This window comes from Cryptomeria japonica, chromosome 8, assembly GCF_030272615.1.
Source record: "Cryptomeria japonica chromosome 8, Sugi_1.0, whole genome shotgun sequence".
NCBI classification, from domain to species: Eukaryota; Viridiplantae; Streptophyta; class Pinopsida; order Cupressales; family Cupressaceae; genus Cryptomeria; species Cryptomeria japonica.
Window position 1 is genome coordinate 744,570,538 of NC_081412.1, and position 72,089 is coordinate 744,642,626.

General features: G+C 35.0%; 1 protein-coding gene and 1 long non-coding RNA gene across 9 annotated transcripts; both read left to right on the forward strand.

Moving 5' to 3' along the window:
* The first annotated feature begins 14,473 nt into the window (after positions 1-14,473).
* LOC131061416 (probable UDP-arabinose 4-epimerase 2) lies at positions 14,474-46,180 on the forward strand. 8 transcript variants are annotated; one of them, XM_057995065.2, is made up of 10 exons: positions 14,480-14,952; positions 15,940-16,124; positions 18,978-19,091; positions 23,199-23,306; positions 23,423-23,514; positions 23,759-23,900; positions 24,155-24,249; positions 29,071-29,200; positions 29,729-29,873; positions 45,505-46,086. In XM_057995065.2, exons 1-10 carry the CDS (start codon positions 14,898-14,900, stop codon positions 45,729-45,731), a joined length of 1,293 nt encoding a protein of 430 aa, XP_057851048.1. In that variant the 5' UTR covers positions 14,480-14,897; the 3' UTR covers positions 45,732-46,086. The 8 variants fall into 8 exon arrangements, with proteins under 8 accessions (XP_057851058.1, XP_057851048.1, XP_057851050.1 ...); XM_057995067.2 differs by having other exon boundaries at positions 14,482-14,952; positions 15,940-16,070; XM_057995070.2 differs by lacking the exon at positions 14,480-14,952 and adding an exon at positions 15,112-15,213.
* Positions 16,131-17,261, forward strand: LOC131061418 (uncharacterized). Its single transcript, XR_009110538.2, has 2 exons — positions 16,131-16,270; positions 16,395-17,261. It is a non-coding gene; the product is annotated as an uncharacterized LOC131061418 (long non-coding RNA).
* Positions 46,181-72,089: the final 25,909 nt, after the last annotated feature.

The following is a 72,089-nucleotide window of genomic DNA, read 5'->3' on the forward strand; positions in this document are numbered from 1 at the left end:
CCATGATGCATAATTATGAGGAGTTAAAAGTGGAAATTTAGGAGAACCCATAACACCAAAATGAAAAAACACAAGACATAGAGAGGCACAATCACACAAGACACCCCCCCAAATTCACTCAATCAAAGAACCCCCCCCCCACCCAAAAAAATAAATAAATAAAAAATGATGATTTGGCACTTTATAAGTTTAGTGCATATACAATGGGCCACTTGCAAAACAAGGCAAGCTGGACTTCTAATTTCAACAATACAACTTCTCAAAATGAGATATAAGAGACTTCAACAGATACTGCTAGTGATCTAAACTGAGATCTAAGAAAAATACAAGTACCAAATATGCTAAGAATGGCCAAATACTGAAAGTACAATTTCTACTCAAAATCACTGTAAACTAATGGTAGATTATGAAAGTAGACGAAAAATTATGCACTTTCAATAAAAATGGCACCTGAAAAGGAGGTTGTATGATCCCAAACGAAGCCTCTGAAGTTGCAAAATCTGGGATTAGACAGGTATAGTCATGAAAATATGAAAATTCTGAAAACTCCATCCATCAAAATTAGAAATTCCCTCCACCACTATGAAGAGCACAAAATTCTAGCTCATTTCAAAAAAGATTGCACCAAAAAAGGAGCAAAAATGAGCAAGATATGGCCATTTGAAGTCGGATTGCAATTTCACAAATGCAAATGAGAGGGGGTCCAATTTTTTTGAAAAATTGTTGATGTAGGCTAACGTCAGTAGACCATAAGCTTAAATTTGATGCTCGTATGCCCGTCAAAATGACCGTTGCACCCCCTATCTGGTCATACGGAGACGCTAACGTGGCATGCTGAGTGGTTGTCCGTATGGATGACGTGGCGGTCTGTGTGATGGATGAGTAGATGCCCAGTTGTCGCTGAGTGGGACATTGTGTGGACACCGCGTGTCACAAGTTAACTATTGAATGGACATTTTCGAGCTAATGTTGTGCCGCCACATGGCACAAACAATGCATAATGAAAAACTGTGTGGTGGGGATCGAAAACAAAATAGCAACTAACGAAACTAGCAGTGGCGGACCTGCTTGCAGTGGTGGTATGGTGGTGAGGTCCGACAGACTTTCTCGGCAGTGGGTGGTCTGCGGTTTCCCGTGCGGTGAGGAAGTGGTGGTCGATGCAGAAGGCAGCAGATGGTCGCCGGTGTCGAGGGGTCGGTAGCGGGAGGTACGGTAGGCTGGCTACACGGTGTTGGAGATGGGTCACGTCGGGGCCGGAGACGGGTCACGGGCTATCGGTTAGTTCATCGTCGATAAGAAAAGAGATCGTCGGAGGGGCCCGGGAGCAACAGAAGACAGTGGTGTGGACGCAGTAATCGGGATATGAAACACGAGCGACCATGAGCCAAGGGAGGACAACGAGCGGGGGTCGGTGTACGGGTACGATCCCTAAACGATACAGTGGTGTGGGGGGTTGAAACCCCCCGTAAAAATATATATATTTTTTAATTTTTTAATATAAAAACTTTACAATGGTTTTAATTAAAAACTGCGAAATTAAAAAATATGGAAATTAAAATTAAAATTTTGCAGAAAAAAATTTGATTTTTTTCTTTAAAAAAATAAAAATTGTACCACTAGCTTTATAGGCTAAATTTTTCCTCCAAATCTGATTTTCTCCAAAATAGGCCGAGTTTATACTCAATTTTCATGGTAATGGCCTCTCGGACTCAACTGTGATGTCCAAATCATTGTAGGACGCGCCCAAAAAAAGCAAATCCCTAAATCCAAAAATTGAAGCCTCCAAAATGACTAATCAATGAAGCCCTCTAGGCTTTGATACCATGTGAGATTTTGCCAAGATCAAGAGCTCAATGAAAAGTGCAATAGAGAGAGACAAAATAGATGATAGGAATAAACTGTATTTTATCAAGAGCAAATACTGATCAACTGGATCATCAAAAGTTGTTGTTACATACAATAAATATGAGCCTGCTTATATAGGCAAGGCTATATGGATATGTGAGCACACAAACATGACATGTGGCTCAATGAAAAACAAGGATAGGTAGGAAATAGGTGTGGTAGGTAGGAGAAACAATATAATATTACACATGAGGTGGATCACCCACCGAAGGTGGAATTATCATCCCACAATAAGTGGATATGATAAAGTAATAACAAGATCACACCATAAAAGGTGGAAATATCCTACAACACACTATCCCAATGTGGCACAAACACCCAAGTGTTTCATATGAAAACTACTATGATATGCATGTATCTAAGTAAACTTAAGTAAGGTGTAATAATATCCAACATGATTAAATAATTACACCAACAAGAAGGGTTAACCCTTTTAATTTTCCCTTGATAAGATTTAAAAAAATTCTATCCAGAACCTTAGCTATAATAATGAACAAGGATAAAGAGGGTCCTCTCACCGAATGCCTCTAGCTGCTACAATGGATCCCCTAGGCACTCTATTGACCAACACAAAATATCTCACAGTGGTAACACACTCCCTGGTTAAGCTAATTATTCTGCCTCTAAAACCAACTTTCATTGGGACTTTAAAAAGAAAGTCCCAATTAACTTTGTCATAAGCCTTAAAGATGTCAAGCTAGAGGGCCATCCCTGACTAATGGATCCTATCCATTGAATGGATGATTTCATGCATGGTAACCATAGCATCAAGAATTTGCCTCCTAGTAACAAACCCCTTTTGGTTACAATTGATGAATCCATCTAGGAAAGGCTTAATCCTATTCACCAAAATTTTAGAGAAAATATTATAGATAGTATTGCACAGAGTAATGGGTCTAAAATCCATAATCCTTAGGGGTTCTTGAATTCTAAGAACTAGAGCAATATAAGAATTGCTTAGTCTTTTCAATAGTTTAGTAGTTATGAAGAAATCCTTGGCGGCCATGGTCACATTGAATCCCAATATATCCCAAAACTATTGAAAGAAAGTCGAAGGGAAGCCATCTAGTCCTAGGGCTTTGTAAGCCCCCATAGAAAAAACTACACTCCTAACCTCCTCATTAGTAATTGGAGCCAACATCAGTGCATTATCATCCTCATCTAATGCACATGAGGAAGGCATTGGAGAATTTGATCCTCCAACAACATATTCCTTACCCTACTCTTTTCTCTAAAAGCATTACAAAAGTAATCAGAGGCCAGAATACCTAATTGAATGTCATCCTTAATTTCCTGGTTTGAGTCATCCCCAAGGCTTAAAATCATATTACTCCTCATGTGTTTACTAGCTAATCTATGAAAGAATGTTGAATTTCTGTCACCCTCTCTCAACCACTGAATTCTATATTTTTGCTTCTATAATGGTGGGAAAATGGTGAATGATAGATCAAGAGGAAAACTACCCTTTCCCTCAAAGAGAGATGAGAGTTTCACAATTGATTACCCTTCAAACACTTTCCACCATGTTACATTGGAAGAGGAGAGGAGAATTCACAAGATTCAATCTCTCCACAAGAAGATGATAGATTGAATTCTGAATGAAATGAGAATTGATAAGTTGATCCCCTCTTCCTTGTTTGAAATGGAAAGTAATTGATTGAATTATGTAGTGCAAAAGTGACAAAGAACTGATTATAACTTGAGATCGGTATATGGGATGAAGTTGTGCACCTAGATCTAGCAGTAATATGTCGAGATGAAGTCGCCCTGTGAATTTGAGGAAAAGTTGCCTAGACCGTAGCGAGAACGTACACGGTCCTTCAAAAAATCCACGAAACGAAAAGGGTTTTTCCGCTTCTGCAAATGGAGCCCGAATCTAAAAGTACAACTGCGCACCTGCAACCTACACAAAAAAAAGAGAGGAAAATGGGTTGAGACAGGGGGTTTGCCTTTAGGTCAAACCCCAGTTTTGGAATTAACCAAGTAATGAAAGAAAGTACTTGAAAGTAGTTGTAAATGAAAGATTGAATTGTAAATCACCTCAAGGGAGGTTGTGGTAGCAATGTTGATAGAAATTCTTGTGTGGAATTGAATGTTGGAATCAATCTCCTCTTCAATGGTTAAATCCTTGACTTGAATGCAACACCTAGCCTTGAAGGGAGACCTGAGAATGCTCAATGCTGGAAAAGAATGCTTGAATGCTTGATCACTTATGCAACTTGAATTTATCTAACTTTGACCTCTCCAACTTATGCAAATGAGAGGATAGATGCCCCTTAGATACATGTTAGTGGATTTGATTTTCACCATAGGCCGACGTCGGGGGAGTTTCCCGCCCAATGCACAACCAATAATGCAACCCTAAGAAGGGTCCTGCCCCAAAATAGGGCAGGGATAGGGGCACCACGCCCCTGTCCTAGGAGCACAAGGGTGCCACGCCCCTGTCCAAGGGGGGATAGTGGTGCCATGCCCCTGTCCTACCCCTTTCTCCAGGGTAGAGTGCAGACGAGGTGATGCAGAGGTCAAGGAAGAAGTTGTTTCTGAGGGCTGAGCAATATTCGGTCTCCGATCAAGCTAGAGGATTCGATCTCACTTGCGTGAGGACCTTAATGTAGTCAAAAATTTATACGATCACAATTTTTTGACACTATATTTAGCCCCCACTTTAGCGGGAGTATAAGCGTACGCCAATACTACCGGTAAAGTACAAGGAAACAAGATTTAAAGACTTTTACCATGTCGAGGAGGAAAGATGCGCCAAGCCCCCAGTGGACTTAGGATCTTACAACTTCGACTGACAAAGTAAAAGGGAATATCGAGAAGGGGAGAACCATGATTGCAAGTAGTAAACTTCCCTTCATTGAGTCATGAAAGCAAGGATACCAAAGATTATAAAGCAAAACAAAGTTCACTAAGTAATTCTAAGTATCAAAGAAGGAAAATATGAGCGAAGTGTATGCCCCCACGTTAAAGTGATTGTGCACGCCTTACCAGAAGCGATTGCTTTAAGGTAGGATACACCCAAGAGAGAGAGAACAAAGGGAGCACATTATCACAAGGATTTAGCCCCCAATCGAGGAATAAATCCAAGCACAATGAACACAAAACATGAGGTAGTGTCACTTTCCTCGGGGTCAGTATGTTGTATGATAACTCATGTATATCATGTATGTATATGCATATAATAATCATCATTACCCAAAGAAGGACACTACCTTAGAAGAAAGGGAAGAGAGGATGTCTTTTGAGTCAACATGAAAGAGACCAAGAAAATATCTCAATGCTTTGCATCATCCCCAAGTAGACATTAAGGGAACAATAGAAGAACAGGGTTACACATAGAAGAATGGCCACAAAAGAGCACGAAAGGAGAAAGAGAGAAGATCTACAATGCTAATATTGCTAATCTAGCACGACATCCACCTCCCGATCTTGTTGATCACTATTTTGGGAAGGCGAGCAACATGCCAGAGGAGTGACATAGAGCACAACAGATGGAGCTATCACAAGATCCAAACAAGGACTAAGCTCATGTTGTAAGTCACTTTGTTTGATTCTAGGAGCTAGGATTAGGGTTTGTGAAAACTCATCCGATAAATGCTTGTCCACATCAACATACTCATACTCGCTATCAAAAGAATTAGGAGTTGCATTGCCATTATGAATAACATTTTCACCCATTTCTTCATCAAAGTTTAGAGAAAGAGGAGCAGGAACATGAATAGTAGTAAAACCATCACATGTTTTATGCAACTTATGATTTGGATATGTTGGTTGAACATATTGCTTAGGAAAAAAGGGAATCATGTCAACTATCGGAGTCTGAGGAGATTGAGTATTTTGAGGGATACCTTCACGAGCTCAAACACGACATCTTCATCGGTGTTCTCTCACAAAATGATTCCGTCAAGTCTTAGTGGAAAGCTGAGAAGGAGGAGGAACACTTGAAAAAACATGAATGTTTCTCTCCTTGATACTTGAAGGTTTGGGTTGAGGTCTTTTTGGTTGAACAAGAGGAGAAGTAGGCCTCTTCTCTCGATAAGAGGAAGGAGGTGGAATTGCACCATAGAAAGGAGGAATATTAGGTGTAGGAAGGAGACCAGGTCCATCGTGAGGAGGAGGTATAGGTCTAACCTTAGGAGGAATATTGTTATTCTCCTTAAGAGAAGGTAAAGTCACATCCATAGGTATAGGTGGACATTCTTCCTTAGGAGGGAGATTAGTTCTGTCTGTGAGGGGAAGAACCTTATCTTGAAGAATAATAGGAATGCCAAGTGTTGGGGATGTAGGTTGACTTAAGGATAATATCATATCATTCTTCCATTTTTTATAATATTGAAAAAGAGCAGCGCTCCTTGATGGAAGAGATTGAAATTGTTTAGGCCAAAAGAGATCAATAGGAACACCGAGCCTTCTTTCGGATGGACGCAATAAGCTATGGTTCACGGTTATGATTTCTCCATTGTGAGGAAATTTCAGACACTTGTGGATTGGAGAAGCAATAGCCTTCATGGAAGATAGCCAAGGATAGCCCAACTTCACACAGAATTGCTCAGAAGAAGGTATGATAAAAAAGTCAACATCCATGGATTTAGCATGAACTTCAACAAGAAGAGTGATAGAACCAATGGTAGGACAAGAGAAGCCATCAAATAATTTCATAACCACAGTAGAAGCCTCGTATATTGGTTTATGCAATCGTAAAGTGAAAAGATACTCTTCAATTATGACATTAACCATGCAAGAGGGATCAATAAGGGCACCACGATAAGGGATATCCTTAAACTTCACAACTATGTATAAAGGGCCATTGGGTGCTCTAATGGTCTCACTGGGTCAAATGTAATACAAGGATCCTTGGGCATATCCTGTATTTCTACCATATTAACCAAGTTTGGAGCCATAGAGGTGAATTCTTCAGAAGAGAGAGAATTAGGCACAATCTCAATAACATTAGAGGTATGAGAAGGCAAGGAATCAGTGAAAATCTTAAGATTTTGATTGGGAGGAGCTACTGATTTATTCCCTTTATCATTCACACCTGCCACAAATATAGTATTATTATCAATCGAGTCTTGAATCTTATTCTTCAATGCAAAACATTTCTCAATATCATGACCAGGTTGACGATGAAATTGGCAAAAGTAATTGTTATCAAAATAAGGGGATGCAAGTTTAGAAGGATCAATTTGTTTTATAGGAGGATGTTTGATAACATTTATGTGCAACAATTGAGACATAATACCATGTAAAGATTCAGTCAAAGGAGTGAACTATCTTTCTCTTTGGAAACAAATTGAAATAGAAGGCACACCTGTTGTAGCATTCACATTGTTGTTGTTGATTGTATCATTGAACTTGATGAGGCTTTTTGTTGGTTTAAACTTCGCAAATGGTTTTTGAACACTCTCCCCCTTATCACTCCGAGCCATAGGAGTGGATTGCTCCATTTGACTCGCAACTAGTTGATAATTGTGTAGTGTTGCGCACAACTACGGAAAGGAAGTAAACTTAGACAAAATAAGCTTTTCCTTGATATTTTTTTGTAAATTAGAAATGAAAATTCTTTGAATATCATTATCAGGTACATGAAAAAAATTTGAGCACACAAATTCTTATATCTACCAATGAAATCAGTGACTTTTTATTTAACACCTTGTTTACAATGCATTAAATCAGTCAAAGTGATTTTAGGTCCAATGTTGTTTTGAAATTGTTGGATGAAAGCATTTGCCAATTGTTGAAAAGAAGTGATAGAATAAGAAGGCAAAGAGAAATACCATTGTAAAGCTTTATCTCTTAATGTTCTTGTAAACAGTTTTGCAAGCAATCGTTGATCATAAGCAAAATCAGTACACAAGGTTTGAAATGTTTTGTCATGCGTAAGAGGATCACCTTTTCCATTATAGAGTTCCAATTGAGGGATCTCAACATGTTTAGGTGGCACGACTTTAACAATATCAAGAGAAAGTGTGCTCACAACATCAAAGGTGGGCACACTAAACTTGGATTGACTCATAGAAGCAACTTGTTGTTGTAAGGAAGACACGGTTTGAGCAAGATTGTTAATTGTCATTTCAGTAGAAGAATGGATGTTAGACATAGTTGATTTAGAAGGTGGTGTGATGTTATTGAAAGAAGGCATGGACCGAGAATAAGGTGGTGGGACATTATGATAAGTAGGCATAGGTGATGATTGGGTAGGAAAAGGGACACTTAAAGGAGGAGTAAAGTTGTTGAAGGAATTGCCCCCTTGTGTCACATTGATTGGCTGAGGAATAATAGGAATATTCATGGAAGACGTAGGTAATGATGGAGGATTAAATGAAGAAGAGGGATTGCCCCCATTACCAATGGTTGTAGGAACGACATTTTGAGTTGAAGTAGCCATGATGTTGGAGGTAAAAGTAGGAATACTAGTCATAAGAGTAGTCAAAGGAATATAATGATTGACTTGTGTTGAAGGTTGTGAATAACCTAGGGTTTCGGCACAACTCTTGGCATGCATGACATTAGAATCAACAATATGTGCAATGTCACGCAATATATCAATTCCATTCTTATCACTTTGAATCATGCGCTTAAGGCCTTCAATTAATGAAAGAGCTACACTATTAGGGTATCCTTGGGACATCCATTGTTGAAAGTTATCAAATTGATTGTCCAATGTGGAAAGTCGATCTATAGAGACCCTAGTTAAAGCTTCCTCTTCATCATGGGATTCATTAATGGGGTGAATAGGCACATGATTAGGATGGGAAGAATTAGTATGATCCTCATTAAATAAGTCACCCAAATTAGGCTCCATCTCCTCGGTAATTAAACCTTGAGAAGCCTTAATTCTAATGCTATGTCTAACGGGGACAAGATAGGTAGGACTAATAGTGCTAAAACTCATGCACCTGAGTGAAAATTTGAATTTTGAATTGTGGAACAAAGCTTACAAAATTGAGTAATGCAAAATTTAAGAAAATAATGATTACACAATTTGAACTTTGTTGGAAGAAGGGGATGTCACAATTTCCAAAAATGAAAGGAAATTGAAATTTTAAAATTAGGGCCAAGGGAATACCACTTAATTTTAAAATCAGGGCAGACTATAATTAACCTCTTAATTTAAAAAAATTTCTTGAAATTTGAAATGTTGAATTTGGGAGGTATTTCCGATTCTAGAGGAATAAAAAATCGACAAAATCAACCAATCTTTTGGATTTAGGCTATTGAATACAATCATAACAGTCTCCCAAAATTTTAGAAAAGTCGAGGACCGTGGCGGGAACACACATGGTCCGAGCAACTTTTAAAAAAAATTTCAGGGATGAATATTACGATGATTTCAAAGCTAACCTCCCAAAATTGGTGAATTTTACGATCTCTAGATGTCGAAATGAAGGCGCAAATGTGAAAATAGGACCCTATTAGGGCTTTGAAGAAAAAGAGGAATTGAATTGCAATTTTGAAAAAGGTCAAACGTAATGGATATGGACGCCTTGGAAAATGTTTAGAAATCTGAATTGAAATGAAATTGATTTAAAATTTGCACAAAATCCAATTAATTTTAAAAATTAGGGTTTTATGACCTAACCACTTAATTTTAAAATTTGAATTTTGGGAAAAAGGGGGGAAATTGAAAATTTGAATTGTGGGAATGAAGTTAAATCTAAGAACAATCAGAAATCTGAAAATTAAATTGAAATCCAATTTTTGCACAAGTTCAATATGATTTTTGAAAATTAGGGTTTTAACAAGTAACCTCTTAATTTTGTAAATTTTATTTGCAAATTGAACAAGACAAGGAGGAAATTGAATTTGACAAACAAAACAATTTTCAAATCTAAGATAACCACAAGCAATTTTTAGAAATTACAAGTTCAATTTTAATTAAAAACTAGGGGTTTTAATGATTTAGCCACTAAGTTTGTAGAAATTTGAAACTTGTAAATGAAAAATATGCAATTTTTTTCAAAGGAAAGCATGCTTCACGTTGGGTTCACCAAAATGTAATGGTGGAAAAATGGTGAATGATAGATCAAGAGGAAAACTACCCTTTCCCTCAAAGAGAGATGATAGTTTCACTATTGATTTTCACCATGTTACATTGGAAGAGGAGAGGATAATTCACTAGATTTAATCCCTCCACAAGAAGATGATAGATTGAATTCTAAATGAAATGGGAATGATAAGTTGATCCCCTCTAACTTGTTTGAAATGGAAAGGAATTGATTGAATTATGTAGTGCAGAAGTGACAAAGAACTGATTATAACTTGAGATCGGGATATGGGATGATGTCGTGCACCTGGATTTGGCAATAATATGTCGAGACGAAGTCACCCTGCGAATTTGAGGAAAAGTTGCCCAAACCATGGCGGGAACATACATGGTCCTCCAAAAAATCCACGAAATGAAAAGGGTTTTTTCGCCTCTGCAAATGGATCCCGAATTCGAAAGTATAGCCGCGCACCTGCAACCTACACATAGAAGAGAGAGGAAAATGGGTTGGAACTAGGGGTTTGCTTTTAGGTCAAACCCTAGTTTTGGAATTAACCAAGTAATGAAATAAAGTACTTGCAAGTAGCTATAAATGAAAGACTGAGTTGTAAATCACCTCAAGGGAGGTTGTGGTAGCAATGTTGATAGAAATGCTTGTGTGGAATTGAATGTTGGAATCAATCTCCTCTTCAATGGTTGAATCCTTGACTTGAATGCAACACCTAGCCTTGAAGGGAGACTTGAGAATACTCAATGCTGGAAAAGAATGATTGAATGCTCTTGAATGCTTTATCACTTATGCAACTTGAATTTATCCAACTTCGACTTCTCCAACTTATGCAAATGAGATGATGAATTCTCCTTAAATACATGTTAGTGGATTTGATTTTCGTCATAGGCTGACATCGGGGGAGTTTCCCACCCAATGCACAACCAACAATGCAACCCTAAGAAGGGTCCTGCCCCAAAATAGGGTAGGGACAGTGGCGCCACGCCCCTGTCCTACCCCTTTCTCTAGGGAAGAGTGCGGACGGGGTGATGCAGAGGCCAAGGAAGAAGTTGTTTCTAAGGGCTGAGCAATCTTTGGTCTTTGATCGGGCTAGAGGATTCGATCTTGCATGCATGAGGACCCTAATGTAGTCGAAAATTGCTAGGGTCACAATTTTATGACACTACGACTTCCAATAGATTTCCTCCTGCTTCAAGCTTTCCTTCCACTTTTCCCTTAGATTTTCCTCAGCCCTATGTGTAGATTTTGAGGAGTTCCTCTGTGCCATAATTTCCTAAACAGGAGTCAATTTTGAATTAATCTCTTTTTTCTTGTCAAATATATTACCAAACGTGAACTTATTCCACCCCCTCACATTCTTCCTTATCAAATCAAGTTTATGAGCATTTCCATACATAGGAGTTCCCTGAATTGGGTGCTCCACCATTCACTAATATAATCTCTAAACTCTAGGTGTGTTGTCCCCATGATCTCATAGTGGAGAGGAATACATCCATTGGTAGGTCTATCAAACCATTCCAAAAGAATTGGGTTATGATCCGAAACTGTCTTGAGGAGGGCATGGAGAGTGACATTGTATCCAATATCCTAGTTGCTTGAGACCAAAAACTTGTCCAACCTGAGTTTAATAAGGTGATCTCCCTTCTTATGATTGGAATAGGTGAATGGTTAGATCCTCAAGTCAACATCAATCATGTAATTATTAGTAATAAAGTTTGCCAGATCAACCATACTATTTGAATAATCCATCAAGCCTCCATGTTTCTTCGAAGGAAATAGGGGGTCCAGTTAAAATCACCTACCACAATCCAATGGGAATCCTAGTCCTGTTGAATCAAGGAGGAAATCTCATCCGAAAGAACCAGATGACCAATCTGGGTGAACATACACATTAACAAGGCACCAAGAGTTAGATTGAGAGGGAAGCTTAACAGATAAAGAACTAGTAGAGGAACATATAATAAATCTTCCCAACTTCGTGGTGTTTCACATATTGACCACACCCCCTGAGGCTCCATTTGCATTACTAATCGAAAAAGAGGATCTCGACCAAATATTTCCTGCAATATTACTACAAGAATTATCTGTCATCTTAACTTCTTGAAGCAACAAAATATTAATCTTTTTTTCAAGAATGCAGTCCTTGAGAGCCAACTGTTTGTAGGAGCTATTTAAGCCCCTCGTATTCCATGAGAGGAATTTTATTTTTTAATTTTGGTTGAAGAATCAAGGGTCTTCTTCCTCTAATGGGCAATTTCAGTTACCAATTCCTTGTGTCTAGTGAGCCTTTGTGACGGGCATCTAGTCTTCAATTCTGGCCCCACATCAATATTCTTATTCTTGGTCTTCCTTTTTCTGAGTCACCCATCCATCATCACTATTTTGGGCACAACCATTACAGGAAGCACTAGGTGAGCCGAAAGTCCTCACCATACTTGGGGAGGGGGGAATATAATCAACAGGGAGGAGGGGGGGGGGGGGCAACAAAGACCTTGTGCTCACCCAATTTACATATACCTATAGTAATCAAAGTTGGGACCCCATCAACAACAGTGCAAGTGGGAGGGGTAGACAAGAGTTGGATCTTCCCCTCCTCAAGGTGTCCCATAACCACCACATTCTTCAACGTTCCTGAAGAAGTCACATTAGCAAAAGGCAGATAGATGTCTCCTTTAGGCTAGGAATCCAATTTCTTTGGAGTTGTATTCCTTTGGTCCCCTAGAGAAGACTTATTGGGGGTTTCCATCATCTTGAAGAGAACTTCCGTAAAAAGATAATCCTCACTTTCATCCTTTGAGTCGTCCCCTCTTAGAGTCTTGTCCACAGACACATGCTCAACAAATGTGCATATTTCCTTCTATTTAAGTGGCTTTTTTTTAGGGGGGGGGGGGGTTACAATAAGAGATTAGGTGTCCAGGCTTAGTACACTTTCAGTAATAAACTGTGGCGTTCTCATAAACTAATGCTTGGTCCAGCTTCCCAACTTAGATTGCAAGGTAATAAATTTAGGAAGATTCTTATTCATAACAACCATCACACAAAAATGAGAAAAAACTATCCTGGATATCAATCTGGTCACCTCATCTGTGGACACATAGTGCTCAAATGTGCTTCCAATCCACTAGAATATCTGTTCGTCCTAGAAATTGAGTGGGAGCCTAGGTAAATAGACCCACACAGGAGCAGTCTTATTTAAATCCATAATAGGATCAAAACTAGGTTTCCATCTACAAAGAGAAAGCTGGCGTTTCTCATAAACCTAGGATCATGAAAGGACCGCAACTAAATCTTCCTCTGTTGTAAATTTAAATAGGATCAGAGCACTAGGCATAACACTATTTGTAACATTTCCCTTCAACCTCCATTTTAGAGACACCCATTTCCTTACCATTTCAATAGTGGGTCTGAAAGAGAAAAAATTACCAACTAGAGTATTCTTCATTGAAGAAACAACTTGGTCCACTATCAAATCCAGTAATACAATAGCAGATCCTACCTTAGCCTGAAAGCACTCCAAGACTATATTGAGGTCAACTTGACTATGCGTCTCACCAACAAGTGCATTCTTCCATCCACTGTAATTTGCATTTTCCTTTGGATTTGTCTGCTCCAACTCATTGGAGTTATCAACATTGTTATTACTGTTTGGAATGGGGACAACAAAGCTCATTGGCAAAGAATTAGTAGTAGCCAAAGTGGGGTCATTAAAAGACACTTTGGCGACAACTCGAGAGTAATTCATCGAGATCAACACAACAACAACATCCAAAGGAGGATCTACAGGCGGGGGAGCTTGCCCCCCACCCTCCACGGGCACCATGTGCAAGGATCAAGGTTTGAAATTTGAAAAATATTCGAGCGGGAAGTTGCAGAGCTTATTCATTGACAACTTGTTGATTGCATATTTAAATAATATAAATATTAGATTTTCACAATCCAATGTTACATCTTCTTGCATTCTCTAACAATCTCCATATAACAATGCTAAGGCTCAAATCCGAAGACCCAAACCTTGCAGTAACCTAGTGGAAATTTGAACCTTGGTGATCATAACAACACCACTATATAACCAACACACTATGAGAAGAACCCTATTTAGAAACTTTCTTTTATTTTAATAATAAATTTAAGATTATCTTAAATGTTTTTAGTCATAATGACAATATATCTCGTGTAGAAAAATATATAAAACAATACATCATAACCATTACTTTTAAAACTCGCATAAGAGCAAAAATCTAAAATTTAAGATATGTTAAGTAAATAGTTCATAGATTTGATTGTGTGCAAGCTTTTTCAACATCAACCTTCCGGATCACACTTCGTGATCCATCATCAAAATGAATGAAAGTTCAAGGAGATGAAAGATGGATGAGAGTTTAAAATATGTTTCTAAATTGAAATTAAAAATATTCCATATATACATGTAAGTAAATAGAAAAAATCATTTATATACTCTTTTTCCATATATTATATATATATAAAACACCAAATTATACTATCTACTATAATTCTTTGCACTGTAAAAATACAGTATAAAATTCAAAAAACAATCCACAACCATGAGATTCCAGGCGTGTCCCAGGGGCATTTGACGCGGAATTGTTAAATTTGAGATTTTAGATTCGAAAATAACATGTTTGTCACAGTGAAAATAAGACAAAGTGACAGAAGTATTACCATAGAACAGGCTTCTGTCATCACAGTAGACCGTGGCAAAATAGCTTACAACTTAGTACAAAGTTAGTTACACTAAAATTGCCGCTATATATGGAGGGTTTGGATGCGATATAATTAATTGCCGGTGTTTAGGTGGCTATACCAGAATAAACAGCAGCAGATCCAGTGAGGGAAACTGAACTGGATCTGGCTGTTTGGAATTTTAAATTTATTTCGGTCTTCTTTACAGCAATCTATTTATTTTGGATTTTCAAGTGTTTAAATAAAAAAGACAAATCTCTGCACAACATTTGAGGAAGCGAAATCATTGAGATGCCTGGGGCCCCTGCAACTCGTCGGAGGAGTAATCGATTCTGGTCGCTAGCAGGTAAACTTCAGACCCAATAATTGTTTTGCAAGTCATTATATGCTCGGGAGATTAATCTTCAAATTGAGTATTTTAAAAACTTGCAGATTCGTCAGGAGGGTCCCTCTCAAAAAGGTTAAGCTGTCAATTTTTTTTTACTTAATGTTTCATGTAAAGCATATGATGGATTGTCTTTCTCCTTCTTTTGGGGATCTAAGGTAGTCTCTAAAGCAATAGGCTGCCAGTTCAGCAAACCCACATTATTATTTTATTGCGCATTGGGTAGGTGGTGTTAAGATTCAAGATGCTATCTTAGTAGGATTTTATCTTTTAGGAAATTTAGTCGTTGGCTCTTGTAGCTGTAGTTGTGGTGGAATCTCTTTGTCTTAGTGTGCACTTTTGTGAAGAGATCAGGCCTAATTATGGTAGGAAAAGGCCGAATAAAGAAAAGTGGGTCTGGTATGAGTCACCTCTTTCGATTTCTCTCCAGCTTGGGATTTTAAATGGCTGTAGATATCATCATCGAATGTTCTTCATTTTTGTGTTTCTTCTGTGCATGACAGTCGGGGTTCTTTTTCATATTTTCACTTGAGGGGTTCATGTTTGATCTGTTGGATTTCAAGTTGTACTTCTTCACAAGGACTGCGCACTGTGTTTAGTAGGGATTCTCTGATTTCAACGTCATTTCTAGAGTCAGTTGAGTCTGGTTTGCATTGGTTTCAAATGATTTTGCGGCATTGTGAACTGAGTTTATTAGATTTTTCTTGATTTGATGATAGCATGTTAATTGCAGAGTCAGTTGAGTCTATTTTTGCATTGTTTTCAAGTGATTTTAGGGCACTGGGCATGTCTATTAGAATATTTTATGATTTCATGATCGTACATTAAGTTCGGTGTCGTTTGGTTCAGTTGATTCTGATTCAAATTCGGTTCAAGTGATTTTGAGGAATATGCAGTGCTTTTTTTTTGCTTTGACTTTTAGGTGTTGTTCTGCCTTGTTTGACTCAGGAATGGACTTCGGTTTGTCAAAGCCAAAGACAAACACTTCGATGAAAGTTGCTGCAGCAGTCTCTCTTACTGTGCTATGCATGATCATGCTACAACATTCCTCCCACACTGTTTCTACCACACATCATGAGGTATGCATCATGCTACAACATTCCTCCCACACTGTTTCTACCACACATCATGAGGTATGCCATTTGCTGCGTTTTATATTTTATGGGTTTCAACAGCCTATGTAAACCATGAATTATATGAGCCGATGTTCTGAATTGAGGCGTAGATTTCATCTATCGCAGACGAAAGGCTTTATGAAATAAACACGGACGGATATATGGTAATTTGTCTGTATTACCCAGGTTGTGAAATTCACGGGACTATGCAGTTTTTTGCTAATGTGTACATGCTTCTAAAATATGAATCTTATCTATGTTTGATCGTTTATTCCTCTAATGATCCAGATCCGAGAAGATAATTGGGGAACGTCACTCTAAATTTGTAGATCCTTCATGCATTATATACAAAAGCTGCTGTTAGACAATAGTTAGAGCAATGCGAGCCAGAGACATAAGGACTGGAATAGAAAACTTTATTTATGTGAACATTATGTGCGTGGCATTCTCTTGAAGAAGATGTATGACTATCTAGCTTCCTCTATACACATCTTGCTTATACTTGCCTATCTAGTTACAAAGGCATGATGGTCCAATGCTGCAGAAGGCAGAGAACCATTATGGCAGAACAAGATGAAACTATTGCTCTCATACAGGTTATTTTTCACCTTCTGTCTGTTGAGGCGAAGCTATGCCAAAATGTACCCACCAAATCTAGGATCTACCACTAAGCATGGGAATGCTAGCACTATTGGTACCAGCTGACAGTACTATGCTTGGAGAGTTGAATTCTATGGTTTGCCATGTAAATGACTGAGACCATGTCATGTGGTGTAAGCCGTATCAGGTTTGATGCCTGCTCTAATGGCTTCACAATCATGTTCTATATAATGTGCCATGCCTCTGGAACCGTTGTGTGATATCTGGTAAAGGTGGAACGGTGACCTTGGAGGCACCTAAGGCTGTTGGAGCTGGCTTAACATTTCTGCAGACCAATAAGGATGGTTTGGTGTTATTGCAGGCCATGGAATTTAGTTGGGCATTATTATCAATTTCTAGATTGGGTTCAGCGGTATTGCTGGTGATATATTTGAACCTCTTACTGGGGTCATTCCCAAAATGCTCGAGCATGATTCGTTTCAATAATTTTATTAATTTCCAATAAGGCTGCATCAGAAACAAGCTGCTGTTGCATGGCATGCATTTTAATTTTTCTTTGATTTAGTCAAAACTAATTTTAGTGCTCAGCAGTGCTGCTAAATTAGTAAATAGCAGTTGATGAGTGTAATAATGGAGAGGAAATGATTTCCGATAGAGACAAGCCTAGGATTTTGGTGGGACACCAAAGTACTAAGGATGAAAATTATTTTTTTGCCAAATATCTAATGATAAATCTCAGGAGCTACAGACTTGTTACATCTGCTTGTGATCTTTCAGAATATTAATTGCAGCAGGAAACATACATTATTACTGCCCCCCACATGAGTGCATGTATGGAAACAGTAAGATCTCTGCACATATGTTCAGTGTGGAGTATGATCTTGCCTGTGCACCAAAGGTAAAGGATGAATTAGTATTCATATTGCATCTTTATGGCAAGAAAAAGAATATGATCATCATCAACCTCTCCTGTTAATCCTTGATGGTTTCCATTCATTTTCATTGCTATCACCCCACCAGGAATTGGGCTTCAACCAAATCCTTCATATCCATCCTACATAATGTCATGTTATAATTGGCTAGCTTATATATTTTATTATGTGGTATGTCATGTGATGCTTCCAAGGAATCCATAATATATTATTAGCCTGTTTCATTTTCCCAATGACGTTCTTAGAAAGAAAGGATGAAAGATATTATGTGAATTCCTACAGATTGATAAAGTAGGTGAATGAGATTCAAAACTATAGCAAGCTGTAATAGTTAATCGGGAGTGCTAAAAGCAACTCCAACCACCAAGATCCAAAAACAAAATTATCTAAATTCAAAGGTAGGAAGCAATAAAACCAAAAGAATAAACTGGGTCAAACTCAAACCGTTACTCTAGAAAAGTCAATATCCACAAAAACTGTCATGATTATGTCACGAGATTAGGATATGTTTTATATCTTCTTCCATCCTTTTTGTAGAATCTCTACCTGTCCCTCTACTTTTTTTGTTTCAAGTATTTCTGAGTTGTTCTTTTGCACTTCTTTTGCTGTTTCTACCTAACTTTGTAGTTTTAGTTCCTTTGATCTGTTTTGATGATTCACGGATATCAACATTATCTCGTTTTTTTTAATAATCCAATGCAAATGCATCAAATTTGTTCTCCAGAGATTATTTTCTATGCCCCGCAATAAGCTTGTGACTCTTGGATTAAACAACATGTGATGCTTAAATAATTCTAAAAGCTATTACTATGATGAAAATCCATAAAAGTTTACTATATGTGGGTATAATTGCTTAGGATTGGACTTTATCCCCTCCAAGTAATAAATTAACTTTCTGAATATCTAATATTCAAAATCTTGTTGATATATGGCATTGGCAAGCATTTCAAACTTCTTCTAAAATTTTGTTGATATATATGTTTGGATTTTACTTATTTAGGAGCACAATGGATTTCAATAGATTTGGGATTCATGCAGTGCTTTTTCTAAATGGAATTTAAAGTTGTCACCATGTCAGTCTTTGGAGAAACTCAGAACATTAAAGCAATTTAAATATCAAGATATGACAAAGTATTCGAGGTCATCAACGTGATCTTAAAATTGGAATTGGATCTTATTAATCCAAACACTGCAAAATAATGTACATCAAAATGCATCTTGAGACAAGTGCCCTGGTAAATGTTTTGCATAAAGCATGCTACGATTATGGTTGAATACATTTTGAGTGTTTGTTATTTTTTGGAGTTAAAATTAGCTTAAAACTATATTTCTCTTGCAGTTACCTAAGCTTGAAGAAGGTGTTCAACACATTTTAGTCACCGGTGGAGCAGGATACATTGGGTCACATGCTTCTTTACGATTGTTGGAAGATGGTTACATGGTTACAATAGTGGTTAGTTTTTTACTTCCTGGGCGTGCATTTTTTTCCCAATAAGAGCATAAGATTATATTATATTAAGGCTATAATACCTTGGAAAATTTACAGTGTTCTAATGCCAGTGCAAAAGATATATCAAGTTTGGCACTAGACTTTTAATAACTAGCTCTTCTTTTAATTGAATTCATTATTGTCCTCAATCTTGTAGCTGTTTTTTCTTTCAAAGATTGAACTGTAGGATCTTGTTTTGTTGAGGGTAACTAGGGACATCATTGAGCCTAGCATGGTTATGGCACCTTTCTAGGAATGGGCATTGAAACATTTCAATATGCCCACAGATTTAGCTCTATTAACATGGCACACTATTTGTGGGAAGGCCATCGGCTGGCAGGTCATCGTAATATTGAGTGGGATTTGAACCTGCTGCTCACTTTAAAAAGCATCTTGTTACAATTACACCACAACCCAATCTACCTAAAGTTAAACCATAGAATCTATCTAATATTGGAGGTAATCATAATGGTTTGGTAGTGGGCTGGGTTCTCTTAGTTTCAAGACTTGACAAATCAAATAATTAAACTTTCTGTTCATTTTTAGGGAATCCCTTTATGATAGCTTAGTTGGAAATGTGTTTGATAAGCAAAACAAGGATCAGGCCTCCAAGATAATAATTTGGTAGCTGGCTGGGTTATTTTAGTTCCAAGACAAATCAAACAAATCTACTCACTGTTCATTTTTAATGAATCCCTCTATGACAGCTTAGTTGAAAATGTGTTTGAGATGCAAAACAAGGATCAGGCTTCCAATATCTCTCAATGTATTTAGCTTTAACTTCTGACTCTTTGATTGTTGCTTAATTCCAAGTTTAATATCCTCATCAGAGAAAACCTTAGTATATTGTTTAGTGATTTATGTGTTTTACAAGGATTGAGGAGATATATATAGGTTATTAAGATAAGAGTAGATTTCTCATATAGAGAAATCTGACATAAACCCTCTATAAACATGCTGCAAATGATTTTCTACAAGAATTGGAAGCTTAAACTTCCAAAAAGGCACATGAAGACTGCAGATACTTGGATAAAATCAGAGTTCCCAAACTCGCCGCGAGTCAGGCGAGTTCGCCAAGTTGGCGAGTCGAGCCAAGCTTGGCGAGTTTTGCTGACTCGGGACTTGGACTCGGTGAGTTTTGACCATAACTCGCAGAGTCCAAGCTCCAAGACTCGGCCACAATAGGTCAATGTTTTGACTTGTTTGACAAGTTAGTCTCTCCGTCAGGATTCATATATGGAATATAACATTTAAGTATAAGTTCTTATACTTTAAGTTATATTTCATATATATTGTTAGGATGTTTGAGAGTGGTTTCGGACCTCCATGAGTTATAATGCAAAATCTAGTTTTATGGAGGATCCTTCGAATTTCCAGACTTAGTCAAATTTTAGGCCATTTCAGGATCTAGATGACATTCCAAACAAATTTTAGGCCATTTCAGGATCAGGAGGACATTCCAGACTTTTAAGGTGAGTTCACTTTGACCTTGATGTAAGGGACGGGACCTAGGAGGACACTATGCATTCAACCAAGGTTTGATTTAGCAACTTGAAGCGTGACCAGATAGTACACAAAAACCCTAGGAATGATCTAAATAACCCCTAATCACTCAATTGACCTAACCTCCTTCACTCCACCTTGAGGATATCCACCTGATTTGATGACCTTTGAGAAACTCAATCCCTTCAATGCAAAGGCTAAGACACTAAAACAACCAACAACAAAACTAAAAGAGCTAACCCTAGAAAGCAAAAAGTGGGGGTCTTCATTTGCAATGGGGCGATGTGTGAGTACCTCACAACAGGGATGTTTTTTAAAATTTTGAAAAAAGGGGGTGAGTTGGGGACATTTCCTACCTGTCCCCACATCCCAAAAAATCCCCCCATGGGGCACAAGGTTATTTTTGTCAAGGGACATGTCTCTGAGGAGCATATTTTCAAACCCTTCTGGCCTCACAATTCCCCCTTCCATCCAACATATATATAGCCTAAAAACTAAGAGGTCCAAGAAAGACCAAGGTCAACTATAGTCCCAAGGTAAAACCTAAGTTCAACAAGCACACTATTTAATGCTACCATACACAAGCACTCCTTACAGTTTCCAAGTGAAGATGTTCATGATGTCTCATGTTGGTGCTCCCAAAATTTCAATTTGGCCAAAGAAAATACTAAACAGAAGCCCCAAACAAGTAGATACTCTACCAACATGCCTTTCATGGCATAACAAGCTAGCACACATTGTTATTGGGCTTTATTCAATAATGGGTGCATGAAACAAGTTTTAAATTGTTAAAAATCTCTTAATTTCAAGGGTCTTTTTATTTTGCCGAGTCATTGCCGAGTCGTTGCCGAGTCATAGCCGAGTCACGAGTCGAGTCAGCCTTGCCGAGTCCGAGCCGAGTCTGAGTCTGGGAACTTTGGATAAAATAAGAAATTTCAGGTTTGACAATTGACATCCACCATGATAACAATGTATAAAGGAGGACTTATTTAATTTGCAGGCCTCTATCTCTCATCTGGATGTTGCATTTATTAGATATCTGTCTTTTCAGCTTTTTTATCTTTTTGATGATGAGTATCTGTCCTTGTTGGAGTTAATCAACTTTTCCTGCAACTGTATTTTTGCCATTTTTAATTCTTCATCCTGAAAGCATACGTTTTGATCATTTCTTTATTCAAATGCTATAACTTTTCAAGCATGAGTTGTATGTTAGGAGTTTAATTAATCCTGTTATCAGTTGTTCACCTCACTGTAGATGCCCCTACTTGGTATATGGTTACCCTCATCCCTATGGTCCTAGGTTCCCTATATAGTTCTTTAAAATAAACAGAAAATTCTTTCAAAGCGTCTCTTCTATGCAGTTTGAGTATATCTCCTGCTCCGATCTTCCAGTCTGTTACTAACTTTTGGGTCACTAATCTACATCTCTAACTTCTAGCTACAGTTTTCCTTCCCAGAACCAAGTGATTTACTTTCTTTCCATTTTACTTATGTCTTTCATGTCTTTGCACACTTTTCCTTTCTTTTGGCATGTCTTTCCCTTCATACTACTGATCTGAACTTTGGCTTAATGTTGCTTATTCATTTTTTCAAAATTGACATACCACGAGTTGGACTATGCTGCCTTTTACAATATATACCTTTGCAAATGAATTTGTTTGGGCCTTTAAATTGGCTAGTAATTTAGTCACATAATTACGCATTAAATAAAGCGGATTTAAGGATTACTTTACACTATTGAATTATCCGATCCTTCAACTTCGTTTTTCATTAGCCCCACAACTATAGCGTTCAAAACAACTGATTTGACTTGTAGATTTACCACAGGTCCACAAAGTTGTCATGATGATCTACAGACATTTTCAGCTACCTTTGAATGTGGTAAGAGTATATAATGTCAAAACTAGACAGAATGATTTTGGCCTTCCCAGTAAACCTTTAATACTCATGTTGTGCATGAACATAGGTCAAAGCCTCTCATCATGTTGGTTATTAAGGTCAGATTCCCTCCATTTGGACTGTTTTTTGATTTAAGTGTAGGCTAGGTTACGTTTTGTAATCTTTGCCTTAACCTCTGTGATCATATTGAAGCTGATTTTCAAACTTCTGTTGTAACAAATGATTATGTTCTGATGTCTTCATGTAGGATTCATTCTGCTCAAGCTGAGCCCGGGTTTCTTGTTTCTGCACCAATGAAATTCACTGTAGAGATTGCATATGAGGACTGCTTACAATCAGATTTCTTTATCATTGACACTTTTACTGGGGATTCCTGGGCATGCATGTAGGCTAGCTTGTCATCCTATTAGTTTCCTTCACAGTTCTTTGGCTTATCTGATCCCTTGACTGGGAACTCCCTGGGCATGCATGTTAGCTAGCTTGTTATCGTATTAGCTTCTGCATCTTTTTTCTGTGATCTGAAAGACTGAAACATTGATGAAGAAATAAGCAAGCATAGTTAAATCCAGAAGCAAAAAATCATCTTCTTTCTGTATTATTTATTTAGACTTTCTGCCATTTGCAGGTAAACTAAGATGGAGGATTTAACACAATATTACTAAATTGCAGGACAATTTATCTCGGGGAAATATAGGAGCTATACGTGTATTGCAGCAATTATTTCCGAACTCTAACCAGTTGCGTTTCATATTTGCTGACTTGGGTGACAAAAGGGCTGTATCCAAATTTAGAAGTGATACTTTCTTAGATTCATTTGAATTGAAGAGATTACTGTTTATGGAAATTCTTCATTTGTTATGATTCAGCGTGAGAGGCCTTAACAAAAAAGTCAGGTGGATAAAATATTCAAAAACAATGCATTTGATGCAGTCATGCATTTTGCTGCTGTTGCTTATGTTGGAGAGAGTACTCTTGACCCATTAAGGTATATTCTGATTTATGTGTAATTTTTATTATTTTTCTACCCCTTTGGATTGGAATTATTTGCAAAACATTTATGTTCAACTAGGAAGCCGAAATATATATCTTAAATGTTTGTTGCATTGGGCTCTTAGTGATACCACTGTTATTTTATTTATCTTATTTACCGAGTTGAATTTGAAATGCAGTTGTTCGTATCAATCTGGTTTTAATTCAAACTTAAATTGATTGTCTGATTGTCATTGCAGATACTATCATAATATTACATCAAACACTTTGACTCTATTAGAGGCAATGTTTGTCAATAATGTAAATAAGCTTATTTATTCCAGCACCTGTGCAACATATGGAGAGCCTAAGATGATGCCAATAACTGAGGATACCCCTCAAGTATGGCTCTGACTTATTGCTTATTTCTTAATGTGTGGCTTTCTTTTTTAATTGTGATTGCACATGTTATCAGTTTTTGTTTTCATCAAGATTCAGTGCACATGCGCTTTTGTCATCTATTGATTCAATTATGAGGGGATGTCATTAATATGATCCTCTTCTATCTAATTTATTTCATAGCATCTTGCCAGATTGTCAAAGTTAATTGATGTGGAGCTGCAGTGCAATTTAGGAGATTGTTCTGTTTTTGTTAGGTACCCATTAATCCCTATGGAAAGGCAAAGAAAATGGCAGAGGAGATGATAAGAGACTATGCTAGAAGCTCAGATCTGGGAGTAACAATCTTGAGGTTAGTAATTTTTTCTGATATTTTTGCACTTACATTTACGCATGTGAATTACTTACCTGTCAACAACTGGCAGTATACTCAGTTATACAATACACATTTGTACTAGACTATTTATCACAACCATTTTTATTTTTTCTGCCGCCATTTTAACTTTACTAGAATTTGATAGAATGTTCATTTAATTACAATACTTCTCTGAATGACATTCTTCATTTGTGTATTGCCTTCTGCAATAGTGGGGCTCAATAACAATCGCTATACTTTTTTTGGAAAGTATGCTTTTCTTAGAAATTAGATTTTCATTTTACTTTAACGCTATTTAAGTTACCAAATTGAAACCAGGTGTAAGTGCAAGTGTAGGCGTGTTAATGTGGTATGCTGGTATGGCAAATTTTTCTTGGGAGGCTAGGTAAATTTTGGGTATGCTTGTACAAAAAACATATAAAAATCATAAATATATAGTATATACATATTTGCAGTCTAAAAACTATACTATATTAATACTATATTAATACTACATTAATTTTTTATAAATATTTGAAAAAATTATAGTAGTACCATACAATCTATACAAGATTAATATGGTTGATTTTTTTAACTATATTGGAAACAGCTATATTAATAGCATACTATCCATACCATGTTAATACTATATTAGTATCAGAATTAATATTGATAGGATTTATATTTATACTACACAATATGAACAATAGTTTGTAGACTCAGACTCGGCCAAAACTTTACAACTTAAAAAAGTACTGAAATTTCTTTAAAAACACATTTTTTTTTGTTGTTGCAAAATTCAGCTGCAAAATGTATTAAATGAGACTAAAAAACCATAGGAAGTGTTTTTTATTAGATTTGATTCTTGAATACAATTGGAGTACAAGATTGCATCATTGTGCGGAGTTGGATACAATAGCTGATTGATAACTGCTGAATTTATGATGATCGTCTTTGAAATCATCATCATAATTGCATATCCAAGCAAGTAAAAAACTTGTGTTTTTACAATTTCCCCTTCCCCATTCTAGTGAAAAGTTGCATGGTAGAGGCTTTGGTCCTCACATTTAGTTGTGGCTCCTTGCTTGATCTATATGATTGTGCCTATGGCTCCACCTCGCTGCTAGATGGCATTGACTCCTTTGTCACATCAATGCCATCCAATGGCAATCCAATCTCTACTATTTCTATTGTAGCCACATCCTCCATAATCTGTCTCTCAAAATCAACAATCACATCCTTTATAAACATGGAGGGCTCATCATCTCGTATGATTTTATAATTATAGGGATTGATCTCATCCAAATCAGTAGGTTTCTTTGATTCGTTCACCTCCCTTTTATGAAGTCAAAGGTTTGTTGCACAGAAACTAGGTCATTGAGGTGTTGCTGAGTCAACTTATTATGCTTATTCATGTGAATGGCATCAAACAAACTGTAGATGTGCTTGCAGCTAGAAGCACTACAAAGTAGGGACAAAATTCAGGCGACAAGCTTTTTGGAGATTTGGGGTGTTTTTCCCCAATCTTCCCACCAAGAACCTACAAATAAGATATTCAAGAGTCTGTAAATAAACAATATTCTATTAATAATTGTAATTTGTAACTTGCAAGATATAAGACTTGGATAGCTAGTGGCGAAAAAAGAGCCTCCCCCTAGCTTGCTTATAATTCCTACAATGATGAGTTTGCTTACTTCAACCTCAGATGTTATCCTCCCCATTAGCATCTGCAAAGCTATCGAAGAAGAAAATCTTGGGGTTGAGGTAGTACCTTGTTGCATGAATGGGTTGGTGGAGTTGATTGTTCCACCTCCGATCAATGATCTCGCAATCAGGGGCAAATCTACTTGCATATCTTCATAATGGTTTGGTCAGTCAATTGTGCACTGTTTTCTGACCAATCTGTTTGTACTTTCTTTAGGTTCTCAATCTGTCTTATTGTTCATGTTTTGTTCACTTGATCCTCATGGGTCAGGGGCCACGGTGGACCCCATAATTAACTTTTTTTAATCTCTGTGTTTTTTGACCCATGGTGGGCCCCATAATTAACTTTTTGTAATCTCCGTGTTTTTTGACCCATGGTGGGCCTCATAATTAACTTTTTTTAATCTAAGTGTTTTTTAGTTTATGCTGTAAAAACAGTAAGATACTGTAAGAGGTGTCCTGACATCTCTGGGATGGTTGAGACTCTGAGAGACCCTTAGGATGCCTGGTTGTCCCTGCAGTGTTCCCAAATATGGGAAGTTCCCTCCAGAAATCCTTGATTTATATGTTTTTTTGGGAGACGAGGCAGGGATATTTAGTTCCCGTTCTTGTGCCAGTGAAAATCTCATGTCCAGAGACGGGAAATGAACACCATGGATGCTTCCTTGTGGTACCCAGAAAGAAACTTGATAAGCAGAAATGAATAAGAACAGGAAAAATATAAACTAAATACATAAGGGAAAACAACTTCTATGGAGCCAATCTCTATTCAAGTTTGATGATAAACTACCAGACAACCTGCAAGGCCATAGATTGCTGCGTGCAATCTGAAATGTTGATTCAAAAAGCATACACAGTTTTTTCCAGAAATCCTTGCTCGTCAAGATCATAGATATTGATTATAATAAAGATCATCATTAAATTTCCATTGCTTGGCCAATGGGGCTCCAAATACAGGTTTCATGATGAGTGCTAAAAAGAATTTCAATATCTAAAGGGAGCTAACATATATGGTAAATAATTCTTAAACATGTTGGAAAATGTCAACCCAGCTAGTAACTATGCATCAGATGTTATGCCACTAACCCTATAGTGTGTATTTGTTATGAGTAGTCCGCTTGTGGCTACCTTAACTCTTAAATAAGTTACAATGTTACATAATTACAATTATAATTATATATGTGTATTTAGGTCATCCTATTCCTAGGAGTTATGTTTAAGCATCTAAGTCGGCCTAGGTGGTATCCAAGCCATAATATGGTATACATAGGAGGCATAGGTTAGTTATTATCATCATGTCGAGTATCATGTTCTGAGTGAAGACTATTGGAGGCATCCCCCTCTAAGTGGATTAAGGAGGTTGCCCCCGTGAAGTGGCATATTATTATCAAGTATTTGTAGCATATTTCCTATTATATTCATCTTGTACAAGTTATTTCATTACAACTGGTATCAGAGCATGATCTTGGCACTGTGAAGGCAAGGCATATTCATCAATTTTGCTGGTCATTTTAGAAATCGTGTATCTTCCAAATACGAGCAAATTTCATCCCAAATTTTAATGGGTTTTTTAAGAATATATTGGAGAACCTTCAGTCCAATTTTTAGGGCCATTGGAGCAGAATTGAGCGAGTTAATGCAGAATTAGAGTTTATACCCTAAATTTTTGTGAAGAACATATATTTCAGACCTGAGTTATTCTATTCCTAATTTAAAAAAGGTTTTTGAGGTGGTTATTGAAGAGTCTATAGTCCATGTTTTAGAGAAATTGGAGAAGAAATAAGTTACATATTGCAAAATTAGGTTTTACATTAATTTCACTCTCGAGGCTACAAATCCACTAATTTCTTGGAGATATTTTTTGGAAAGTGATATCTAGGAACGAGTACAAGAAGTAGAAGAACAAGAAGAAGAGAAAGAAGTAGAAGAACAAGAGCAAGTGCAAGAGTAGGAGCAGAAGCAAGAGTAAGAGCCAGCACAAGAGAAGGAGTAAGAGAAAGAAAAAGAACAAGAACAAGAGAAAGAGAAAAAGCAAGAACAAGAGAAAGAAAAAGCAGAACAAGTAATGAATAGAAGAAGTAGAAGTTGAAGCAAGAAAAGGAGATGAAGAAGAAGAAAAAGACAAAAATTTAGCATTGAGGACAATGCTTTTGTAAAGAGGGGAGCAATGTTATGCCCCTTCCCTATAGCGTGTATTGTGTTATGAGTTTGTGGCTACCTTAACTCTTAAATAATATACATAATCATTGTTATAATCATATATATGTATATAGGTCGTCCTAGGAGTTATATTTAAGTATTTAAGCCCGGCTTAAGTGGTATCCAAGGCATAAATATGGTATATATAGGAGGTGTAGGTTAGCTATTATCATCATGTGGAATATTGAATTCTTATTAAAGAATTGGAGGTATCCCCCTCAAAGTGGATTAGAGGGTTGCCCCCTCAGTGGCATATTATTATTAATTTCTTTGCAGCATATTTAATATTATATTATTCTTGTGCAAGTTATTTCATTACATCAGATGTGCCCTCAATGAAGCTATGTGAAAGGAACCAGTGGAGACTAAAGTTGGATATAGAAACTTGCTGTAATTTTGCATAAAAGTGTGGAGTTGCATACAATTTTTGAACCTGTCTTTTTAATAATTTTGTTCAATCCTTGTTTCTATTTTGTTTGCATTGCAATATTCCACAATCCTCTACATTATTTCATCAGGATCATCAATTCTATATAAAGTCAATATGATCTTGACACATGTCACCTGCTCTTGTTGCTATGGGTTTCTTCAAGGGATCTCCTTAATATTCAATTCAAACAAATTCAATGGAGGGAGATCCAATCTGTCTTGAACACTTCCATCTTATATTTCTAATCAGTGGGGAAGATAGGCATATTTTTCATTCATAAGTATTTTGTGGCATAATTCCAACAGTATAGAATGTGTGCTTCAATATGTGTTATTTTTATATTTTGTTGAGATACTTTATCCAGCATTATAGGTATCTTTTTTATGAGTTATGATTCTTGATAAGAGTTCAAACCTCACACAGCTCTAATATGTTTTTGATAACTCACGTTTCTAGTAACACCAGTATTGTTGCTACTGTATCAGGTATTTCAATGTTATTGGCTCCGATCCTGAAGGAAGGCTTGGTGAAGCACCAAGACCTGAGTTGCGAAATCATGGTCGAATATCTGGTGCATGCTTTGATGCAGCTATGGGCATCATCCCTGGTTTACAGGTGCAAGAACCATCCTTTTGAATATTGCAAGAGGAAGCTGAAAATTGCAATATAAGTTTTAAAAGTTTTTCTGCAGAAAAGCAACTCGCTAGCAAACAATGTATTGTCTACTTTAAAGATATCTGATTGAAATTCTTTTGTAAATGAGACAAGAGCGTAGTGCAAACAGTTAAAAGGGGTTGAATGATCTGTATGATCTGTTTTTGTACAAGTTCACTTGTGTGCAATTTAAAATTTTGTGCATTCCTGATCGTGTCTTGGAAATTAAATAATTTTTGTTTTGAAAATTAAAGTTGAATAGAAAAATCATAATGGAGGTAAACTTTCAAGAGTATCAGAATTTTGTCTCAATTGCACTTTACTAGGCTAAGGCATACTTTATTATCATGTGGACCAAAGGAAAGCAATGTTCCCAAATATGTTGGTGTCAATGTTAAGCATTTCTGTCTACATTTTATAATACATTATATGCGTTTGTTGACTATGCATGCTCATGAGATTGAATAGATGCTTCATTTGTATGTGTAGATCAAAGGTACAGATTATGAAACAAGAGATGGAACATGCATCCGAGATTATATTCATGTAACTGACTTAGTTGATGCCCATGTCAAGGCACTGAACAACACTCGGTTAGGGGAAGTCAGTATTTATAATGTGGGCACTGGAAAAGGTATGAAAGTTAACCTTTGCACATGCATGATACATGCCTGTAATAGTTACATGGGTTCCTAAATGTCTGTAAATTAAGAAATTCAACTTTAAATACCCTATGGTTTGGGCATATAATCCTCTAGTTTTGACTATCCATTGTATAACAAAATATAATGCCACGTTTTGTCAGGTCATGATTGAAAAATAAATCAGAACAGAATGGTAATGTTTATTGTACTGGAAATGAGGATTTACAAGTTTATTTATATGTAATGGAGAAGCTAAACTGTCACAGATAACCAAATTACCAAAAATTGAATAAATGTAAAGATTAATATTTACATTCTCCCGCTTAATTTGAAGGGGTTTGAACTTCTCAAATTTTTATCTTCCAAATGTCTGCTGGCTGGTCTGTAGTTGGAGAATACTTGAGTTGTACATTGCCATCTTTCACATGATCTCAATTCAAATGAAACTTTGTGTTGACATGTTTGGTTTGATCATGGAAGACTGGATTTTTGGCCATCTTGATTGCAGATTGATTAAAAACATTAAATTTCTACAGTCCATAATATTGAGTGTCTATAAAGCTTTTGGATTTAACTGCATAAACATTTTTTCATCAATAATTTTAGATCATACTCTATGATCCATCATCAAGAGGAAGCAAGGTGGAGAAGAGAAAATGATTGATTGTAAACTATGAGAGGTGTTGATGAAACATAGTGTTATTGTAAATCTTCAAGAACCCTTCTAGTTGAGTCGTGCACTGTTTTTTTGAAATCACCATTTAAAAATGTAGTGTTCACATCCATTTGATGAACCTTCTGTCTATTTTATGCTGAGAGTAGAACACTTCACTGCAGTTGCAAAGATTTCTTCATAATCTATCCCCTCTTTTTGAGCATATTCCTTTGTAACAAGTCTTGCTTTATACTTGTCAAGTGAGCCATCTGTCTTGTACTTGTTTCAAAAGATCCACTTACAATCAATAGGGCTACAACCTAGTGGAGGATCGATCAACTCCCAAGTGCCATTTTTTAAACCTTGCATAGTCTTCCTCCACATTGCAGTATTTTTCAGCTTCTTTAAAGGATGTTGGTTCTGATTCTACTGTTATATTGATTTCATCAATAGGCTGTAGCCTTTATTGGATTGAGCCTATTGTCTTGCCTTGTATGAACTTCTTGTTCCTATCTTGCAAATTTCAGTAAGTCTCAAATCTTTAAGAGTTTGTCAGACCCTTTTTGTTCATTATGAAGATCTAGGTTGAATTATTAGTACTTCTATTTTTTGATTAGAAGCTCTTTCACTTTCTAATTGTTGTATGGTTTCTTGTGTTCCATGCTCATTTGGTAAAATTTGAAATTCTTCATGAGAAGGCTGAAATTTTTCTTGATGAGTTTGAAATTCTTGATCAAATGATTTTCTCTTATACATTCTGAGTTAGAGATTCCAAATATGGTTCCAAAAGATTAATCCTTCACCTCCAAGTGAGGTTTGTAGGTTTCACAAATTATAAGTTATAACATCACGAGCAATAGGATATTTTGTATCTGCCTCATCATGCAACCTATATGCTTTTGAAGATTCAAAATAGACTATAAAAATACTTTTTTGATTGTGTTTATCTTCTTTTCTCTTTGGTTATCATGTTGGGTATCGTAAGTGTGATATTGCACTTGCTTATTAAGTTTACTTAGATAATTTATTTTTTCATTACTTGGGTAAGATAGGACAACAAGTTCACGCATAGTCTCTTTCTTTCATGGGATTTTGCTTTTTCCTTATCCTCTTGGATTTGAAAACTTAGATGACAATCCCTTGTATTTTGGTATTTTCCCTTTTCCTCACTGTCTTCTAAGTGGAAACTATAAGGCTATAAGGATTTTGCTTTAATTGTGAGCTTTTCTTTATACTATTTTCTTATTATAGGTTTGCGTCTCTTGCATATGAATGTTCCGCAGAACTAATTGTTCGATGCTATTTTGATCTTTAACAATTTGATAATTTGAATTTGTAATTTCATTGTATCTAATCCTTGCACTAGATTTTTGGGTTAATATTTGTTTTGTAGATTCTAAAATAGTATCAATGCTTTTGGTATAGGGTTAGAAAATGGTAATCATTGTGCATGCAAGTTTCTTGAAAGCCCAATATGCTCTTCTCTTGCATCTTTGGATGACTTGAGAATTAAAAACGTTTGATGGATTGATTTTTGAGATTTTCATTTGCATTTTTTGAAATTTGAGCGATTACAAGTTTTTGGTGATCTTGATATTTTTCTTCTATTCCACATTGCCCAAGAAGCTTGAGAAAGTTAAGATTGTTTTTGTTTCATTGAAATTAGAGATTAGGAATCTTGTTTGCAAATAGGGGTTTGATCGGATGCATTAGGCATACAACTTGTTTTTGAGGTATTTGAAGGCCAAACAGACCCTGCCATTACATTTGGAAGGCTCCAAGATCCCTATTTTCATATATAAATTGTTTAGTTTTAATGTTAGGAGAATTTGTCGCAATTTTTTGTTTTGATTGTATGATACAATTCTGTATGATTTTTTCAAAGCAAAAAGCAAAATAAAATAAATTTTACCTTCGTGTCTGCATAGATTATGTGGCATCATGTAGATTGTGCTGCATGCACAAGATTGCGGATCTAAATTGCCAGTCTCAACCACTTGAGCAAAAACCAGTAGCTTGTTGCTTGTTTGCCACTAGACTGTTGCCTCAATGAGCCACTATTGCTTTGGCAGTGCATCACTAGCTCAATTGCTATTGCACCACTTGCTCCTAGCCATTTTGTCATCGCCACCCTTTGACTGCTCGAGTGTTGCCCATTTGCTACCAAGGCTTCTAGCCCCCCGGTTGTTTTTCAGTTTGATAGACAACTTCAAACAATTTTTTCCAGTCCCATAGAGGTTCTATTACACAGTTCTCATTTTGAGACCTTTGGAGAGAGTTAATTTGTGCAAACAGACTCCTTTTTGAGTCTTAGTTTTTTAGAGTGCATTTTTTGGCATACTATGCACTAGTGCTCTCAATTTTCTCTCATATTGTGTTTGAGTTATAGTTCTAGCACTTTGGCCACTTTTGGACTTTGTCAAACTTTATAAATTTGATATCTTGCGTTGTAATCACACTAAAATGAAGTGTCGAACATTGTCTTATATATAGGTGTTTTGTAATCACAAATTGATTTAAAGTTTCATTCTAGGGAGTGTTTAGTTATGAGTTTTGGTATTGAAATCCATTGTTTTGTTGTCTGGCTAAATTTAGAGAACTATTTGTTGTAGAATGAGGAATAGGATTGCTGCATTTTTCATGATGTTATGCCCTATCTCCTTGAACTTTTTCTCGAACCAAGTGACTATAAGTAGAAGATTGAATGGTTAAATAACAATTACATGGTCTATGGACTAATATGCCTCACTATTTCTAAAGATATTCAACATCAGCTTGAGTACATTGAGTGTCATTTCACTACTTGGACCTTCATTCTATAATTTTATGGAGAACTTGATTCTATATCTGAGAGTGACGCTTCTATAAAAAACCTTTCATATATGTATGATATTGAGACTACTACCCAACCTCCTCTTTTTCATACTCCACCTATAGTTGAGGATATTCCTTCTGTACTTGTTGCTACTTCCGAGTCTAGTGTCACATCTTCAAGAGCTTCGAAAGATCCTCCGCAACAGGATTTTATGTCTTTTGGATTCACCTCATTTGGAGGCATTACTACTAGACATCTCTTCTTTTGTTTGTAGATTGTCACATTTTCAATCTAGTTGAAACTCGTCTTTTGTTTGTAGAGTCCCACATCTTCAATCTAGATGAGACCATTGAGTATTACGAATAATAGAACACAGAATGATTACGAAGATATTCAATAAAAAACTGAGGGAAAGTCTCCTTAATAAAGGGTTACAAAAGCTTTATCCATAAAGGATATGGCAACTAATAAAGAAAAATTATAAGAATGACAACTAATAAAGAGAAAGGATAAGAACGACAACTAAAAGAAGAAATAATATTCCTATAGTCTATCCTAAAGAAAAATTGAACAATATAAACTAAATATTACAATATTACTTTAAAACTCTCTTTTAATGGTCAATTTACTATCTACACCAAATTTATCTCAAATTTTCACAAATTTATCAGGACTCAAAGTCTTTGTAAGAATGTTTGCAGTTTGATCCTTAGTTGGACAATATTGCAACATAACCGATCCATCTTCTACAAGTTACCTGATGAAATGATAATGAAATTCCACATGTTTGGTACGTTTGTGGAAGATCAGGTTCTTGCCAAGCTTTAGCACCCTTCGATTGTCACAAAACAAGGGTGAAGGCCCCGCTTGAGAAATTTTAATGTTTGAAAGCATTCTTTGAAGCCATATTGCCTCACATGTTGCTTTTAAAATTTCCTAATACCCTGCTTCTGTCAAGGAAAGAGCTACTTTTGGCCGCTTCTTGCTGGTCCATGGGATTGCATCCATGCCAAGATTGAAAACATATCCATAAGTGGATTTTTTGTCATCAACAAAACTTACCCAATCTGAATCTGTGAATCCAACCAGCCTAGGATTTTGCTTCTGCTATACAAAATGCCAAAGTCAAGTTCTCCTTTCACATATCACAACACCCACTTTGCTGCAACCCAATATTTTTGCCTTTGGTGCTGTCATTAATTTGATTGAAAATGAAACTCACAACATAGCTCAAATTGGGTCTAGTGGCTGTAAGATAGATAGGGCTGCCCATTAGTTGCCTGAATGTTGACTAATTTATTACCTTTGAGTTTTGTTTGGCTGAAAGCTTCAACCCTTTCTCCATATGTGTAGATGAGATTTTGCAATATGTCATTTTGGACTTGTCAAGCAAACTCCTAGCATAATTGGATCGAGCAATAAAAATACCACCACATGTTTGCCAAACTTTTACACCTAGGTAGTAACGTAGGAGGCTTAAATTAGTCATTTCAAAAGTTTTTCTCAAATTACAGTTGATTTGTTCAATCAAATGTGCCTCACTACCTGAAATGATGATATCATTTACATAAATGACCAATAGAATGATCTCATTGCCTATGCTTTTGACGTACAAATTCAGATTTGAAGGACTTCTCTTGAATCTGTATTCAACCAAATACTTGTCAATTTTGATGTACTCTGCCCCGAGTACCTACTTCAGGTCAAATAGAGATTTCATTAGTCTACATACTTGATGCTCCTTTCCTGCAGCCTAAAAACCTTGAGGTTGAGAGACGTACACTTCTTCCTCCAAGTTGCATCGAGGAAGACACTTTTACGTCCATTTGATGGACTTTCTAGCCAAACTGAATTGCTATGGCTAGAATGAAACAAATGTTGCTCATCTTTGCCATATGAGCAAAGGTCTCCTCATAGTCAAGCCTTCTCTTTGTGAGAACCCTTTTGCGACTAACTGTGCTTTGTACTTGACTTTGTACACCTGTTTGCAGCTAATGGGTTTTTTCCCTGGTGGAAGATCGGGAAGAACCCAAGTCTTTTTTTTCATAAGACGCTTATGTTCAATTTCCATAGCCTTTTTTCCATTTAGGTTTTCCTTTTGCCTCCATGAAGATTGGCCATATGAGCGAAGTTAATTGTGTTCTTGCTCTAGCGTTTGGATGATCCACCCTTGATCATTTCATCATCTGAACATCATCAATGATGCTTTCCTACCAATTTGGCCTCTTTTTAGGAGCATCTTCAGCCAAATCAGCATTGCCATCATGACTTAGGCAACCTGTTTCTATGTCATTTGGATGCTGATCAATGTTATCATCAATACATTCTTTTGGTATTTTTACCTACCTGGAAGACTCCTCATGCTTAGAAGTTGAACATTCAAATCCTTATCCTTAATAGGCTGATCTTCAATAATCTTGATCTTCGAAGAAAGTTGAAAAAGGCCCAACTTCTTCATCATCACAAATTCCCTGCTAAAAGTCAAGTAGTTAGTGCCAACATCAATTAGCTTGTAGGCTTCATCATTTAAATTGTACATTGTAAGTATGAACTTCTTACTCTTAGGGTCCAACTTGGTTCTCTTGGCATTTGGAATCCAAACGTATGCATTAGAATTGAAGACCTTAAGATGACTCACTTTTAGTTTTCTCGTAGACCAAGCTTCTTCTAGTGTCATCTCCTTCACAATTTGTGTTAGAGACCTATTGAGGAGATAAATTGTAGTGTAAACTGCCTCAATCCAAAACTTCTTGGGAACACTATTGTTCTCCAACATACGTCGGACAATCTCTGTAATTGTAGGGTTCCTTCTCTCAACTACTCCATTTTGTTGTGGAGTATAGGGTGTTGTTTATTGCCTCTTGATTTTGTGTCGAGCACAAAAGTTATTGAATACATTTGAACATAATTCACCTCCATTCATATCTAAGAGTTATGATGTCACATCTTGACTCTTTCTCTACGAATGATTTGAACTTTTGAAATTTCTTAAACACATTTGATTTTGATAAAAACACCCACACTTTTCTACTGAAATCATTATTAAACAAAAGAAAGTACTTGGTCGATGCCGTATTCATTGGTCCACAAATATTTGGATGAACTAGTAGTTAGACTCTCAAGGCTCTCGAAGCCTATCCATTTGAAAAAGGAGTTGTGTTGCTTCCTTGCTTGGCATGCTTTGCAAGCACCCTGCATTGGGTATTGGATGTTAGGTAATCCTTCAACCAAATTCTCTCGTACCAAGTGAGAGAGGTAGGTTAAAATGTTGGAAACATTTTCATTGATGACAAAGGAGAATTGATGTCATTGCTGGTCCCAGAAGAACGTCATTGATGTTGAAGACATATGGATAAGATTGCTGATTATTTGCTGATCCAAGAAGAGGAAGATCAATTTATGTGAAGTAGTTTATGATGTCTAAGCCAGTGTCCATGAAACAAGAAATATTTAATTTAAATATATTTGTGTCGAACAAAGTGGCTGACCTCATGAACATGCTTATACTTTTTGCTTGCCAACCACTTAGGCATGTGTTCCAAGACTTACATGAATAGAGATTAAGGGCAGTGATCAAGAAATGGAGTACAATGATTAGGAAAGGATAAAGTAAAGCAATTACCATAAGGAGAGCAGCAATTATGTTTGGATAATAGAACAGAGATTAACGTTGTGAAAGTCAGCATTTCATAACGAGAGATAGCAATATATTAAGAGCAAGAATTAAGATTTGTTCATGGGCAGCAATTGAGAAAAGACTTCAAGCATTGAAGGCAGAGATAAATATATTTCTAAAGGCAGCAATTAAAGTTCATAAAAGGCAGTGATGAAGATTAAGGATAGTGGAGTGTATTAACAAAAGGACATGTCCATTCAAAAAAGGATACCTCTTAATACCAAAGGATATAAAATGCAACAAGGAATGTGTGGAGAGAAAATAATAAATGATAGAGAGATGTGTGAAGAACTAAAGGAAGATTTATCATTCAAGAATGTGTGTGGCAATAAAATGATATATCAGTCCAATTAAGAGCAAGAGTAGAAAATATGAAGGGCATTGAAGATCTATATTGAAGGAAGCTGGAGCAAATTTATATGAAGTTTATAAGCAGATTTGAAGGAAGTTTTTGAGCAGATCTGAAGGAGGTTATGAGCAGATTCTTGGAGATGTTATAGCAGACTTTATGAGCAGACTGTTGAAGATGTTATATCAGATTTTATGAGTAGATTACGAATATGATTTATGTGAGAGATATATGAAAGAGATAGAAATGTCTATCATCCATTGAAGAAGCAGTTTTCAGTAAGTAGAAGAGCTCGGTGCCTCCTATAAGAGAGTGGTGTCTCTTGCTAAGTTGGTGCTTATTTTTGGCAGTTGGTGCCTACGAATTGTGAGGAGTGGTGTTTCAAGTAGGTTGGTGCCTAGGAAGTTTGTAAGACAATTTTATATAAGCAATATCTTGTTGTGGTTTTCTTTTGTAAGGGTCTCCACATAAATTGTGTGTTTTTGTTATTGATAATGTGCAATTGATGTTATTGTGATTTTTAAGTTGAAAAAGTAAAGGATTGTATTATACTAATTCACCCTGCCTTCTCAGTATAATCATGTGCTCAGCATAAATTAAGGTGCCCATACCATTGATGCCATAGTGTGTTGATATCAAATGCACTCTTGGCTACCAATGCACTCTCTTGAACATGTCCAGTATCAACAAGCCAATGCAAACCATGATCTTTGATACCGATAGCAATGATTTTATTGGATTCCTTGTCAACAATATAGCATTTGTTTTCACTAAATATGACATCCAAATTGGGACAACGGCACATAATTTGATTCACAAAGAGCAAATTGAGCTCCAATCATGAGACATAGTACACATTGAGAAAAACGAGATTTTTCCCTCTAGAAGATATTTGCACATTTTCTTTGCCAAGAATAGTGTACTTAACAGCACTAATGATCACTGAATTTGAGCAAGCCATGTACTCTGTGAACCAATCTTTCTTGTGGTTGAAATGTTGAGATGCTCCAAAACCGATGTATAATGTAAAGGACTTTGATTGATTTATTGGTCTTTTGGCCATGAAAGCATAGAAGACTGTGACTCCTTAGAATGCCTTGCGACATGAACCTTTCATGGACGTCCTCCCTAGTTGGATTTCTATTCAATCAACCTCTTTCTGTAGTACTTCTTCGTATGACCCATTTTACCACAATAATTACATGATATTTCTCAGATTCTTTGAAGCATCTTCATTATTCCTTTGTTCTTTCTTTTAAGGCCATTTGCCTTTGCCCTTATCCTTCCTGCAAATGCTTGTTCTACACTTTGTGTATCATTTTTTCTACCAAATTGCTTCTTCTATCTATCTTGCTGCAAGAGCTTATTGCACAATTCTTCAAACTTCAAGTCAACATTGGTTGATGTGATATTGAGTGTCGCAATAAAATTGAGTAGCTGATACACCTCTGTCTCTCCCTGGGTGCACGCATCCTCATATTCGTATCAGATACAGATATGGATACAAGTCGGATAGCGTACCCACATGTGCCCAAAAAATTGTGATTTTTCAATCATGTCGGATACTGTGTGATTGTATTTTTTAAAAATTTGGCGTACATCTTCTTAAACTTAATTTAAGAAAACTTCAATCATGAATTTTTTTTATGTTTTTTTGTATAAACAAAACCTCACCAAATGAGGAAGAAAAATGAAATGTTTTCTATTTCAGCAGCCCAAAACTCTACTTTTTTTTGCATATTGTAAATGTAATTTCCCTTCTTGAATCACCTTATTCTTTGCCCTAAATTTACAAATCCAAAACAAAGCAAAGAGCAGAATATAGTTAGAGATATAATCCTCATCCAAGAATAAGATGAGATAAGTCTTGTTTGGAAACCTGCAACTGAGATCAGATATATACATTTATCCACATATAACTGTTACAAATACATATATATTTATGGGACAATTATCTCTGCATGCCGCAAGGAACAAATATGTTACTATTCAGATCGGTCTGCTGCAATGAGTGCTTCTGCTGTAGCTCAATGCCTCCCTTGACTGCTGGGAAATGTCTTCTTATATTCCTCCATCGGATTTGGAGGGTTATGACTTTACTTAAAGGTTGTGTCCCTTGGAGTGGAATATGTCCATTCGCTGCCAGGTTGTGACCCTTGGAGTGGAATATGTACGTTCGTTGCCAACCGCATCTCTTCATAGCCTACTCACTTCTCATAATTCATCATTGTTTAGTCTAACTAATCCCCTATCCATTTTAGAGGAGATTGCTGCTAGAGGAATGAGAGAGGATCAATTCATAAAGCAATTGCTATTCATTATATATACAGTAATCCTTATTCCATGCAATCTGCTATAGTAATCACGAACTGCTGTTAATATTATGATTGATGCTAGGAGAAAAAATTGTGAAGTCATGCTATTGTAAGACAATTTCTTATTCAGGTATGTTGTCAGATTGGAGGCATGACAGTAAATTGTTAAATCAACTTAAAATTGTGTATGTTGCAATTATGTGTCTATATTGCTTTCAAAGTAATGAAGATCTCCTCTAGTGACTTAGAAAATTGTGTTAAATATGTGTATGTGTTTTTTGTGAAGGTCGTATTCAACCATATCCATATTGGGGGTCTTCGTAAATGGCCGTATTTATATCCAATACTGTATCCATATCCATATCTGTATCCATGTCCATGCAACTTTGCAATAGAATGTCTTTGATCTTCATCAAATGCTCTTGTAAAGACATTCACTCATCCATCATGATTGAGAAAAGCATAATTTTTAGGAAGAAGGCCCTACCTTTATTTAAGGTCTCATGCAAATCTTGCAGGTGCTTCCAAATTTCCACAAAGGTTTTGCCTGTTTGAGCTCCGTAAGTATTTCATTGGTCATTGATAGCTTTATCAGCATGAGGACTTCTGAATTATGCTCATCAAACTTGTCATGTTCTTTCCTGCAACCTATGGCCAAGTGTCAATACCGAGGATGATCTTATTAAGGCATATGTACTCGAAGATTATGAGCATGCATTGCTTTTCTGTGTTGTTTTTCTTGCTAGGAAAAAGCTGGCATGCCTTCCAACATGATGTTGGGTAATGAAGCCATCCCTCTCGCAACTCGCATTTACAAAAAATAAAGAAACCTTTGTTTGCAAACACTGTAATTTTTTGCTAATAAAATATAGAAAAATACTTAAATTTTTCTTGGTCAAATCCTAGTCAGCAGGTACAAAATCCTTGCCCTAGTCATGGCAAACCCTATGTATTGAAAAAATAGGAGAAAATATTCAGCAAACCCTATGATTTAGATGTAAAAATTCCTTAGATCTTGTACAAAAGATTTGTCAAACTTTAACCGCCACAATTTATAGAAAACACCCACGATTTTATTTTAAAAATTGCCAAAAAACATGAGAAAATTTAAAACATGCCAAAACCGTAGGCATGTGCTTTTTAAAGAAATTTGCCCATGATTTTTAAAGAAAAAATTGTGCAAAAAACTTGGGCCCTAGTTGTGTGATTTTACTGAACTATTTTGAGCAAAAGTTGTGGGATTTTATTGAACCAGGTTGTGATTTTGAGCAGAAAAAATCACAATTTTTGTTGAGGAAAAACCCACAATTTCTTTTTAATTTTTGTTTCCAAAAAATGGAAGAAAATAGGCCATGCTATTTTTGTAAAGAAATAGTGCAGTTTTTAGCAGAAAACCCATGTAATTTTGCAAAAAAAAGAATCACGATTTTTAATAGTAAAAAAATCCATGACAATCCACTAAAAAAATGCCTTGATTTTCACCTTCCGCAAAATCTTACAAAATTTCCCTTGTAAGAGTTCGTATGATTCTATATAGTGTCGTACTGTTCCATAAGACACTCCTTTAACACATTCTATGTCTCACCAACGATTCCTCAATCAATCATTGCCAACACCAATCCTTAAGACAATTTGCTATCATGTATGTCGAGGCTTTACCTAAGCTTTGATACCATATTGCAATAAATAGGAACATAGAATGATTGCCGAGATGTTCAATAATAAACTGAGTGAAAGTCTCCTTAAATAAGAGTTATGAAGGCTTTATCCATAAAGGATAAGAGCAGCAACTAATAAAGCAGAAGTATAAGAACGACAACTAAAAGAATAAAGAACATTCCTAAAGTCTACTATAAAGACTAATTGATCATTATAAACTAAATATTACAATATTACTTTAATATTGAGGAAATAGCTTTCCTTTTGCAGGATATTCCTCCATCACCTATAGCTTCATTAGAGTTCTGAGACACTTCTTTTAGGGCTTCCAACAATTGTCTATAGCAGGGTTTTTCATGTCTATAAGATCCACTTATTGGGAGGTAGACTTACTGGACATTACATGTTTGTTTGTGGACTCACCTTTCAAATCTTGATGACATATTGAGGGTATTTGTCTTCTCTTTGATGACAACTTTGACGAGGATATTTACTTATTTGGATGTTATTTTTTAACACTACATGCTTACATGGTGACACAACCTACAGTTCATGAATCATATGATTTACCTCAATTATTATTTATGATGACCACTTTTACATGATTATCTAGATCTTGATTCAAATCTCATAATGATGTTGAGAGCCATTTTGAGTCCTATTTGGTACCTAATTTGATTCATCAACCTTTGTTATAGTTTGGCATCGACTTTGTTATAGTTTGGTTCTCTCTGCCTCTCTATAGGGGAGCATCTTTGTGCATGGGTACCTTACATGGCCTCATTGTTGGGATGCAATTTTTGGTTCTCTTTTCTCTTGAAGGGGGCTTTTCTCTTTGGATGTAATGAGGGTACTTATAAACTCTTCTGATTTCTCTCCATTCACGATTGTTTTATTGCCATCTTTTATGGTTAGGCTTGGGACTCCTTATTGGACTTTAGCACATCTATGCACTAACTTTGATATAGGTGAGCATTTCTCAGAGATCTTCCTATTCTAGCCTTTCATTCCACCTTTGGAGTGGGAATTCAATAGACTTGTGACTTGAGGTTTTTTTCCAAAAGTAAGGTGCACCAATTGATGGAAAGGGATCTACTTTAGCACTCAGTGTGAGACATTTTGCATTCACATTCTAACTCTACTATGCGGACACATCGATTTTGTAGGTTAATCTTTTGGGGGTGGGTGTGGGGGTGGGGTGAGGAGTGGTGGGTGATCTTCTCTCTCTGCTTTTTGGGGGGTTCTTCTCTCTTTTGGGAGGAGTTTTTTTCCTATGGGTTTTCTCATTTTCCTTGTTTATGAGAGATCTTTGTATGTGAGTTTCTTTAATTTTTCTTGCTTCAATTTATGTTGAAAAGGCAAGGTAAACTAGAAAAAATACCTCTATAGCTGCATTCTTTGAAGCAACAAAGAAATAAGTAAAAAATTCTGCTGAAGCACCAGCATTATTTAATACTGGAATTCTCTACTGCATCTTCTGTCTTTTGTTTTCACCCAGCAAATGCATGTGCAGCTTTGATGCTTCAAATAACCATTGATTTTAAGCAATCGCTGCACACTCATTCTTCATGCTTATGCATATGCCTTTAGAGAATGAAATACCCATGCTTGTGAACTACATGATGCAGTTGCTGCTGGCCGGGTGCAGATGTTTGCATGATTGGCGTGATTGAATGTACTTTAAGATACTTGTACAAATCTATTCCTGCACTTTTTCATCTACAAACTCTTCATGTTTGGATGCTAAGCGTTTGTTTAGGGCAGATAATACAATCACTTATAAAAATGTTTCTACACTTTCATCTCTTGAAATCTATATACCATTTAGGGCCACAAAATCCCAAAATTCCTGAAGCACCTTTTTCTCTGCCTCCGTTTGCTTCAGGTGGAAAATAAAACAAAACAAAACATATATTATCACTGATAAGCAAAGGGTTGTGTTAGTGGTAAAGATTAACAGTAACAGAAGTTGCTAATCATGGTCTCTTTGCATTGCCAATATGTGTCCCATTACTTGACGGCAATGTATCTGTTTCTTTTGCAATATCTCAAATGCTGCTGTAATTTTCAATGTTCAGATTGCCTGTGCTCCGATACCACTGAGGCCAGGATTGAAATGAAAGCAGAACGGAATGGTAAATGTTTATTGTATTGGAAGTGAAGATTTGCAAGTTTATTTATAGGGATTCAGAGAAGTTAAACAGCCACAAATAAAACAAACTAGTAAATTCCCAATAACTACCAATTAACTGAGTGTGTTAATCCATAGGATTACCCTGTAAAGATTAATATTTGCAGTTTCTAGAGTAGCTTTATGTAGGGCTTTTCATGTCTATGGTTATGAATGAGAGAATTGGTTCTATATTCATTTCCAGTTGGCCTCTTCAATCATATAGGTTTAATTATCTTGCAGAAGTTTTTACTAACATGCAAAACGGCAATATGGATATCAGGGAATTACATGTATTTTAGTCTGTAATGTGCAGCTAATGTAGTGTAGGCTTTGTCCAAATCTGAACATTTCTTATAATAAATGAATTATATTAATGTATGTGAGGGCCAAATACAGTCAACAAAATGCAGATTGAGTAACAGCAAAGCGTTAGGCTAAAATAAACCACAGGTTCAAACAATAAAAAAATAAAAAAAAGTTTCAAGGGGGTATAAACTTAAAGCAGTTAGTACAATTTAAGAAAAATTCGACCATAAACCATATACTTGTGCACCAACTTGGCCTGTGTATGCTCAAGCACACAAACAATTGTAGGGAAATCACAATGCTGGCATTTATTACAGAAATTTTTCTTAGATTATTTTTGAAACCCATAAATAATATCTTATAATTCTCTGGTCACCATATTGTGTCTTGAAATGCTTTAAGTACAATAGTGTAATCATTTTCCACGCAAAAAAAAAATTGAATATCTTAGTTGAAACTATTTTCGTTTATGTGCATAAAGGAGCACTGCTTATTTAGAAGGGTAAGGGAACTCACTTTCTTAATCAAAGGATTATGGGGCTCTCTTTTCAAGGAATCTTAATTTGTTAAAGGTACCTGATTATGCTAAGCTTTGTAAAATTGAGCAACTGTTGTTTTCCATCATTCAGCTGGCTGGCTCTCAGTTGGGCCACTTGATTTTATTTTTCAAAAGTGAATTTGCCCTTGTCCTCAACATATGACAACTAAAAGGCCCTAAATTTGAGCAGCTTGCCTACCTTTTAATAGGGGTATGTACAAGTGTAGTAAGACACATAAATTGTGTACAGAACTGGCTGGAGTTTAATATTTACAATCATTGATTGATATCTTACATGATGAAGAGCTGGGCTCTTTATAAAAAGCTTTCCTCCTGAAATAGGAAGGTTTCTAAGACGAGTTACAAAAGTTTTAAGTGCTTCCTATGACCGAAAATCAAGTCTGACATGAAAGTGATATACCATGCAGCCTATACTACAACACATAATGAACACACTAAATTACAAACATAAAATGGATCAAAGGAGCTCATTTCTTTGATTATAAGGAAATTGTATTCAATATCTTTTTGGAGTTGTGGAAATTGAGTCTGTTGGGTGTATTGGAATATCCACTCAGTTTTCTTTCAAAACAATACTTTGTAGTTTGTAGTACACTGGGGTGGCAGTAGGGCTCATAAAATTTATGACTGCCAATAATGGTACGTTTTGTCTTGACACGTGACATATATCTAGATATGCGCAATTGAATAGGCTCCTACATGGCTATATGGCTCATAGAGAGATTTCCTGATGATGTACAGTTTGGCTTTGACACATCTCTAGGATTTTTGCTCCACTGTTAAGCTATGCGAGCCTTACAACTGATAGCTAGATTGTTTTCTCAAGAAAGTTTCTTGCCTTTCATGGTAGCAGTAGAATTGTGTGCCAAAAAAATACAATTACTGCAGAATTTCTTTTAAGGTTAGTATCATGTTTACTAAAGAATAACCCTTTCGAAGTTTTTTAGCAGTTTACCATACATTTTAGTAAAATGTTGACTATTTCTGTTAAGCAAATTAATCATGGTCAGAATTTACAGTATTTATCAAACAATGCATCTTAGAAATGATTGGTTGAAGGATCATGATTAAAGCATGAATGATGTTTTAATCTGTTGGTTTTATTTCGCTGCAGGTAGTTCTGTTAAGGAGTTTGTTGAAGCTTGCAAAAAAGCAACTGGTGTCAATATAACCGTAGTCTCTTTGGAGAGAAGACCAGGTGACTATGCTGAAGTGTATAGCAATCCTTCAAAAATACAGAGTGAACTTAATTGGTCTGCTCAGTATACAGATCTTACAGAAACTTTGACTGTTGCTTGGAGGTGGCGGAAATCCCATCCTAATGGCTATGCAAACCAATGAAATTTTTAACGTTACTTAGCCAAAGCACAATTCGCAACATTTGGAATCCATCCATGGCTATCTGAAACGATGAGCTCCTTATGTATGATTTGGATCTAGCATGTCGAAAGACACATTGCGGCGTATATGGAATCATAGGTATATTTATTATTGTATTTAGCGCGCTATGTGATTGCATTTATCAAATATTGCCTTCCATGTTAGAGAATGGAAGCTCTTGGTTCTATTTCTATTGGAAGAGGAACATGTAGTCCTACTTAAAAAGATGAGATATTCATTGTCCAATCCGAGATGCGGGTTACGAGCTTGGTTCAAACATACACTTTATGCAAATGGAAAAGATTATTTTTTGTAATTGCTGGCAAGGATGAAGCTCAACTATGGTGTAAAATTCTTTCTAAGGTATCTCATTTTAGCGGCATTGAAGTGTGACAATTTTTTATGGGTCACAGTGGGTAAAAAAGGCGATGGTGTCATATTGTTTTGTGAGATACTAACTCTCATTTCGTGTCGGCTGAGCAAACTAACAGAATAAGAAAATTAAGCATTCACTTTCCACCCATAGGGCAATTTCCATTCTTCAGCTTCAAGCATATTCTCACTTCTAGACGGTTAAACAAAAAGAAACAGCTATGGTGTCATTCATCGTTTACCCGAGTCTTTGTGTAGCATTCTCATGTGTTTGATTCAATCAAGATTAAGTTAATTGAAAGGATGTAATTTTCCTTTTTCTCTTCTTGAGATTTGAAATTTAATGATAAACATAACGCTTCCACTTTGGAATCCAGTTGGAATCCAGCAAAGGCTGTCTGAATCAGTGAGCCCCCTTATTTCAATTTTTATCTAGCATGTTGAAAGACATACATATTTCCATGTATATGGAATCCATGGATATTTTCTATTGTTTTGGAAGCAAGCCATGTGATTGTACTCTCACCAACCATCGGTTGCAAATTTTTGAGTAGAAAATACTGTGTAAATTCCACTCTAGTTTTTAAGTCACATTTGTCATGTCAATATATATGTTAATTGGTATTCAAACTGGGTCGATCCAGTGCAACAGTTTACAAAAGCCTGAAACCATCCCTTTGATTTGACGATCCTAACTTTTTTTTATCCTTTCATACTTTGTTATGTGTTTTTAAATTGATTAGTTTGTGTAGGTCCTATTATTATTATTATTATTATTATTTTAGGGGCGTGAGTTCTTATAAGATATTGTCATTTTAGGACGTGGCAGTTTTGTCAAGATAAATTATATGAAAAGAAAATTAATTAGTTATAAAACAAAGGGTAATTAGATAGATTCACATTAATATTTCAATTGTTTTTTAAGAAAACGAGTCTTGTTTGTTTTAGGAGTTTGTTGGCTCTTGAGAGATTTGTTCATATTACTTATAGGACTAGAATCTTTGGATTTTGGATGTTAAAAGATGAAACTTATTTAATTTTTTACAGATTGGAGGATAAAATTCTTAAATAGGATATAGAGGATGTATTTGTATTTAAAAATTTTGTTTGCATTTTAACATATATTTCAGTATTTGCAGGTTTTATATTAATGAGGATTCAACATATTGTGGAAGTATATATTTAGTAGTTACAAAAACATCATTTTATTGTAGAGGAAGCTTTATTCATATTTTTGTGAGATTCTTTAAAACTAGCGCATATATTTTTACAATCTATTTTTTATATCTTTCTAGGCATTCCTTGTAATTTAAAACAATACATATAAAAAATATTATTCATCTACTATATGGTCGTATCTTGCCCTCATGAATTTGGGTGATTAGAAAGTGGTGAATAATGATATTTACTCACTATATGCTTTCACTTTGCTCTTATAGGATCTTGGTAATAAAAAAGTAGTAAATATTTTATATTAAAATTTGTTGGAGATTTTACAATTGTATTAGAGCTAACATCCTATTAGCTTGTGAAATATGGTGGGAAATGAAGAACCAATGTTAGAGGGAGCCTGAGCTGAGGCAAGATGTAATACCAAAAGTGTTATTATCAAGTCGAGGAATCAATGAATTATTGACAATTATGTTGCAGATCTAGATGAATACGCCCATTGCCATCCCTTTGTAGAATCAAGATCATGCAAGAACAACCCATAGGGGAAAGTTTGTGAATAATTGACAATGGGTAGTTCCATACCAAAACACTTTAGATCCATGTTCTTATAGAGGGAGGGAAAAGCATGGCTTAAAAATTCTTTTGTAGAAGAGTTTGGTATATTGTTTGGAGAATATTAGCAGAAGATTCAAGATTTCAAGGTAGTCATGGGCTTTGATAGATCTTTAGAGTTGAAGTGAAAAAATGTTCAACATAAAAGAGGTTAAGGGAGTAACTAGAATAACAGTAGGAAAGAAATAAAGCATAAGGTGAATAAGCTAAATTTATTAATTTTTAATGGTATCAAGAAGATATCTACTTGGGTTTGGTTGTAAAAACGACTTTAATTCACACTTAGCCCCATGATAGAAGAAGCAATCCAAACAACATTACTATTGGAGGGCATTGCCTATGGTTAGTGGCACCATGGTCTAATCACAAAAGGGCATGAACTTGTGCAACCTATTGATGAGTTTAGCCAAAGATTGCTTGACACGTTTGAGCAAAAGGATGAAGAAAAATATTTTAGAGAACTTGCTAGAACTAAGCAACACATGTTAGAGGAATCATAGAGACTTTCCTCTTTATTGAGGGTTGATATGAGTCTCTCAAAGGTCTAGTTAAGGTCTTTCCACTATCATGACTATAGAAGGCCATTAGGAGAGTAGTGATATTTGAGCCATCCATGCTAAGGAACAATATTTTTTTTGTAGCCAAAACCACCCACTATTGGATTTTAGAAGGGGAACTTTCAAAAAGGAGGATTCAAATCACATCCTCAAAGGACTACACAACCACCATTTATAGAAAAAATGGATGATAACACAAGGAATGAACTTTGAAGGCAGAATTTGTGTTTCTCCAATAGAAAACCACATGAACTTGGTCATAGATGCCTTGGCTAGGGCCTTGTCCCTTATGTTGAGATTGTATTGACAAAGAAGACGATCTCAAATAAAAAGAGCTACAACAAGTCATGGAGTAAATCATTGACTATGGACTTTAAAGATTCATAAATCATAGCAATAAAACCAATGCAAATCTTTTGGGAGCATCATGATATCAGCCATTTAATGCTTACAATGTGTTAATTACAATATTGATTGATAATGGGGCTACCCACAACTTTGTTGATAGAGGTTTGGTGGCTAAGAGAGACTTGGAAGTTAAAAAAAGTCGTTGGTTTCAATATCATTGTGGCTAATGATGAATACTAAGAGGGGGGGTGGGGAGGGGGGCTGGGGGAGGGTGAATTAGTATGCCAAAAATCTCTTTACTTAAACACTTAAACAGTCTGAAGATAAACTGGTAAAACAGTCTAACAGACAGACCGGTTATCCCACATGCAAACCAAAATGCAAATAAAGCATTCACCCACAAAAGCAATACAATCATAATACAAGATATTTGACGTGGAAACCCAAATGGGAAAAACCACGGTGAGATGGAACTCACAAGTCACTATCTGCAGAATAGAAACCAGACCAGTTAAGGTTAGACCGGTTAAGGTCTTACAATGTTCTTCACCAGAATAGATCCTGTTAGGAATCTCAATCTCCGTTAGGAGATAAGTCCGATTAAAGACTACCTTCTTAGAGGATTTTAGATTCACAGTAGTGAACCACCTTGTTAAAGGATTTTACAAAAGGCTTTTGGGCCTACCCGGTTAAGGGCTACAGACTTGTCAAAGATGTGAGTAATCAACAAGTGTTTGATCTATCTAATAGCACAAATTGCTTGGTTAGATCCAGTATAGCTCACTGCTAATGCATTCCAGCATTACTTCAATCTTCTCTATCTCTCTCTCAATTACAACTTGATCTTCTCAGATAAGATTGCTCTTACAACAATTCAACAACCACCGTAAACCCTATTCACAACATAAAACCTTTAAGCAACAACCTAAAACCCTAGACATGATGTCCTTTTAAAGGAATCTGATTTCATGTCGATCCAATAGGATTACATTACAATTTCCTAGGTTCAATGAATCTAGACATACCTAGTAACACGACACAAAAAGCACCGTCAGTGTGTCGGCACCGTCAATCAATCGGTGGATTGGTAACTCATCACAAAATGCCGGTTGGTAACTCATCACAGAGTATTACCGGTTCATACAAAATACCGGTTGCCGGTTTGACAAAAATGAAGATTGGTAAGAATGTGTTATGCCGCTTTGCTCTCTCGTACCGCTTGAGATCTACGAACCGCTTGGGGTCGACATGCCGCTCCAGACTGGGAAACACATTCTGCAAAATCACCAATAGTCTAAAGACTAGAATACAACATACCGGTTGAGCTCTAGCTCATACATATAAAGGGGATCTCAATACAAGTGTGTGTCCATCAATGACAATCACAACATAAACATAAAAAATGCCAACAACTAATGGATTCACAAATTAATGCACTAAAATTAGGTGGCAATTCAAACTATCCACGTTGGTGACTACAAGGCATGTGGTGGGACAAGGGAAATAAATATGGTTTTGCAAGTACAATGGTTGCATGTACTTGGAAAATATTTTTCTCATTACAATTAATCTATGGAATTAAAATTTAAATCTTGAGGGAGAAATAGATTGCTTAGCTATGTTTTCGATGAGTAATCACAATTGATTACAAATAAGAGTATGGAGAGGACTTTCTGCAAAGGACAAGTTGCATACGCAACTAACTTCTTTGTGATGAAAGGTATGTACTCTTCATCTTCTGATAAGAGTTACTGTAATCATGTTGATTTTAAAACTATTTTGGATAAGCACAATATAGTGTTTTGTGATATGAATTTTAACTTTCCCACCAAAGAGGGGATTCCAACAAAATTTTGGAACTAGGTTGTAAACTTGTTATGATCACCACTTATAGCTACCCATGGACACAAAAATAGGAGATAAATAAGATCAAACATTATTAGAAATAGACCACATTAGATCAATTTCTATTCACTTGTATCAATAGTGGTCTTTGTAAAGAAAAATGATGACACAATAAAGAAGTGTATTGACTATGGAGTGTTGAACCAAAACATAAAAAGAAATCCTATTCCTAGGATTGAAGAGTTGTATGGGCTAGTGTATTTCTTGAGGATTGATTGAGGTTAGACTACTGTTAGATCCATTTTCATTAGGAGGATGTGCACAAGACAACATTTAGCCGTCATATGGACACTTTGACTTTTTGGTCATGCCATTTGGTTTAAATAATACAAAACTCACTTGTTAATCTACAAAGAATCAAGTATTCAATGGATAGTTGAGGAAATTTATTTTATTATTTTTAATGATATTTTGGTATATAAAAAAACATGGAAGGATAATTTAAGGCACCTAGATATGGTCCTTTGAATTCAAGAGCAACAAACTCTATATAAAATAGTATAAGCGTGAGTTTGGGGTTACATAGTTTTTGTATATGGGCCATGCCATTAATGCTTAAGGTGTTTAGGTGGATTGACAAAAGATCCAAATGATTTTGGATTGGCCACCCCTACTACACTAATATAGCTAGAGTATTTTTTGGTATTTGTAGTACTACTAAAGGTTTCTTAAGGCATTCTTGTAGTTGGAAACACCCCTATTTGACATAAAAAATGGGCCTTTTCCTAAAATGATACAACTCAAACACTTAAGAAGGTGAAAGGTAAAAAAATTATATATACCTACAATTTTGACACTAAAAATTATTCTTGCTTTAGTGTCCACTCCCATAGCATGTTTTGGGATATTTTTACCTAGCCTTGGCCTTTCACCTACTAGTGCTAATGTTGTCTTAGGATTTTGTGAGTTGCCACATATCTCCTATGTTTTTGCTATGTTTTGTCCCTATCTTGTGGAGTTTCTAAGCATGTTGTACTTGGATGTTAGTGTATGCCAAAAATGTGGTCTTCAACCTGCAAGAAGAAAAACACTTCAAACACACCAATGAAGCATTGCATTAGAGTTAGAAATCATACACAAGTTAGTGGATTTAAAACTCCTAAAATCGCCTCATTGTCCTCTATCTCTAAAGATCTTCGAGATTCAAGGTAGCCCTCACTTGGAAGAGCACTTGATCTCTTAAATGACAACCTAGAGAACGAGATTTTAGTGATGTGCTAAGATCAAAATGGATGCAACTAAGATCTTAGCTAAGGCGAGATGATGGATGAAGATAGGATGCAAGATGCAAGACTAGATGATTAATATGTTAAATGTATTCCAAATTGAAGATTAGAAGATGCTAGATGAGCTAATTAAACTAGATGAGTATAAAATACTATGAGATGATATGCAATTAACTAGATGATATGCTAAAATGAAGCTAAAATGCTAATGCTAATGCTAAATGGCTTGGATGCTTGAAGATGGCTTGAATGCTTGGAGATGACAAGATGAGCTCCTTAACCTGCAAAAGGACTATAATTTAGATACACGAGATTGAGATATAAATTGAAGGATAAATGGGTTCTATTTATAGAAGAATTGGAGAATTGGATGGTTAAGATTGAGTAATCTTAACAAGCGTTAGGACTGAATAATCTTCAATCCATGTGACACTTTCAACCCAATCCCATGTTGACAAGTGTCACCATGAGATTGCTTGAGAGGAGAGGGAAGAGGCATTAAATGCTTTAGAAGACTTAATGGTTAATACCATGTGGGCAAATTCATGGAATAAATCTTTTATCCAATGAATAAAGATATTGTCCAATGGAAAAAATCTTGTGCAAAGCTCAATGTGTAGAAAATGTGAAGTTTTGTAAGAGCATTAAAAGCTCTTTGGAGACCTTGGAGGTTATCTTGTTGGAAGTTGGATAACCTTCAAGAATTTTGTGAGTCCTACAAATTTGGGGAACTCAACAAAGTTAGCTAGTTGAAAAGATAAAACTTTAAATGTTTTTAGAAGACTTTCTTCCAAAATTAGAAGTGACTTCCCCAAAATTTAGGGATGTGGCCATGATAGAAGAATTAGACTAATTAGGTGAGTTTTGAGAGGTTCTAGAAGAATGCTTAGGAAGTTAATGGAAAATGTAGGAGAATGCAAGTGGGAGAAATATGAATTTTTAATTAAAATAAAAAGATTTATTTCAACTAAAATGAATGCAACTTGCATTTGGATATATATTTAAATAAATATGTGAATGTGAATTTTGGATTTTATTTAAATAAATCTAAATTTATTTAAATGAGAAAAAGGGGGATAAAGCATTAAATGCTTGAAGACTTTGAGGGAAACCATTAAAGGCTTAAGAAGACTCTAGAAGGAAGCCATTAAGTTTGAAGAGTTTAAGGGAAACCATTAAAGGCTTGAGAAGACTCTTAGAAGGAAGCCATTAAAGGTTTGAAGACTTTAAGGGAAGCCATTAAAGGTTTCAAGTGGGTGAGGATAAATAGGATTTCAAATAAATAATTAATTTACTTAAAATTGTGGCGCAACTTGCATTTGTAGGAAAATGCAAGTGGGTGGAGGAAAATAGGATTTTTAGATAAAATAAAAGATTTATTTTAGCCAAAAGGAGATGCAACTTGCATATGTTGTAAAATGCAAGTAGGGTGAGGGAAATAGGGATTTTTAATTAAATGAGAAAGAAGATTTTAATTAAATGTTGAATTAAAATGGAAAGGGGATTTTAACTAAATGTTGAATTTGATTAAAATGGCTAGAAGGGGATATTTAGTTAACTGTTGAATTTAATTAAAATGGCTAGAAGGGGATATTTAATTAAATGTTGAATTTAATTAAAATGGCCAAAAGGGGACATTTAATTAAAAGTTGAATTTAATTAAAAATGGCTTGGATAGAAGAAAGGGGGAAATAATTAAATCTTTAACTTGATTAATGGCTGATTAGAAGAAAAGGAATATTAATTAAACCTTAGTTTAGTCAATATGCAGATTCGGTTCATTAAACAAATATAAATTCATTTAATTAGTTGTGCAAGTTTTAGGTGTCTACAATTAGTATGACACATTATTGTCCTTTAATTATACAATCATATATCATCCATTCTCTAACCTTATAATGATTGTTCAACTTCAATATTGTCTTTTGTAACTGTTGTTCACCCAATGTTTTAATGTTCAATAGTCATCTTTGTATTTTGAAAGACTTTTTGTCTCCCTTCTTGTTCTTTCAAGATTGAATCCTCATTCCTCATTCAATCTTGAGCTCTTCGAGATAAGTTTACAAATCTCTTTTTGGATCTCAACAATATTTTACAATGATCTACAATAGGTTGCAATATTCCAAAACTTATTACACCTCCTTTTCCTTGTGAGCATCCTTCATTGCCATCATGAAGACCTATTTGTTGTTTTGTATCCCCTTTTTCTTTATTATTCTATATTTATTATTATTTCCTTTAGCACCATTGGAGCTATCACCTCTTATGTCCATTCATACACATCAAGGTATTAAGATTTTGTAGACTTGAGGTTTAGTGCCTTTAGATTTTATTTATTGTTGTTCTTAGTCTTAGATGCACATAGTTTAAGAACAAACACAAAATCCACTTCTTCCTTATTTTTATTGATTATCAATAGAGGTTGAAAGACTGAAATAAGTGTTCGAATTGAAGGCAAACTCCTAAGGAGTCACAACCTCTTCTATTCCCTAACATGTTTTCTATACCTTCACAATTACATAAAAAATTGAGCTTTCTTACCTTTATGTTATTTTATCATTTTTTTAGACCAAAATTGGATAATTTAGTTTATTGTTATTTAGTCGATAGGCTATCCTTCTTGAGAATGCCATGAGAAACTTAATATAGAAACTTACTTGAAGGGCATTGTGCTTAGGTGGAAAAAAGAAAGTTGCATTTTTAATTGTAGCTTTAAATGATTTTTTCAAAAATAAAAAAATGACATTTTGATTTACAGACACACTTCCATTACAAACATTGCTAATTCAATTAGCATAATTAGAAACATTCCTAAATTTATTACCATACCTAAGATAAGAAACTTCTACCTATTATATTAAAGTTTTTTCTTATTATATTATTTTTGCATTCTTTAAATGTTCGTATATATGATTAATTTTTTTAATAATTTATTATTATTGTTTTATTATGTTGATATTATTATTATTTAGTTATAAATATAATATTTTATTTTGTATTGCTATTTTTAAAAAGATTACATATAATAGTTAAGAAAGAGGAAAAGAAGTGTTATATATATATAAATTATTATTATATTGATATTTGTAAATATATAGAAAGAGAGTCGTGACATAATTTCAATTTATAAGTATTTTGATTATAAAAACATCAAGAAAAATGGATTTCAAACTTTATAGAAATATCTAAGAAAAAAAAATCTTATATAGATTTTGGAAAAAAAATATTGTTACTATATTTATATTTGTAAATGTAGACACTCAAAATTGTCATGTCTAATTAAATAAATATTTTATTTATTTAATTATCTAAGCCTACTTCTTCTATTAATTAAATAAATCTTTATTTATTTAATTAATTCATTTATCCTCTTCTAGCCTTATTTCTCATTTAAATAAATACATTTATTTATTTAAATTATCCCTTTCCTAAATTAAATAAATATTTTATTTATTTAATTGATCCTACTTCTTCTATTAATTAAATAAATCTTTATTTATTTAATTAATTCATTATCTTTTTCTACACATGACACATGTCATTCATCTCTTAATTCATACACTACCTACCTCTTTCATTATTATATTATTTCCTTTACCTACCCTCTAATCCTAGCCGACCTCTCTTTTTACACCTCTCAATCTTAACCCTCCATTTCATATTGTGTCTTCTATTTAAGGAGACGCTTTCTTCATTATCAAACCCTAATGACACATCCTAATGACACATGCTAATGATCTTTCATGCAACTTGGCTACACTAAGATCCTACTTGCAACCACATTCCGTTCTTTGTTGAGCTCTTGTGCATATAAAAATCTGAGAGCAAATATATCAAGCAAGATCAATGGAGATAGGAAGAATGGAGATCAAAACCCTATTGGACATGTGATGGTATAATCTTTGTGATTTTGAGTTATTTGCATTGTCTTAGGTTATCTTCATATGTTATGGTGGATCTTTGTTCATTGTTAGGCTAGGGTTTGGTGGTTGAATTCATTTAGCCTTTCAATATTGTTGTTTATTGTTATCCATTTTCACCATAAACAGTAAATATAGAAACAAATTTGTAGTGTAATCTCAAATTATTTTAAGTAATTTAATTACGAAAACATCAAGAAAAAAATCATTTCAAATTTTATAGAAATGAAGAAGATCTTTGAACTGCACATAATCGATGTCAACTTCTAAAATCAAGATTATAAAATAGTTTTATAATATATAAGTTTCTAATATAATAATGAAAAGACGAATGGTTTCTAAATTAGATCATATTCTAATCTATAAATTCTTGATTTACAAATTTACGGTGTGTTATTTATAATTTAACAAGATATGGTGAATAAGAGGAATGTCATGGGTTGTATCCTTGTTATGATTTTCCTTGTAACAACTCAAACAATGTCTCCAATGTCTTCTCCTGCAGGTATTAAGTGAGATATACTTTAAACTTTAAGATAGCTTGGAAAATTCAAAGAAGATTTGTTAGATGTGTTTTAAGGAGGCTGAAGTTGAAACATAAAACAAGCTAATTATTTTTTGACCTGATACTTGTTGCAGTGAAAGCATGATACATGTGATACCTCAACTGTAAGCGACTTTACAGGCAACCTGTTTGTCATATTTGTCCTTTTCCTACTTCACTGGAAAATGTTGATAGAATGGCATGATCATAGTGTTAACAAGAAAATATTATTGGTCAATTGGATATAGTAGTTGAGACGTAAGATGGATATAGTTTACAGTTATAATAAGTTTAGATATGCATTAGATTGTAGTAGGAATAAGACCCACAATCATTTATTGCATTGCACATACTTTATGAATTTGAAATGTCAAATAGAACCTTTGACAAATCAAATTGAAACAAATAAAAATTATATTATATATAAAGTTTATTGTTGACTATATTGTTTTGATTAGTAAAGCAGTGTTAACTAGGGCGCTAACCCTTAACATAGTCAAAAACTATCAAAAGAAAACAAGCAATATCAAGAGAGATGATGTTGGCAAAAAGAACAACAGAACAATAGGAGGCTATTGTAGAGTAGTAGCAGGCTATGACAAAACATCAGCAACAGAAGCATATCCAACATCGCCGGAACGTGGCTGCAAAACATGAGAAGCAGAAGAGCGGGGGATCTCAGGAGATGAGGCCACAAACTATATTGTTAAAGATAAGACTTGTTAAAAATTATAATTGTTTATGTAATATAAAATATAAATAATTTAAAAAATGAGAAATATATAAAGGTTAATTAATTTTAGAAATATTAATTTAGTGATGTTAGTATTTACATTTATATCTTTGTTACAAACTTGAAAGATAAAAGAAAATGTGATCATTCAAGAAATATTACTTATTTTATTAATTTTAAAATAGTTTTATAGTGAACTTAAACAAAACTTAAAATGAGTTAAACCATTAGGTAGATTAATTAACCATTTCTAAATATCATTTAAAAATTGAAAATTTTATTATAATGCAACAAAGACAATTTAGTGCTAAATGAAAGGAGCATAATGATGAATATTGGTCCCTTTTGTGTTCGCACTCAAGTAAAGTGTATATACGAAGATGATATTAAACAATACATTTTTGGGTAAGAATCATGGTTTTGGAATAGTTATATGATACCTACGACATATCGATTGTAGTGCCATTGTACAAAATGCTCATTATAATACTAATTTAACTAAATATAACTTGGTGTGACTTTTGTGTTTCCTTAATGTGAATATAATGTTGAGCGACATTTTTTAAACAAATAGATAAACCTTATAAATAGTAATAGTAATGATGCAATATAGCAAAAACATCATTGAAATACCATTGCACATACTTTATGAATTTCAAATGTCAAATAGAAACAAAAAAAAATGTATTATATATAAAGTTTATTGTTGACTATATTGTTAAAGATAAGACTTGTTAAAAATTATAATCGTTTATGTAATATAAAATATAAACAATTTAAATAATGAGAAATATATAAAGGTTACTTAATGAATTTTAGAAATATTAATTTAACTTGATGTTAGTATTTACATTTATTTCTTTGTTACAAACTTGAAAGATAAAAGAAAATGTGATCATTCAAAAAATATTACTTATTTTATTAATTTTTAAATAGTTTTATAGTGAACTTTAACAAATCTTAAAAAGAGTTAAACCTTTAGGTAGATTAATTAACCATTTCTAAATATCATTTAAAAATTAAAAATTTCATTATAATGCAACAAAGACAATTTATTGCGAAATGAAAGGAGCATAATGATGAATATTGGTCCCTTTTGTGTTCGCACTCAAGTAAAGTAGTAAAGTGTACATACGAATATGATATTAAACAATACATTTTTTTGTAAGAATCGTGGTTTTGGAATACTTATATGATATCTACGACATATCGATCATAGTGCCATTGTACAAAGTACTCATTATAATATTAATTTAACTAAATATAACTTGGTGTGACTTTTGTCTTTCCTCAATATGAATATAATGTTGAGCTACATTTTTTAAACAAATAGATAAACCTTATAAATAGTAATAGTAATGATGCAATATAACAAAAAAAACGTCATTGAAATATATGTTTGAGTGTCAATGTATAAATTCAGTCTTATACCAATTGATTCTTTAGGATATTGTTAGCTTGAGTGTTTTACACTTAGTCAAACAATATAGGTACATAAAACATGATTACAATATATATTAGAGTGTAAATGTGCAAATTCAGTCCTATATCATTTGATTGTATAAGATGTTGTTAGGTTTAATATACAACACTTTATTAAACAATAATAATAAAACAATGATTGAAATAATAATAAAAATAATGATTAGAATATGAAATGAGAAATAGTAGCTACTTCTTATCATTCAAAACAAGAGCACTGAAATAGTGAACAATATGCCGACCTATATGATTTACTTAGTGCACGTAACTAGGAAGAAACAATAATTGTTTATTGTACTTCCACTCTATTGTTTCTATTTTACCATATTGAATTTAGATATGAAAGAATACATTTTTTATTAAGAAACATAGTTTTGGAATAATTAAATGGCATCTATGACAAACCGATCATAGTGCATTGTACAAATTCCAAGCTATACATTGTTAGCAAAGCAAAAAGTAGCACTCACGATAATTACAAACCATAGAAAGTGTCCCTCTGCTCAGTCACTGCACATGATTATTCAAGGTACATCGGGTATAGGTAAATCCTACTTAATCACCTGCATAAAAAATGAACTCAAAAGTAAGAGACCGCAACAAAAAATCTAATTGCTCACACTAGCTCCTATAGGAGTTGCCACATTCAACATACATGCATCGACTACACATTCAACTCTTAGAATTCCTATCAAAGAAATGCAACCATTGCAAGGGAAAGCATTGACAACATTCCAGGAAGAGTTGAAGGACATAAGATACATCCCCATAGATGAAATGAGCTTCATTGGGCCAAACTACTACTACTAAAAATAGATAATAGACTACGTGAGGCATTTCCCCAGAGGCAACATCTATGCTTCAGTGGGGTCTCCATAATATTGGTTGTTGACCTCTCACAACTACCGCCAGTAATGGACAAGCCTATCTACACATCACATTCAAGTGCTAAAACATTGTCGGACCAATTTACGATAATCGCCACACTACAAACAATGTTTTGACAACAAGGTGAATCTACAATACACACACAATTTTGGCAATTGTTGAAAAACATACGTAATGCAGAACCAAAGCAAGAAGATTGGCAACTCTTGATGACACAGACAAACAAGCAACTTGCCCCAAGTGAAAAGGAACTATTTGACAACTCGATGCACTTGTATGCTACTAATGATTTGGTCAAGGTACACAACTGGAGAATGCTAAAATTGTTGAACCATCCAATTGCATTGTTTTGCAGCAAGCACCAGGAGCACAATAGAAAATGGAACCAACGATGAACAACTTGAGAAACAAGTACTACTTTGTATAGGTCAACGTGTCATTCTCACAACCAATATACAGACACAAACATGCTTTGTAAATGGAGCTCTTGGCGAAGTAATTGAAATTGTTTACAATAGTGGTTCCAAGCCACCTGATATCGCAATGTATGTTGTAGTAAGGATTGATAATTATATTGGGCCACCATGGAACCAAGATGACCCCAAAAGTATACCAATAGTCCCTGTATCTCTAGGCAGTCGTAGACAGATACCCTCACAATGGCATGGGGCTATAACCATACACAAATCCCAATGCCTAACACTACAAAGAGCAACAATTGATATAGGCAAAGTGGAGAGGCGGGGGCTAACATTCATGACCATATCTAGAGTCAAGTCATTAAATGACCTACGCATTCAACCAACATTCTCTTTTGAGAGGTACTCCAAAATGCAAAATAATGCATATACAATTATAAGGAAGAAAGAGGAAGCTCAGCTACACCAACTCTCTATTTGAGAAATCAAGGTATGCAACTCTTAGCTATTTCTCCCTTAGATTTCTCATAGTTATTTATGGCATATCAACTCCACTATTACAAATTCCCCTTTTTTAGGAATGTAGTCTATGTAATTGCCAAAATCAACTATAAGGAGACGACTTCGACCCACAACAATCAAACTCTTAAGGTAATTATGCTCATACATTGTCAAGCACATTTTTTGTCTTATACTAATACTCCTTTCTCCCCCACATATCTCCCAACTATTCTTTGAACATTAATGTGAGATTTTGCCAAGATCAAGAGGCAATGGAAAGCACAAATAAGAGAGAACAAAATAGATGATAGAAATAAATTTTATTCTATCAAGATGAAAAATATGATCAACTGGATCATTAAGCATTACATACAATGAATATGAGCCTGCTTATATAGGCAAGGCTATATGGATATGTGAGCACACAAACATGACATGTGGCTAAATAAGAAACAAGGGTAGGTAGGAAATAGGTGTGGGTAGGTAGGAGAAACAATATAATATTCCACATGAGGTGGATCACCCACTGAATGTGGAGTGTAACAACAAGATCAACAACATAAAAGGTGGAAATTCTCCTACACACACTATCCCAATGTGGTATAAACACCCAAGTGTCTCATACCCAAACTACTATGAAATGCATTTCCTAAGTAAACTTAAGTAAGTGTAATAATATCCAAGATGAATAATTATTTACACCAACACCCCCCCTTAAGTGCAACTTAGGGGAATGCACTTAAGTCTACAATGCAACTAAGCAATACAAGATGAGTCTCGGCTACTAGGCCATGTTAGGTACCCATGTACAAATGCAAATGCATGCAAACCAATGCAATTAAATCTCCCACAAAGTGGGGAAAGAGAGAAAAACCCAATGGGCAAAAACCCTCCCCCAAAAGAGAGATGAAAAACATACAAGAGAAATCTCATAGAAGAATGTGAAGGACAAAACCCCCTATGAGGAAAAAGTCCCCCCCATATGAGAGAAGAAGAGAAGCTAGGAAGCCCCCCCCTCAATGTGGAATCTGTACCAATGATAGAAGCTCGGTGTATGAAGAAACTGCTCCACGAACGTCGAACAACATTCCTCCCCTTAGGAAGAAACAAAACCAAAGGTGTATCCATGAAGTCTCCCCAACCATGAAGGGAAGATGTATGAAGAAAACTCATGATGAAAGGAATCTCTGAAAACTGCTCAAGTGTCCCCATGTTGATGTTGAAAGATACCCCCTCCAAAGGTGGTAAACTGTGCCACACTGCTGAAAAAGGCACTCCAAGATCTAGTGGAGATGAATGTAGAACAATATCCAAAGACCCACATGTCTCCTCAAAACATAAAGAGACCTCCTCCAACTATTGTACATAAGTATCCACAATCATATCAACCTCAAAAGAATGATCATGTAGAGAATGAACAAGAGGGTTAGAGTGTGCCCTCACATCAATCGAAGAAGGATCATATTCATCAAAGAGAAGATGAATGTCATCAATGATGTCTCCCAAATCTGCAATGTAGGATTCCACAAATAAACCTGCAATGTCTGTCAAGTAATCATCCCATGAATCTGAAGCTGGAAGACAATGAATATCCTGCTGCACTGAATCACATGAAGGCAAAACTGTCGCTCTATCTGCATCATCAGGTGCAATAGGTGATGTGATATCAATATGAGGAGATGAAATACAAGGCTCAAGAACGAGGTCACATGTGAGAATCCCCATTTTCAAGTGCCCAAAGTTCTCCTCAAAATCTGAACCATCACAAGAAGTGTGATCATCATGTGTAGAATCATCAAATGTGAAATCATCATCATCAACAAAATCTAAAAAGGAGTATAACTGAGATGCATGATCAACCACCCTAGTCGCAATGATAGCTCTAGTCTCCAAGTCTCGAATGAAAGTTGACTCAGGTGTGAACTCCACAACTCTCTTAGTTGCGCCATGTGTGATTTGATAGATAGAAAGGAGATTGTTTGTCAAGTGGGGTACACACAACACATCATTGAAGGAGTTATCCTCAATGTCAATAGATCCTTTCCCAATCACATCCATGTATGTATGATTGCCCATCAAAATCTGCGGCATGGTGCAAGGCTCAAATGTAGAGAACATAGACTGCGAAGATGCCATATGATGAGAAGCCCCTAAATCTAGAAGTCATCTCTCTGAATCATGACTTGTTGTAGCACAAAGAACTTTTCCTTTTCTTGTCCCAAAAGAGCGAGTCTTCCCACTTGTAGAAGCCATGAATGCTTGCCCTTTTCCTTTTGAATGTGAGGAAGTGGAAGTTGATGAATCATCCTTCTTGTAGACATTAGGCAAATCAATGTTATGTTTTTTGATGATATGTGTGAGCTCATGAATCTTCTTAAAATGGCAACGACGCTCCTCATGACCAAAGTTTTTACAATAGGCACAAGTAGGTCTATCCCTCTTTGGTGAATTATCCCTCTTGGAAGAGGATGTATCTCCTTGTTGTGGAGAGGATGATGATTTGTCCTTAGGCTTTGATTGCCATTTCTTCTTGTTTGAGTTGTCCTTCCTTGATTTCCTATGTTCCCTTGATTTGCCACTAATGCTTGAGACTTAGAAGCCTTAAGAATGCCCATGCTTATCAACTTAGTTTGTTCCATCATCAACATTTCATTGAAAGCATCAAATGTAGGCATTGTGTAGCTTGAACCCATTGTCATCCTATGGGTTTGGAAACTAGAAACAAATGTTGCATATTCTTGTGGAAGCTTGCCTATCAAGTTGAATATCAATTGAGTATCCTTCTTATCAATGCCACAATCTTTGAGTTGTGCCCTCAACTCATTTGTCTTAGTGACATAATCTTGTATAGTATCAAAGTTCTTGGGATCTAACATGTTGAGATCACTATCAATTTGATATCCCCTAATCTCATCAACTTGACCATACAAGTCTTGAAACTTTTGCCAAGCATCCTTGATTAGAGTACACTTCTCAATATGAAAAATGAGATCCTTTGATACATACTTTCTTAAGTTACCAATTTCCATGATATTTTTAGTGAGCCAATCCAAGTGACCAACTGGATCAACCTTAGGATCAGCGGAAGCAACAATAGTTCCATCAATGTAATGAGTTAGTCCTTTTTCCATAAATTTACTCCATGCATCAATTTTCCAAGTAGCATAATTATGAGGAGTTAAGAGAGGAAGCTTAGAATAACCCATAGCAGCAAAAAGGAAGGAACACAAGAGCACAAAAGCACAAGAGACACCCCCCAAATTCACTCAATCAAAGTAACCCCCCCAAAAAGATGATTTTGGCACTTTATATGTAGTGCGTGTACAATAGGCCACTTGCAAAACAAGGCAAAGTGGACTTCTAATTTCAATTTACGACTTCTCAAAATGAGATCTAAGAGACTTCAACAAATACTGCTAGTGATCTAAACTGAGATCCAAGCAAAATGCAAGTACCAAATATGCCAAAAATGGCCAAATTATGAAAGTACAATTTCTACTTAAAATAACTGCAAATAGATGGCAGATTATGAAAGTAGATGAAAAAATATGCACTTTCAAAAAAAATGGCACCTGAAAAGGAGTCCATATGAGCCCAAACGAAGCCTCCAAAGTTGTAAAAATTGGGATTTCACGATTTCTGAAAAACCTGTATCTGAGAAATAGAAAAATCCCACACCATTGTATAAATCACGAAATTCTACCCCAAAACAAAAAAAAAATTGCTCGAAAAAAGAAGTTCAGATGAGTGAGATACGCTATTTGAAAATCGCCTGCAAAATTATAATTTCTGGAAAATTTCCATCGCGGCTTCAAACTTCAAATGCCTCTATATTTGGCCTCAGAAGTTCGATTTGGATGAAACAAAAGTCAAAACTGACTTTCATGGACCTCCTCAATCCAATGGTAACCTCAGATTTGACCCATCAAGCTTCAATAATAACCTGCAATAGAAAACTCCAAAATACACAATACCAAATAGCATCAATTTCTCTCAATTAGCAAACCAATGACACTCTAATGGCTCTGATACCATGTGAGATTTTGCCAAGATCAATAGGCAATGGAAAGCACAAATAAGAGAGAACAAAATAGATGATAGAAATAAACTGTATTCTATCAAGATGAAAAATATGATCAACTGGATCATTAAGCATTACATACAATGAATATGAGCTTGCTTATATAGGCAAGGCTATATGGATATGTGAGCACACAAACATGATATGCGGCTAAATAAGAAACAAGGGTAGGTAGGAAATAGGTGTGGGTAGGTAGGAGAAACAATATAATATTCCACATGAGGTGGATCACCCACTGAATGTGGAGTGTAACAGCAAGATCAACACCATAAAAGGTGGAAATTCTCCTACACACACTATCCCAATGTGGTATAAACACCCAAGTGTCTCATACCCAAACTACTATGAAATGCATTTCCTAAATAAAATTAAGTAAGTGTAATAATATCCAAGATGAATAATTATTTACACCAACAATTAATACCATTGTTAAAAACTCCTCTTTTGTAGGTATCTATTCCAGTCCATTGCAAAAATGAGATACAATGAGGCAATATCAAAATCCAAGCATACATATCAATCAATGACACCAACTGTAGTCCACTCAACCATATGAAGGCAACATATTGCTTTTGTTCTTTGGGCCTAAAAGACAAATGACATATATGACAAAAAACTTGACATGAAACATCAATAAATGTATTATACATAAACTGTCATTCCATATAAAATAACCAATACCATTTAAAAGAAGCATATTATAGCTACTTTGGGTTTTTTATAAGGGTAGTTTGATTCTTTAACCCTAAATATTCTCCCTAACTTATCACACAATTTATATATATAATAATTGTTTGTAGTTCAAGAGGATAGGATGTATTTAGCTAGATGAATAAAAAAAATATCACACTTAAATGTTGAATATAGAAATTAATGTCCTTAATAACCACCTGCCTTTAAACTCAATTACCCTCCACTGTTTGCTAAAATAATGTTTGCAAACCATTTATCATAACATACCTATGACATTTCTTGTAGTTTTTACCTCTCTCTCCCCTTCAAAATATTGTCATACTATACCTTTTTGTCGATGTAACCATTGCACCTCATTGAGGTGCATGTGCTAGTTTCATTTATTTTGACATGCTTCTTTTCTATTCTATTATTTCATCGTCGTGTATTTGGATCATACAAGTTCCTATGAGAAACTTTATTTTTCTATTTTTCAAATGAAAAATGTGGCAATACAATCTATTGGTGTCTAGGCTAGTGAACTTCCTAAATCACTTTCCAAGTCCCATATTATATTACATTTATAGTTCTATAGCTATTTTTTTATTCCATTTTTGTAGTCCTGATTTTCTTTGTTCACATTTCTATACTTTATTAAAGTAGTATAAGTTTTACATTTTGGAGAACTTACTGCTATAACACATTTTTTATATGTCTTCCATTTTCTTGTAGAAAATTAAATCAAACATTTTTCTTTCTTCAAATTTTATTTGGGGAATCTCCTTAAACCTTGTTCCATAGTCCTTATGGAGAAAAATGTCAAACCTTAGCCTACTTGTCTAAACCTTCTCTTATCTTTCCACCACAAATCCTCATGCCTCCTACACCCACAATTGATTTTGTCATTTATGACAATCCACTCTTTGATGAAAACCTCTCTCTTGTCGATAATGAATTTTATCTCTTTTCTCCCCCATCTCATGATGTATTCTCCTATTCTTTTTTGAATTATTCTCTCTTTAAAGGAGGATCCTTTTATTTATAAGGAAATCTTGGGCATGATACCATGATTAATCATTTTATTGGCATCAACTTGCTTGCACTTCATTACAATTACAATCCTCTCCAACTTCATGATTCAACATTATAAAATGTTGACTCTAGTCTCACATTATATGATATGTGAAGAGATCTTAAACTCACTATTTTGCTCCTACAATTTTTGTTCCCAAGACATAAAATATCATGGTTAATGCATTTTTTTTAATAAACTTATTATAACAATTATAGCCACAATTATTAAATCCATCAACAATAAAGATGAAATTTCTTTGAGCTTTCTTAAAATTACCATGCATGGGTCTCTTGATCAACCCACACATTCTCATCCAATTCTCACCATTCAAGGTTTTGCTAATGATTCTGGTCTCTTCTATGGAAAATCATCTTGCTTCATCTTTCTCTTCTTCTGGGGTTACATCCATAGCTCATATTATTATATTTCATGTCCTAGGCCACACGCAATTTACTCCCATTCCTATCTCCCTTCCACCTTTCTCTCCCACTCTTTCACAAACTCCTTGTTTTTCCTCTAACAACATGGAGTATGATCTTATTGAACAAATTTAGATTACTCAAGTTAAGATCTTTCTTGAGAGATAATTCAAACTTCACCTTCTTATTGCAACATGCTTCAAAAGGCCTTACAAAATATTCCCATTTCATCTTCTACTAAGCTATATGTAGTAAGCTACTTTACACAAAAGAAAGTATTCCTCTTTTCATTGTGGTTGATATCAACTATTTGGGCATTAAGTAGGCGTTGAGTGATAATGGATTTGATCTTTAATTCTTTTAGTCTTTTTTTTTAATATGAATTCAAGTTGACAACTCTAATATGGCTTCTTCCAATATTTCCATTAAGGATTTAATTAACATTGTTTGATATCCTTTGGGAACCCTTACATTGTGTTATAATCGAGCTTTTTCACCATTCCTACCTTAGCTTATGTCATACTAGTGAATATTTCGTATCACATTCTTATTTGAAAGACCACACATTCATGCCATGGAGATTGTTCCATCTAATCTAGAATAGTCTATAAAATTCCTTATGGAAGAAAGTCTTTTATGATTAAGGCATACATTGACCCCATCCAATAATATCAAATCATTTACTCTAGTTTTATGCACCAACCAATATTCCCTCATACCTTGTATAGAAATGTATTTTCATTGCAACTTGATACATGTCTAGTACCTCTTGCTGCTAACTTTGTATATTTTGATTGTCTACATTCTTCTAACACATCCTAGTGACAATTAGGGTTCCTTAAACTTCACCATTTTCACATTATTGAATATAAGGATAATCCTACTTACACCTAAAATTGGCCTTTAATTAAATAAATATTTTTATTAATTAATTAATTCACTAAGCCTTTTCGTTTCTAAATTAAATAAATAAATTTTTATCTAGCTCTTTCCTCTATTAATGAAATAAATACTTTTATTTATTTATTTAATTCACTTACCTTTTTCTTCTTTTAATCCTAGCTCTCCAACTTGTTCACATGGATCATAATCTAAATTCATAGGCATGTGACAAATTTCAGTTGTCTCTTCATTCACTTTGTGCTTTCTCCAAAGTCAACCCACTTCTTAATATCATCCCTTCATTTGCAATTTAACCGCATCTCTTAATCTCATCCCTTCATCTTTACCTATCCTCAAATCCTATTGAGCCTCTTTTATCTATGTAATCATGGTCATTCATCTTTTAACCTCTTAATCTAGATCCTTCATTCTCTCTATAAAAGAAGTTTATTTCTTCCATTTTGATAAATCTAAAATCCTTGTCATACTTACATAATGCCAAAATTATTTTAGATCATACATAATCACACTACATCATAGCCTTACATCATCACAACCACATTCGTTCCTCTTTGAGCTCTTGTGCAAGTGCATGCAAATATGAGAGAAAATACCATCAAATACAAGATCATGGAGGATAGGAGAACAACATAGATAAACCTCTATTGCATGTGAAAGTATACTTTGTTTATTTCATATTATCTGCATGCATTTGTAGTTCTCTATTGATTGTTTATTGAATTAGTTTGTATATCTAAGTTAGAAGTTGGATCTTAAGAGTTTACAAATAGGTCACAATTTAGCATACACATTTTGGCATGAAAAGTGAGACTTATTTCCCTATTGAAACTATATTTTTGCAGGTTTTCCTAAGCTTATATTATTTCTTTTTTCAAAAATAACGAGACTAACCTTGTGCAAATAAGGCTGAGGACACAAGCCTTGGGTTTGCAAATATTTGATCATATCTCTCAAATGGATGCAAATTTTTGTTCAAAACTTTTAGATAGTTGGGGATGGTACAAGAAGCTTTCAGTAAAAAAAATAGATTTTTTTTTTATAATTTTTTTTTTCATTAAAAATAATTTTTGGGCACAAATGAGCAATTTTTTTACAACTTATTATATTTTTGGAAATATCTCAAAATTCTAAGGGGTGTCAGCTCTTTATATTTTTAATTTTAACAAAAAATAATTAGCGAAAAAATAGATCTTTATGTAGCATCATAAATTGTAATCGATCCAATTTACACCTCATGTTTGTGCTCCTATTTTAGCCTGTCTCATTTTCATCCCTCCTAGGCTCACTTTGGACCCATTTTACTCCAACCCTAATGTCACTTGTTGACACCACTGGGTGGGCCCTATTCCAAAGGTTGTCCCCCCCTATTTCCCAATTGGCTAGTCTTGATTTTGTAGGACCAAGGCGTGGAGTACCTTGGTCCTAGACTAGGGCACCCCAAAACACCTAGTCCCCCTTAATGTGGACCCAATTTGAAATGGGGTAGACACTCCCCCTCGCCAATAAATTTTTTTGGTCCTCATAGCTACACTTGACCATTGGAGGTTGGCCTAATCAATAAATTACCTAGTGAACCCTATATAAAGAAATCCTATCAATTCATTTCAACCTAAGTCTCCATACCCTATTATTTGTGTATTTGTGAAGCATTCATCATCAAGCAATTTTAGAGATTCAAGGTTGCATTTCATCCTTCAAGCATTGTCGAGCAAAGTTACATCAATCTTCATGCAAGCATGTGTGTGTGATTAGGGTTTTTTATGTTCATGTGTTTGTCATGCCATTACATTCAACATTTATGATTGCATTCAAAGAGAATTGCATCATCATCAACAATTGCAATTCTGAGGTTTATCTCCTTATCATTTATTTTAGTATTTGCATTATTTCATTCAAGGTTAATTCCTAAATCAGGGTTTGACTTAAGGCAAACTCCTATCCACAATCATATTTCCTTTCTCTCTGTGTGTAGGAATAGGTGTAGGAGCTTTACTCGATAATTTTGGCAGTATCGACAGTGATGAATAGGTTTAGCTTTCAACAGTGAAAATTTTGGGCTAACTAGTCTCAAAAAATTAGATCGAACTTCTTGGAATAGGTTCTAAACATCTTCTTTTGCCCATATCTCAGTTGGTGGCTCTGTGGGACATCTGTAGCATTCTATATTCATCAATTTAATTCAATTATCTCTCCTTTTGCACTAATTTCACAATTATAAATCTAATTTCAATTTAGAAAGGAGGCAAACAAACGAGTGAATCTAATAAGAATTTCAGCCCTTTCCTTATTTAGATTGTGGCTAGATCTATTGGATTCACCCTTATTTAAATGTATGGTTAATTTGGTTAGTTCGTGGTTTTATTATCTTAATTAGTGAAACCTTAATTCCAAATTACACCATTACATTTTGGTGAACCCGATTCCTTCCATGCTTATTTCAAATTTATGGCCTCAAATCTGACTTGTAGGCATTTAAACAATAAATTTTGCACTCATAAATCATATTTGCAATTGAATTACATAAATTCAAAGATTAATTTCATAAAAACCCTAATTTATTTTCCTAAAATTGACTTGTGGGTTGCATAATTATTCGATTGAGTTTTCAGATCTAGTTCATTCTTAGATTGCATCATCTAATTTGCATGTTTCAAAATAATAAAATTAAAAAATAAAATTCTTTCATGAATTGTCATGTGTGTTTAGATTATTCCCTTTATGCTTTGTTTCATAACATTAGCTTCTTTCATTGTAAGTTTCCCTTTTCTTAAATTAGAAAAATGTCAAATTTCTTTTTACAAGACTTTACTATCTTTGATGAGCCATTTAGTAGCTATGAATTTGATTTTTATCCTACTCATTATGGCATGCTAATACAAGAGTACTATCAATAATATCCCTTACAAAGATACTTTGGTGTAAGAGGACTCTCTTAAGTTACAAGGATTTAAGATGTATGAAAACCCCCTTTATAAACCTTTCATTGATTCCTCTCCCAAAGTTTCTCTCCCTAAAGAGGACATATTGATGCAAGAAGATATTTTTAACACTTCTCTCAATGATCTCCCTCTTTGGCATAATTATGTTGATTAGTCTCTTAATATGTTCGTTCCTCGTAAGAGTACCTTGGTGAAAGAGGATGATAATATGGTAAAAGAGAGTGATATGATTGACAATTCCCTTAATAAAGCCCCACCTTCTATTCATTTCAATAACCTCCCCCCTAGAGATGAAGCATCAATGAGAAATGATTATCCCTTTCCTAAGGCTTGTCATGAACATACTTTAGAGAAAGAGGATAATACCATTTCTCATCATTATAATATTTCCAATGCTCTCTCTCCTAAAGATGAAGAATCTAACCAAGATCAAATCAATGTTATTCATGTTGCTACAAAGCCTAAGGTTTTTGTCCACCTTCTTCAAGATGTCTCTCGACCTCACCATAAATAAAAAATTATTGTAAGGGATGGAGTGAACCATCAACTTGATTATCATGCAATTCCTTACACATAATAATGAAGTGTTTACTTTAGAAGCTGACAAGAACATACAAATTGAAGCACAATATACTTTTTTAGTTCCTACAATCCTCTCTCTAATTTGAAAAAATATACCTCTCCTACTAAAGATGTTCCTAAAGAATAACTCTTGGAGGGCCCAATCAATCCAATTCCACCTAAGAGAAAACCCTCTCTTGATTCTACACATGGATACAATGGACCGGTTTTAGGATGTGTACAACAAAGTTTTGAAAGTCATGAGAAATCACACTTTTTTAATGAAAAGCTAGGTTTCCAACCTCTTCCTTTGTCAACATCCCCTCCTCCATTGTCTAATGAATCCATATCTTCTCATTCCAATATGGCATTACAACAAGACAATGTTCTATATGATCTTCTTCACACCAACTTAATTTCTCCCCTTTGGCCTAAACGAAGAAAGAAACATAGACAACATTTTAAAAATGCCACTTTTTGCAAATATCATCAAATCCATGGGCATTTTACTAATGAATGTCAATCTTTGGAAATTAAAATACAATAATATATTGATTTAGGTATCATAAAAATATCTTGTGACAATGAATGTCATATTTCTCATAATTATTTTAAATAACATTCAAGTTACTATTATGTTGCTCTTACTATGTGACATTGTTAGCTTACCTATTGGGGGCTCATTGTCATTCATGGTAGTACAATTCTAGGTGCAATCATACCTTGTGAGAAAATTAATAGTCTCTTTATTCTTGTCTCTATGCTTGGGGGGCAAGAATAATTTTCTATCGCGTTCCTCTTTCTAAGGATTCAATTTTTCTTTTATGAGTTGCACTTTTCATAACATAGTGTCCTTTCTTGCATAAAATAATCTTTCATGCGAGTACATGTGTGTTCCTTGGTTAGGACCTATTCCTTTCTTGAAACAATATGTCTCTTATGAATAAATCTTTCCTTGGAGCTTGTGTAATCCTTCTCTTTGTCCCTAT

Excerpts from the sequence above, each read along its gene's own strand:
- LOC131061416 (XM_057995065.2), top strand. The coding sequence starts at position 14,898 with ATGCCTGGGGCCCCTGCAACTCGTCGGAGGAGTAATCGATTCTGGTCG. Across the intron at positions 16,125-18,977 it reads TTTCTACCACACATCATGAG|TTACCTAAGCTTGAAGAAGG; the intron begins GTATGCCATTTG and ends TTTCTCTTGCAG. Across the intron at positions 23,901-24,154 it reads TAACTGAGGATACCCCTCAA|GTACCCATTAATCCCTATGG; the intron begins GTATGGCTCTGA and ends TGTTTTTGTTAG.